Here is a 70,002-nt window from a genome sequence, read left to right on the forward strand (position 1 = left end):
CTGACCCCAAACGCTTTCCGTGGTTTGAAGGATGCATTGGAGCCATTGATGGAACACATATCCAAGCTATTGTTCCATCAAATGAAGAAGATTTATACCGAAATCGAAAGGGATTTCTCAGCCAAAATGTTCTTGCAGGCTGCTCATTTAACATGACCTTCAACTTTTTCCTCGCTGGTTGCAAAGGCTCAGCAGCTGATGCTCGAGTGCTTGAAGTGGCAAGGCGGGAAGGTCACTTTGTAGTTCCACCAGGTCAGTATTGTTCTTGATCATGATTCGAGTACCAACTGACTGTTTCTGCTCTTTAAGACCAATACTATCTAGCTGATGCTGGGTACGCAAACGAGCCTGGTTTCTTGGCTCCGTATCGTGGGGTAAGATATCACCTAAAAGAATGGGCTCAAGGCCGCCAGGGTCCTCAAGACTACAAAGAGCTATTCAACCTTCGACATTCTTCTCTACGAAATGTCATTGAAAGGTTATTAGGCGTGAACAAAAAGCGATTTAAGATACTTGCTGATATGCACTCATATCCTATCGAGTCACAACCATCACTAGTAATTGCTCTCTGTACTCTTCATAACATTATCAAAACCCGAGGCGAAGACTGGTTTTTTGATGAATACGATGTGGAGAATTTGGAGAACGATCGAGCCTGGCTAGCGGCAAACACAAATTTATATCGGACTGCCACTGATCAAGTCCGAACTCAAGCAAAGGATGCAAGAGACCGTTTGGCTATGGCAATGTGGGATGACTATTTAGCTCATCATCCATAGCCTTTCAAGTGCTCAACCTCATCGTTCAGCATTTTTACAATCAATACAATCAAATTGACTTAGTTTTTCATTTTTTTAAACTCATCTTCCATCAGACATTGCATTAAATTCACCGTTCCAACCCTTTCACAAGCTATCACACCTTTCTTTCTGTTTTTTCAACAAAACCTCATTTTTATTGTTATTTGCAGACCGTTTAGCTTTCTTAGCAGAAGCTCAGTTTAAGTGATTAGATAGACATTCTTAGTCATATATGATGGTCTTTATCTTTATCTCTACTTACAATCAAATCCCAAGCTTCTTGTTTTTTTCTTTTTAATCTCATCGCTTCAACCCTTTCCTTTTGAGGCAACTTTATTCTTAAAGATGAAACCCTTATCTGAGAGATGTAAATCACATGACTAAAGCCTTCGCTTCACTTTTTTTATGTTTGAGTTCGTTTTTGTTCGCTTCACTTTTTTAATGTTTGAGTTTGTTTTTGTTGATATTTTTACTCGTTTAAGTAAATAAGTGATCAATTCAGATTAATCACATGACTAAAGCCTTCGCTTCACTTTTTTTATGTTTGAGTTCGTTTTTGTTCGCTTCACTTTTTTTATGTTTGAGTGCGTTTTTGTTGATATTTTTACTCGTTTAAGTAAATAAGTGATCAGTTCAGATTGACAAATAAGATTTGATTTGCTTGATAACAACATACAAATTGAGATGATCATGCTGATCATGCTAGATAACTGGAAGCAATTAAAAGAACAACCAGAGTAAAAGTGGAAGCAATTAAAAGAACAACCAGAGTAAAAGTGGAAGCGATTAAAAGAACAACCAGAGTAAAAGATTCAATGAGATAAAAATGACAAAAATATAACGAGATCTGAGAAGATACACATAGAAAGAATGATGAGGCACAAGACCGATCATGCTACATACTTGTAATCATAAAAAGTCAGAATTTCTCGTTGTTGATCAGAATGAAGTGAAAGATTGAAGAAGATGCATGTTGATCTGATTGTTCTACTTGTAATCGATGAGAAACAAAGGTTGAAGGCGATAAACCATTTCTGAGTCGAAAGTTTGATTGAACATACACGTTTGATTTCAAAGATGGTTCTACTTGAAATTGATGAGAAACGATGGTAATTCAATCAATCATTTCTGAGTGGAAAGTTCGATCTCTTCTAAAATCCAGGGCCAACGTAGCTTGTCTTCTAATTGAATGAAGAATGCACAATTATCTTCGGTGCGTAAGACTTTTGAGCCCGCAAGTCGACTCTTGTCATCTTGTGATTGGATTGTGGCATCTGCTTTAAAAATATCCATGGCTTGTTTTAACGAAGGAGTTGCAGATTGCTTGAGGGCTAAAGATTCTTGCTCGAGTCGGGCTGCTTCTTGAGCACGGGTGGCCTTGCGAGCATCATGAGCAGCTGATGATCTGGCACGGATCTTCTCACGCTGTAATGCACTGTTCATCCGGGCTTGGCCATGACTAGCGGCGTTATTGAGAGCAGTTGCAATATTGGCTTTGCTGGCTGGACGGGTGCGAGGACCAACCTTGGGTTTGGATTGGCTAGGAGGATCGTGAGCAGGGATCTGAGTGGATTTCGGATACTGAGGAGATTACCCTTGATCTTGGAGGTCGCATCGGGACTGGAAATTCGATCTTCATCTTGCTCGATGATAGTCTCAGGTTGATCTTTTGTGATAATAAAGATTATGTAAGTTGAAAGAGAAAGAACAGATTACGAATTCAGACAACTTACCAATAGGCTTGGTGCTGTGAGGGTCAAACAAAGGAAGACCTTCCTCGTCAGAATCATCAATTATCATCTCTGCTCCTCTGACATGATCTTCTTTTTCCCGAAGTTCCTCTTTGTCAGAATCATCAAGGGCCAACTCCTCCGCAGTGAGGTGGTCTTGCTTTGCTCGAAGTTTCTTTGAACTTGGTCCAGTAGCGCGAATCCCAGTAACTGCCAAGTTAGTATCACCCACTAGTTCGCTCATGGTGTTATATAAGGGGAATGGTTTATCTCTGTATACTAATGCACCCTGGTTACGCTGGTATTGGTTGGGTTTAACAAATTGATACAACATACATCAGTTCAATTGGCAAGATGATCAGAAAAGGAACTAGAACAGGAAGAGTTACTTCAGCATAGCTTGGCCAGCTGAAATCTGGTTCGACCTCAATCATGTTGGTTTCTTCATTCCAACCAACACCTGAAGTTGATCGAAGTTTATGTACAATGGTGTATTGCTTTTTGGCCTGGAATTAGGTGGACATGCAAGGTCAGTATTTGTGAAAAAGGAAGCAAAGATCACCTCACCTCATTAAAACGGTTCTTTATTTGATCCTTAACTAGGGTGGTTTTATATTTATCATTGTAATCTCTGACAACCTCATTCCAAGCCTCGGATTTGAAGCCTGACTGTGCTTTCTTCCCCTCGAGTTGTTGTACAATAAGCGCATTTAGGAAATACTGGACTTTTGCATTGGTCCAATTTGGTGGGGTTAAGGGCTGCTTGGTGTTTGATCTACCCATATTGAATTGGAATTGAAGTAAGAGAAGAGTATTGGACTCGTGAGAATGTGTTGGAAGTTGAAAAAGGTGGTTAATTGAGTAGTTGATAGAGAAGGGTGGTGTTGGTACAAGTGGTTCAGTTGGGCTTCAGCATTGGACAAGTCGAAGTTTAACATGAGTGTCATATGAAAATGAAGTACATTTTGATTATTTCAATGTGTAGTTTTGGATTGCATAATACATTATGATACCACAGGCCAAAACAGGCCGAACATGGTATTTGCATTCTACATTTTTTTTTTCAATACTACATTTTTCGGTGGTAAAATAAACGCTACCGAACGGGCCCTAAGACAAAGTAGTCATACTGATAGTACTATAGTATTATTGTACTAAGATTTATAGTACGATAGTACCAACGCTGCCACAAATACTTTACCAGTACCGGTAAAGTAACGGTATCGTAACTTTTTTTCCAGTATCGTATCGCCGGTATCAGTATCGCGGCCACTGATACGCTACTGCCCGACCCTCCTGGCAGTATCGTGGACAGCAATACTTTACTAAGTATCGTACCGGGCCCCGAGTACGATACTGGGCCCGGACTTGGACAGTATCAAGTATCGCACCAGTATCGCTGTACCTTCCCACGTCGGAGTTGAATCATGTTAGGCTTGGCGGAATGACTGCTCTTTGCACGTCATCGCTATTGATTCAAACCCCTAGCACGTCTGACCCACCAACCCACCCTCCTTTCCTGATTGGGCCAACCTGTGGTCAGATAGCTTTGACAACTTTAGCACGGTGAGTCGATTTCAACTTCAATCACATGAAGTCTTCCTTTAATTGACACCCTCTTTTGGTGTATTCCCTTTCTTGTTTTCCTCACGTCTCAGGCTTCAACTTCGAGTTCTACGATGTATTCCCGTCCTCATCGCGATGAAAAAAGCCCCACCCCTGCCTCTTCTCCTCATCGATCGCCTTCATCGCAAGCACAGGCTCAGCCAACCCCTCGTCGAAGTGCTCGAACAACCCCACTCCGTCGACAATCTTCCATGGTTATCCCTCCCTCCGATTCTCGAAAGGCCGTTCCGAGTGATGTTGAATCCGAGTCCGAGAATGTACGAAAGGGTTCCAAGCGTCGCCGAGAGGAAACAGAAGATGAATCAGCTTTGACAAGCAAAAACCAACCTAAAAAGTCAAAATCAGCTAGTTCTTTGGCTGTTACCTCGAAACAGACCAAGAAGACTGTGGTACCCACCAAGAAATCCAACAATCCGACTCAGGTATGTTTGTTTAAGATTGTATACATCCTTCTCAGCAATCACTGACCATTGTAATTATTTTCAACAGTCTAACAGCACCGCTTCTACCTCAAAGCGAAAACGATTAGAGGTGAACTTAATTCAGGACTCCGAGGATGAACATGTCAAAGTCCAGCAACCCAAGAAAAAGCCTAAGAAAGTAACGAAACAGTTGGAAGAAAAGGGTGAAGAGAAGGAGGCCGAAGTGGAAGAAGTGGATCCCTATGATCCCATCAAGGACTACTTTGAACCTAACTCGGTGAGGGGTGGAAAAGATGTGAGTACAATTTCTCTGTTTCTTTATTCCTGTCAAACGATCATGTGCCAGTGCTTTCAAGCTGACACTGATAATGGCTTTAGAAACCCGAGGGTCCTTATAACTCGTGGGTATGCAAGTATTGTCCCGCCAAAGCTCGCGGCGGTGGTGGTTCCTATTCGAATCTCTATGCTCATCGAGACGGTTCCACCCAAGCTGGAAAGTCCGGCAAGCCTGGCTGCCAAGGACGGGATCAGGCCATTGAAGCGGGTTGTGTACTTCCACCCACAGTTTGCGAAAGACGCAAAAAGCAAGAGCAACTCGTCCAGACATCCATGAACTCTTTTGTTCAGAAGGTAAACAAATTTTCCAACCCAGTCTTGAATCAGATGGTTGGATTGTGGGCTGTCTCTACATCCCAACCTTGGTTGCGAATCGAAGACAAGGCCTTGCGCGCCTGTTTCCGATATGCCAATCCTCACGCTCAGCTTTTTGGCCGCACCTGGCTTGCCAACTTCGCTCACCGGGTGTACCTTGGTCAGCGAGAGACGGTCATATCTGACCTAAAGGTGAGTTTCTTGGCATTTGTTATCATTCAAATCATTTGTTTAATTTTGTTTTAATTGTTCATAATGTTCTCTTTCAATATCAATGTCAGGCCCTTGACAGCAAATATGGCCTAATCTTGGACGCTTGGACATCCCCTCGTAATCGATACGGTTTCATATCAGCATCTGTTACCTACATCAACAGCGAGTGGAAATTTGTTAGCAGGCATCTCTCGATGAAGATGATTGCTTGGCACCACAAAGGCGAGTGGTTAGCCGAGCCGTTGATCAATGTTCTTGTGAAACATGATCTATACTCTAAGATAAGTTTTTTCTTAGTTTTCTTTCATTTCCGGATCTGAACCAAGTATCTAATGTATTTTTAAAATAACACATGGTTTCCCAGACACACGACTCAGGAAGTAACAACGATACGTGCGCTCGTGCAATGCAAGCTCGACTCAAGAAAGTGGCTGAAGAAAACTATGAAGAATTCACTTTTGATGAAAGTACGGATAGAGTGCGATGTGCAGGGCATAAGATTGCTTTGACTGTTAACGGCGGACTACAGGCTCTAGGTATTGAAGCTCCTCCACCGCCGCTTGTCAAGTCCACAATCCTCGGCAACTTTCCACTCGACGAGCACACTTTGGCCACCATTCCGGAAGAAGAAGAAGATGGTGAAGAGTCTTCAAAGTCTCAACAAACCCCTTTGAATAACCAGGACAACTCGGATTACAAAGACGAGGATACTGATCTTAGCAACTTACCAGGAAAGGAAGTCAGCAATGAATGGTATCAAGTCATTGATGGTCCATTCGATCCTCCACCTGCAGTCGAAGTTGAACAACCTGCAACTAATCGCAACGAGGCAAATGAAGTCCATGCACTGACTCTCAAAGTAAGTCGTTTTCTGGTGTTGTGTCCTATTAACCGTCCAAACTTCTGCTGATCAATATCTCTCATATGTGAGGGTAGGGTATTCTTTAGAGTACTCTAGGCTCACTATGGGAAGGGTAGTTAGGTTCCTTTTATTTAAAATAGTTGTATTTCAAATATAATTTTGTAAATACAATTTGAAATAAAAATGAAAGGAAGAAAGGAAATGAGACTGACAGTCTGTTTGGATAAATCCAGACAGACTACAGTTAAATGACTCCTTAGAAGGAGGTTTTGAAATACAATAATATAAGGCTGGATCCAAGGCCCTCCCTTAATCTTCAAGGTAACAGATCAAAGAGTGATATGTAGGTCACTAGCCTGGTTATTTATAGTCACCAACTGGTAGTTATTCAGAAGGTCACTAACCTGTGAGTTGTTGTAGGTCACTAACCTGCAGTTGTTCAAAAGGTCACTAACCTGAGAGTTGATAAAGGTTACTAACCTGAGAGTTGATAAAGGTTACTAACCTGCAGTTGTTCAAAAGGTGACTAACCTGGAGTTCTTTGAGAGGTTACTAACCTGAAAAGTTCTACTTGGGGAAAGTAGAGGATCCAAAGGATGAAGAATGAAATTACTTTATCTTTTAGGCAGGAATCTGCTTTAAAGAGATGAAGTGAATCACTAGTCTTATAAGTATAAGACTTTTGATTATGTACTTCAAAGGAACTTTAAAGGTTCTTTAAAAGATATGTGTAATAAAATGCTTGGGGGAAAGTTCTTGAAGGCTGAGAGAGGAGGGGTTTATATACTCTCCTCTCCAAACCTAATTGTAGTGATATTTGATTGTATCATTACTGTGGTTTAGGGTTTGATGATTATTATTAATTATTATTATTATTAGTATTACATAATTACATATATGTGTCATGTAATTTATGTAGTATAAGCATTTTAACTCTTGACACTGAGTTATGAGGTGTAATTGGTGTTTTATTACATGTTACATATGTTTTTAAATGTATATGTATATGTAATTGGTGTTTGTATATGTTTTATTATATGTTACATATGTTTTATAAGCTGTATGTACATGTAATTAGGTTTATAAGTGAAAGTTCTATATTATAAGTTAGTTTTGGGTACATGTATATGTACCCAGGGCTGACATCATACATAGCTCGACGACATTGCTCGCAAAATTGGTGGTTCTTCTCGGATGTTGCAGGTCTTTGATGCTACTTGTAAAAGCATGGATGTGAAGTTTCCTCGACCGATTCCTGGGTATGGAATTCGATGGAATATCAAAGTTCAATGTTGGGAAAGATTGTACAACGCTCGTGAGGTACGTATTTCCTTTCATATATTTTAATATATCTACATCATATGCTTACAAATCACTTATAACCATCTTAGGTAATTGACACTATGCTTAAAGACAATCAGAAGGAGCCTGCGAAAGGCAAAAATCGCAAGCAAAGCAATCCAAGCTTGGAACCTAGCGATCCTGATGAAAGTCGACCCCGTGGCATTTTCAACAAAGCTTACATTACCCCCGACCAATGGAAGCAGGTCAGCAAGCTTATCAAGATACTGCGAGTGAGTCATCTACTTACCTCCTCAGCCTCTTTTGACCCAAAGTTTCTAACCAACCCCTTTCTTTCCCATACAGGAATTCGAAACACTCACCAAGGTCTTTGAGGCGAATGCTCCTACAGGCTCTCTTGTCATTCGGGAGTATGTGAAACTCAAGAGATCGCTCCAAAATAAAATCGATTCATGTACTTCACGAAGCGACCCTCTCTTCCCCATGTATCACGCCATGCTTGTACGAATCAAATCTTATTTAGATGAAGCACTCAAATCCGATGTTCTGGTTTTAGCCACCATCCTCCATCCCAGCTGGCGAGCCGATTATTTTCAATTTGCATTTGGGGAATACTCTAGTGAATTTGAGACGGCAAAAACCTTGATTGCAACAGCTTTCGACACTCGAAAAGCAAAACTTGAAGCTGAAGTGGGAAAGAAGAACAACAACCCCAATCAAGATTCTGATGGTGAGGACGATGATGATGACGGTTTCCGTGCGCATAGAAAGAAGTTTCAACCACAAATTGAAAACGAGCTGGCAAATTACTTGGATCGAGTTGATGAGCCTTCCAAACAAGTGGAAAAAGATCCAAATCTTGCTCTTGAATGGTGGAAGGTATCATTTCTGCGTTTTATACATTATCATCCTTGATTTAACTGATAATTGATTGTTTTGTGCTCTTATCTAGGTCAATGCAGCAAAATATCCTGTCTTATCCTCTCTCGCCAAAGATTACTTGGCAATATGTGGGGCCTCCTGCGCAGTAGAAAGGACATTCTCTGCGGCTGCAGATGTATGCTGCCGTGATCGTGGCGCTTTGAAACCGCCAACAGTTGAGCGTTCAGTTGGAAGCCGTATGTGGTCTAAAGATGGGATTACTATAGCAGGTGAAGATTTTGAGGAATGCCAAAGATGTATGGCAGATTGTATGGCCTTGGACATGGAAAACAGAAAACGCAAGGGTTAACAAATTGAAATTTCTTCTTTTTTATTATTTTTTTATTATTTTTTACTTTGTTGTCTTCTTTTCACTATGATACAAGATAAGAAATAAGGTTGTGATAGCTGCAATACACAATATCCCTGCTCTGGCAATTTTTTTCACATTTTTTTGTGTTTTTTTGTCCAAGAGTCGCGATACTGCGATACAGTATTGGTATCGTAACTGCTCTGGAGTTACGTTACTGGGGCCTTGGGTGACATAGTATCGTCACCGCGATACTTTACCCAGTATCGTATCGTACTCACAGGTACGGTACTGAGGATCGGATTCCCCAGTATTGTAAATCCGTTACTTTACTGAGTATCGTCAATATGATACCAGTATTGTAATTGTGGCAGCGTTGATAGTACTATGGTAGTCATACTGATTGTACTATAGGACTATAGTACTATCAGTCTTAGTACAGCCGCCTCTCAGAAAACCAATACACGTCAAAACCAATACTCTTGCAAAACTGATAGTTTTTTGTGCAAATAAATTTTATTTGCGGTAAATTTTGTCGAAAAACCAATAAACTCGTCATATCCAGTAACCAATACTGTTTTTCTGAGTTCCCAAGTGTAAAATTAGTTAAAAACCAATAATTTATGTGACTTGTGGGTACAGATTTGTTTGGATTTTTTTGTTCATACTACATGTTTCATTGCACAACTTCACCTTGCATCAATCCTTGTTGACACAAGTAGAGGGTGGTGGATTCAATCAAAGAGATTTGTAATGTTGCTCAGGCACCATAGAGCTACATTTCTTTGTCATAACCAATAATTTGAGTGCAGATTGTTTTCTATTGGTTTTGACAGAGATTTGACAAAACAGATACTTGGTCAAAACCAATAGCTTTTGTTCCAAATGATTGGGTATTGCTTTTCACAGAGGCGACTGTATGGTACTATAGTACTATAGTACTATCAGTTCAAGTACTATAGTACGGTATTAATATAGTACTATCTATAGTACTGTAGTACTGTCAGTTTGAGTACTATAGTACGGTGGTAATATAGTACTATCAGTATTAGTACTATCAGTACCATTAGTACCATCAGGGCCCTGGAGAGCTTGTATTGAGGCACACAATATAAAAAAAATCTTACACTACATATCCTTCACAAGAGTTTGAACTCATGAGAACTTGATACAGATCCAGAAAACATAAATAGGAGCTCTCAGGGGTCCTTTCCGATGGTACTATCAGTACCATCAGTACCCATTAGTACGTATGCAATAAATTCAATATATTCAATACATGAAATCAATGCAATACAATCAGAGCACTCAAATTGGGATACTTTGTTGCTTTCATCATAAAAACATTTGCTGGATCTCATAAATTTGACAGTAAATTTTACAGAATCCAGTGAGGTGCTTTGAGATCTTAAGCTATAGGTTCTTCACATAATCACAAACATGTAAAAATCTGTTGCTTGACTCATTTGATGTTTTATGAATTTGGCATACTTTGAAGCTTTAAGCTTGACCCCTCTTACTACATCCAATATATACAATATATACAATATACCCAATACATACACTACATACACTACATACAATACATACAATACATACAATACATACAATACATACAATACATACAATATATACAATATATACAATATATACACTATATGCAATTACAGTACTCAAAGCAACTATATTTATGTAACATAGTTGCCATATATAGTTTTTTTGGCGGGGAATATACTTCATACTTTGTCTGTTTGTTTCCCCGCCAAAAAAACCTATATACAACAACTATGTACGTGGACATGTAGCTTCAAGTACTGCAAATATATACAATATATGCAACATATACAAAGGGATCCCATATATGAAGTATATGAAGTATATTTAATATATTTAGTGTAAACAGTGTATAAACTCATGGTACTCAAAGCTGTGTATACTTTCCTGTGTATAGTTTTTTGTTTTGTTTTTTTTGCAGCTAGACATGACCCAGAAAAAGTATGTCTTTTGTTTGAAGCTCAACAATATGTACTTCTAACAATGCTGCCACAAATATGATACTGGTCTCTTATTGACAATACTCAGTAAAGTAACGGGCATACAATACTAGAGAATCTGAGCCTCATTGGCATAGTTTTACCCACAATATGATACTCAGTAAAGTATTGCAATGGCAATACTTGCCGCCCATTACCTAGTACTGTATCTTGTCACAATAACAATCAGATACTGATACTGTATCATAGTATTGCACTCCCAGACACAAAAACAATAGAGATTGTGAACTTGATACTTCCCTGGGCCCATTCCGGTATCATACTTGGGGGCAATACAATACTCAGTAAAGTAACACTATATGTACAAGATACTGCCAGGAGGATTGGGCAGTAACGTATTGTTGCTGCAATACTGATATTGACATTACAATACCCAAATAAAACTACAATACCGCTACCATACCGATACTGGTAAAGTAATTGTGGCAGTGTTGCTTCTAAGCCAGAAACATAGATTTCCTGGTTGTGTATAGTTGTGCAGGCAGAAAAAAACTATGTACAACAAAGTATACACAGCTTTCAGTACCTCAAATATAAATACAACATACAATATATACAATAAGGGTACTCAAAGTAAAGTATGTAGCACTACATACTTTTTGCTACATACTTTTTTGGCGGGGACAAAGAAAAAAATATACTTTTGGCCTTGTCTTCCCCGCCAAAAAAAGTATATAGCAACAAGTACATACACATACATACTTACTTTGAGTACCCTTAATAAATACAATATCCCATATATACAGTATTATACAGTGTATACACCATATATAATATGTATATACAACATATACAACATATACAACATATACAATACATACAATACATACAATATACAATATATACAATGTATGCAATATATAGCACCTCACTAATTTGTATATATTGTATATATTATATGTATTTTATGTACTGTATGTATTGTGTGTATTGGGTATATTGGATATATTGGATGTAGTAAGAGGGGTCAGCTTCAACACTTTTGAGTTTCACACTTGTGGATCAGGTAAACTTTATAGTTTTTTGAGCTGTAAAAAGTGTGCCTAATTCATAAAAGATCAAATGAGTCAAGTAACAGATTTTTACATGTTTGTGATTATTTGAAGAACCTATAGCTTAAGCTACAGCTATAGGAATTGGTACTCTCAAAAGCATTTTCTGGATCTCATAAATTTGACAGTGAATTTTACAGAATCCAGTGAGGTGCTTTATGACAAAAGTATCCAAAAATCTCAATTTTAGCACTCTTATTGTATTGCATTTATTGTATGTATTGAATATATTGCATATATTGCATTTATTGTATGTATTGTATGTATTGTATGTATTGTATGTATTGTATGTATTGTATGTATTGTATGTATTGTATGTATTGAATGCATTGTATACATGGTATACATTGTATACATTGTGTATGTATTGTATGTATTGTATGTATTTATGGTACTCAAAGCTATATATGTACACGTGTATATTTGCTGTATCCTTTTTTTTGACAGGTAAAAACAAAAATGTACTTTTGAAAGTATTTTCCTTGCCAAAAACAAACTATATACGGCAACTACATACATAGAAATAGTTGCTTTGAGTACCGTAATTGTATATGTTGTATGTATCACCCCCTTTGGTGACAAAAGTTGCATGAAGTTACATATGCAACTTTTGCATCACAGTGAGAAAGTTTCTCTCCATGTTGGTATGTATATCAAAACTTCCTTATGTGAAGACATTCACTAAACTTGTCAAAGGTCACATTTATACAATTGCTAAACAGTTTAACTGTGTGTTTGCCATTTGATAAAATCAATCTATGATTTATTCAAGTTTGTAAGTCATCATTGATGTGTAAATCAAGTACAAAGAACTTGATTCATCCCATTTTACCTTTGTCTCCCTCATCTTTGTTTCCATTGACACCATATTGAGTTCCAATTTTTGATTGTTTATACGGGATAAGGCAGAAGTTCACCAGATTTGCTTATAAACCATTCAATCCATTGATATTGATCATAATCAAGTTACTTTAAAAGCAATTTTTCATGGTTTTTATTCTCTATCAACTACTTGTCATACTCATCCTCAATCATCAAACAGTCAAATTAAGTGTCTCATTCCAAGACTTTTCATTCCTGCTTCATATTTAGTAATCATCTTTGGACTTAGGAGAGCTTTTGGTCATGCTCCTGAACAACTTGTTATAACTCAATGCAGTGAAGGTTGTTTACCAAAATGGGGAAAAAAGATTTAGCTCAATGTTGGGCTACTAGTAGCTACTAGTCTCACAAACACATTTAGTGATCACCCTAAAAAAATCAAATCAGTTCATTTGATCAATAGGAGTACTTCAAGCTTGATACCAAGTATTCAATTCAAAACAATGAGGTTTTGATTCAAAAGCTTCCAAGTCAAAAGAATAAGAATTATGATAGGTGTAATTCAAATGATTAATGTCTTGAGGGATGATATTGAAGAGATCTCTGACTTACTTGTCTCAATATTTTCAAGAGACAAGGGAAAGTTGATGTACAAAAATTCACGTGAAATTGAACTATAAATGAGGTATATGTGTGTATTGTGAGTCAGCCATCATTATCTTTACCATTAAACAAACTCAAAGTAAAATAACCTTCATACAATCCATCAAAACTTTGGTGCCATTTTTCAAGATTTACAGTTTTCAACAAAAGTCAGTCAGATCAAATTCTACAAAAGAGAAAGAGAACTCCTGTGAGATTCTTTTTATGTGGCATATTTACAATAGAAATCTCAATTGATGATAAGATGTTCATTTCATTTTGCCAAAAATTCTTTTGAATATCAGAATCCAAGGGAAAACAATGATGACCTTTATAATTTAGGAAAGAAATGACAATATATAAAATGCTTAAGTATACATAAATATCTTCAAGAATAAAAACCAAAAAATTGGTACAAAATCCACAATATAAAACTTGTTCAAGAATGATTCCTGTCCAAGAGATGATCTAATTCCAACCCAAATACACATCCAAAGTTTTTCAATGTTAGCACATTTTTGTCCAACAGATGATTCTCCATCACCTTTTCCTCTCCCTAATTCTTCTTCCTTTCTGTGAATTTTTTCCTTCAAGATTATCAAGTATTGGGGATGAAGATGAAGATCAGGGTTTACTAGGTTATATACATGATTTAACTAATTTTTGATGTTCTTCCATGTTATATTCTGCAAGTATCAAACACTGCGTCCGCCAGAGCCGTTCTCGACGTCGAGATGGTCATAAACTACAAAGGGGCCCTTTGTAGTCGGCAACGTTCTTGACGTCGAGAACGACTCTGGCGGATGCAGTGAAAGGATACCTCTTCTCTATATCAATATCCATAACCCCAACTCCCTTTTGTACGCGTAGATTAAAAAATCCCAATCAGAACCCTTTTGCACATATCAGCGAGATCATTGCTGAGGGTAAGTACAGCCATACACTCGCTTACTACTGCAGTGTCATAGCCTTTCTTGAGCACTCGACCCTGCTCTGCGGGGCCTTACCTATTGTGATTTGTCTCAAGAGTCGATCATTGTTATCAACAACACAGTGCCTGATAAAAATGAAGATATGAATATAGTCAATCTCAGATCTATCTAAAGCTTGACTTAAAAGGACTCACCAATGATTTTTTCAGGATCGAGCAAACTTAGAGTGTTCTTCTTCAGTTAGCTCTTCAGGTGTATTCGAGGTATTGATTCCCAACTTGCCAATCATCTCAGCATGATTGGCGCTGATCTCTTTGACCTTGATTGCAAGGCACAATTGATTGAAAAGAGCTGTATCTGATTGAGTTGACTTGTGAAAGTGCCGTGTATATTGGCAATTGGTTTTGGTGTTTTGCAATCTGCTCTCGAAGCTGTTGATGTAAGAAGATCATGGTAAGTGTTCGGTGATGTTTCTATGATAACAGTCAAATACCCTCACTTAGCAGCATGAGTGCCATTGATGATATTGTTAAGATTGGTAGTCTTATCCGTTTCAAGTGTTCTTGGTCAATTGGTTAATGATCTTGAGCAGGGTAAAGGGTATGAATGGTAAAGATAAGATTGAGTTGTATGTGTTGAATTCATTTGTTTGTAGTTTGATGAAAGCTCGGCAAGATTGGTAATTGAAGTTTGGTAATTGATCGAGAGGTTTGGTTACTTCAATTTGCTGTGAGTCGTAACAGATATCGATGAATTTTAGAAAAATGAGAATGATAGGTTCAGAGCAAGATTATCCTGGTTTGGTGAGGTATCTTGTTGAGTCGGTGGAGAGATGGATTGGGTCGCATTGGATCTATAAAACCTCGGTTAAAAAGGGCATTGAGTCAGTTGGAACTGTTGCTTCCGAGGTAATGACTAGGGAATTCGACTAAATATCAAATATCCTTACCTCCAGAGCTTGGAAATTGAAATCCTTGGTCAGTTTATGACTTGGAGAGGTTCATTCGGATGAGGCAATTGTGTCGGTATTAGGTCACTGAATAGTCAGTTAGATTCAGTCAGAGGATATATCGGCTTGGGATAGCCTCGGTTAATGGTCGGATGATTAAGTTGGTTAGATTTTGATCGGATGCATCAAATCGGTGGTGTCTTGGTTGATATAAGTCGGTAGATACTCGGATACGAAATCCAAGGAGTCCTCGGATTTTAGTATCCGAGTCAAAATTGTTGGCAGTGCCTGAGCCCCTCGCGGGCCATTTTGGAGTCAAGGTCCAGCCGTGCCTGGAATTGACCCAACTCACGCTCCTGCTGGAGGTTAGACACCTTGGTCTGCTCAAGATGTTGTTTGAGTGCTTGTGAGGTGAGTTCATTGGCCTTTTCAGCTGCTTGGCTGCTTTTGAGGGTCACATTGACCATATCACAGTGTCATTTTACTACTCACTGGCAGGCCAGTGAGTACGTCCAGCTCAATCCAATCTCGATCCAATCTCAAATCCATGTCAGTTCAATATCAATCCAATCTCAATGTTTGGCCTAGAGTAGCAGACAAACAACCTTCCAGAATGAACTGGAATAAAGTTTGGTTGCATTTCCACACATGGAGGTGTCAGAATGTCTGGAAGGTTTGAGAGATTATGCAGCCCATGCATATCCCCCACTCAATACCGCAATTGCTCCACAATTTTTTGCAATTGTGGAGCAATTGTGTAGCAATTTTTGGCTGCGCAATGGCCCCGCTATATGTAGCGGAGCCTGCGCTCCGCACTAAGAGGGCTGCAAATTCACATAGCGGAGTGAGCGCTCCGCAACGGGCCAGGTCCAGGGCTTCTCCGCTATATAGCACAGAAATACCCTATGCCCAGGCGGCTGGGGTACACCTTCCTTTTACCTTCTCAATATTTCGTCAGACTCACAATTCACTACTTTACCTAATAGTTTTCAACTACAATCAAGTACTTTACGTAATCTATTCATTCACCCCATTTCACTACACTCCATGGTCCATTACGACAGAACCAGAATGGACAAGTTCAACTACGCTAGAACCAACACTTGGGAGACTCTTCGAAAGGTGGTTGACAACTGTCTGACAATCTTTCCTATGCTCACAGTCACCTGTGGTCCTAATCGATTTCAAATCATCATAAAGTACGTCCTTATTGGGTTTGAATTCTCTAACTTCGCTGATCTGAAGTAAAGTAACCATCTTATCTGAACTACATCGCCATGGTTTCTTCCAAAAACTCGTCGCAATCACAATCACAATCACATAGCTCTACTTTGCTTCAAGTTCTGGGTCAGAAATTAACTGTCCCTTCCAGAAACCTGCAACCACCCAGCCCTGCTCGCCTCCAAGCAGGGTTTGTGATTCCCCCAAAGGATTCCCGTACCACTGTTTCTCAATCACCGACACCTAGTGAGAATGGTTCACCCAGATCCAAGATTGTTCCTAGTCAGACTGCATCTCCTCAACCTCGGGAGCATCGGACAATCCTATATCTTCTGATAATGATCACATGATAATTATCAGCTGATAATACATGACAATACTGTGTTTGTCTACAAACATAACAGTATTTCCGTAGTGACCCGAGCCTGATTATGCTGCGCACGGGGCTCGCTAGCGCTGTGCTACCCTCCATTCAATACCTCCTTCAACCCATAGCCCTCCTACCTTTGCCACACAACTTGTCCGTTGCCCTCCCTTTTTTAATTCGCTCAATGTTCAAACAAATGCAACAAACCCACAAGTTCTCATTCAAATCAAAACATTTTGACTCAAGCATCACATCAGACGATCACAGACAAATTAGAAGACAAACGAGCAAAGTTAATCAATTGCCATACAATTCTCGCATTACGTGGTTCAATTATCTATTCCAAGATAGGAAGACCAGCACTCTCTTGTCATTTGGCTTCCATGTGACGGTTAAATTTCCTCAAACATAATTGGATTCATGAAAAACTTGAAGACAAATTTGAGCAATCAATCTTTCCTTGCATCGATAATCTTAGGTACCAAAAAACAATCAACTCTCATATCCTCTTGCTTTGATATATACATCTATGTACCTTCATTTTGAAAGATTATACAGGCCTACTTATGTATTCATTTTTAAATCACCTACTTCGATTTCTGATCTATCTCATCAATCATCATCAAACTATCATTCAAACCAATTTGTATTATTGATCAGACTTTATAATTTACTGATTTCAAATGATTCAAACCAATTGATTAATCGATTTGCTGACATTGTTGTAAAAATTGTGAATATATCAGCTTTATCAAACATTAATCCAAACTTGAGGATCCCAAGAAAGATCCTCCAAGAATTTCAAAAATCCACCAGCACCAAATGTATGAGAATATAACCAGATATAGTCTATTCTTTTTGATGAGAAGGTTTAAGGTTTACTCGATCATGGATTTGTGACTCAGCTGCCAAGTATGTTGTCTTTCTTTGTCTTTCTTGTTTGATTTTGACAAAAGTCAATCATGTTCAATTTGGTTGTCTGCCACATAGCCTTGTTATCTATCTTGCCGCTGTCAGCACTCAGAGCTGGTATACTTGCTTCAGCATGATCATGCAGACCTGCTGCTAACAAAAATGTTTTGATGATGTGTTATTTGCATAAGTATACAGGGTGTATGATATTGATGGCTACGTATACCCATGACATGTGGGCCGCAGGCAATCACGTGGCGGATGTTGTGGTAGACTTGTGATTTAAAAATGGATCGGGTATAAGCATGGCACTAGGATTGTATTATGCCTGTAAAAGAAATTCTTGATTTCTGTCTGATAATTATCAGTGTTCATACGAAAGTCAGATCTACCCTCAACCTTGGCCTTCAGCTCCTGTGAAGACAAAGTCCATTCTCCTCTTGGGCTACTGAGAAGCCTAGTAGAATGAAACGGTCTGGTGCCCCGGTCCCCCGGGGCCCAGGTCAAGTGTGAGCAAAGCGTCACCCAAGGGTACCTCCCTTACACGAAGTCAAGGAGGTACGGGTTTGGGGAAGCGCAGGGCCCCGGCCTGGCCTTGGTTCAGCTGAACCAATCTGGGTTGGTTCTCTGAGACCCGTGGCTAAGTCGGGGTCCTCCATCTCAACCCCCCCTCCCCCCTGTTGAGGATGGGCCTGCTCATGTATGGCGTGCACCGGGAAACCCCCTACTCGGGTGCCTCCTAGAGCGCCTACGAGCCTACCGGGCACGCCCCACTCCCGCTCGACTGGTCTCGGCAGCCTATTCTCAAATTCAATTTATTAAGGTTTTCTTCTTACTCCTTCCTACCATGCGATCGACGGTTCAATACGCCACCTCATGTTTTCAACGTCAACCAGGCTCATGCTGGCTTCTCTCAACTCATGTTTATGTCAGTCTCTCTGGACGGTCTCACTTAAAAACCTTAAACCGTGTTAGTCTCAAGGTCACGTTCGTGTCTCGTTCTCACCTCGAGTTATATCATTTCATTTCACTTCATCAATTTCATCTTCGTCGCCCAATCTTTGTCCTCGATGGCTTCTAAAAACTTCTCCGAGTCCTTTATCTCTTCCTTGGTGTACAGTACTAAGTAACGAAGGTAAGCTAACGATGCCCAACGGCCTTGACGGGCGATTCTTTCCATCTTTCCTCCCAGGTTGAATCTTAGGGATGCGCCTCCCACGCGGAAGGAGTGACCACTCCACGTCGCTGGGCTTGTTCGTCCCCAGACTTTGCTGACGCAGTTCAAGAACCGTTGTTTCGATAGGGGTCGAGGTGAGTCTTTCTCCATGGTCGAGAAAAGTATGCTATCTGGATTCTGATTTGGGTGTCTCTCCATCCAGCGTTTTAGAGTGATAACAGGGTCTAGCACATTCAGTTGCTGTTGGAGGTGTATCACTTGTACCTCTCCCGGCTTCGCCGTTTTTGCTTTGCGGAGGTGTAGCTTTGCGAAGTATGTGCCTTTGATAGATCCGAATTCGACGTGTCTCCGGAGCAGCGCGCCGCTCTCGATGGTGGTTCTTGTCAATTCCCCCAACCGTGCCATTCCCCAGAAGGCTATTAGGGCGATCGTGCAAGTGAGCTGTTCCGTGTCTGAACCGTTATAAGTCTCTCGCATAAGGTTGAAGATCTGTCTTATCATGATCGGTCGTTTCAATGTTACTAATGACTTCTCTTCCTCGCTCCGCTTCGTAGCATTCAACTGGGTTTTTACGACTTCTTGGTCGGCCGTCGGTCGAGATGTATGTCTCACAATGTGCCAAGCCCTGATTCCGTCGAGGTACTTTTTGATGGTCACCGAGTTTAGAGGTCTGTCTGGTCTGTCTCCTAGTTCTTTGCTTGATCCGCTCGCCCACGCGACGAAATCGTATATATCTTTGTCGATGATTCTATTGTCTGCGTTGAAAGATCCTGATGTTTTCTCTTTGAATTCTTTGAATTTCGAAACCCCAGAGTTGTAGCCTGCGAGGGTTGTTTTTGCCCAGCTACCGGATGCGGCATGACGGCCTGCTCTCGATGCGTTTGCTGAGGCGTCGACGAAGTGGCGGGGGAGATCTGGCATACTCTGGTCTGGTTCTGGGTTGGGTGAGGACTCGCCTCATCGCTCTTGCACCACCCGACCATGTAGGTCCTCCGGGATTTGGACAAGTACCATGTTTGAAACACGTTTCTTCGAATCGTAACCCCTCGATAGTCGATCCGCCGCATTATCCTCGGATTTCACCCTTCGCACCTCGATACAAGATTGGTCGTGGATCAACAGATGTTGCAGCTTCCGCCATTCGTTGTTGACCGCCCGATCTCGCGACTTTCCGTTTCTAATGGCGTTCTCTGTTACGGTGTTGTTGGTGAGCATGACAAACCGTCTTCCTCCTACCTCTTTCAGCTCTCTCAACATCAAATAACCTAACCGTGCTGCAACCGTCTTGGCCCACGCAATGCCACGCCGCAGGCCATTGTCAGAAGGTTCATCCCAGTCCGAGCAAAGGCAGAACTTTGCCCATCTCTTTCCTATTATTACGCCTATGCCGTAGGACGTCGAGGCGTCCCCTACCCATCCTACGTTCAGGATCTCGGGTCTAGGAATTACTCGTCTTGGTTGTGCAATTGTGAGTGCCTCTTTCCATTCTTTCAAGTCTTCCAGAACGCACGCCGGTGTTTCTCTTCTAGCTGACCTATGTACCCATTCCGCCATGTGATGGTGGATATCTACGCAATAGGCCCTCATCTGGGGGAGGACCATCGATGTGTGGTCTAATTTTCCTGCCAACCGTTGGACCTCTTTGAAGGTATGTGTCTTTGACAACATGAAGGTTACTATTTCCTCTAGTCGTTCCTGAACTTTTTCGGGTGGTAGCCGGACTGACTTCTCTACGCTGTTCCAAAAAAAACCTAGGTAACATTGCTCTTCCGCGAAGTCTTGTGCCTTCTCTACATTCTCTACGACCCCCATCTTCCGACTTAGCTCTGATTTCTGCGCCAACGTAACTGGAGACCTCGTGTGTTTTTGGCGGACGAACATCATGTCGTCCACCCAACGAAACGCTGCCGCTAAGGGGAAATTTGCCAGCATGACCGCCTTCCAGGCGTCAGCTACCTGGCCGAAGACGCCGCAACCTGCGACCCCTCCGGATGTGATTCGAGTATCAAGAAGAACTTGATCATCGAATGTCCTGATCATCAGGAACCTCCACTGGGCAGGGTCTGTCGGTATTTGCCGATAAGCCTTTGCCCAGTCGTAGATTGCTAACAGTAGCTCTTCTGTTGTCAAACATAGGAATTCCGCTACCACGTGGAAACTATCCCAGGTCGTCTCGAAATCCTCTTTATCTACGCCTTCATTTACGGATACTATTTCTGGGTCATTGCGCGGGAAGGATAGATCGTTGATCGGTCTCGTGGACCCGTTTCCGTTCACAACTGCGCTGATGGGGCTTGTTCGGAAGAAACCGATCTTAGCGTGCACCTCTTTCATCAAAAAAGGGCCTGCCATACGACCTGTGGCAAGTTCCACGGCGAAATTTTCTAGGATTTTCTCTTTGGCAGCCTCGGCAGAGGAGTGGTTTGGGGGTCAGTAATATGGTACATCTGGTATTTCAGCGTGGTGAATACCTTGGTCAAAGCCGTGTCTTAGTCCGTGTAAAATGTGTCTGTGTGAGTCTAGGAGGCCTGCCCGTTCAAGTTCTTCACGCCACACTGGCAGATTCATCTCACATGATGCTCTTGTGGGCCATCTCCTGGGGTCCATCATTGGCGCTCCCATTGGGCTAAGTTTTGTTGGGGATGACCTTAAGAATTGGCAAACAGGACGAACAGGGAGTGGGATTCACGGAAAAGTAAGTCTCATCATCTCACAACCTCATGTGTGGAACTGGGCAAAGGGTAGGGGTGAACTGGGGCATTCCGTTTCCGCGGGGCCATGACCAGACCCCGCCTTCTGGTTTCACTTGAAACGTGGACTTCAATTTCATTTGACTGTTAGCTTACGCGTATCTCCCTTTCCCCCTGCCTTTCCTGCCCCTAGGGCTTCGGCTTCTTGACGGGCTACACTTCCGGTATTTTCCTCTGTCTTCACGATGCGCTCGCCCACGCTCGTAGTCACGTTCCCGACCTCTGTCTCGATCACGGTCTCTATCCCGGTCTCTCTCTTCGTAAGTGTTCCTTCTGCCGCTCTCTTTTGCGCGTCGCGCTGTGGCCTCTCTTCGCTCAGCCTCTGACATTATCTTCCAGCGGGATGAAGGGATCCAGGAGTCATCTCTGGGGCGATCTCGGTCTGACTGGCGATAGGATGAAGTCGATGTGGTTGCCGCTTTCTTTGCTGAGGTGGAGGATGACGTGGTTCAAGCTAAACCGGTGAGAGGATTGAGGTGTGCCAGGGGGCCACCCGACGCGTAGGGGTTTGTCCAGTAGGCCATTTCTTGCAATGAGTATGCGACCAGTTTGGCGTCTTCGAAAATCACCGTTTGTAGAGTACTGAAGTTTCTGATCCGATTATCAACTGTCTCTCTCATCACCCCTTGACGTATACGGACACAGTATCTCAATCCTACCATCCATCCAAATTTCTCCCGGATGCCCATTACCACCTTTCGATGGCCCTCGAAACGCTCGGCTAGTGTTTGCCAACCCGCCTCCGCCACGTACTTAATGAAGAGATCCATACAATCGATCCAATCCTCAAACTGCATCGTCAGTTCCTCAGGAGGAGGGTTTCCGCCGTAAACTCGTAGGGACGCACTGCCCTCTTCAATACGCGATTCCGAGGGTGCTTTCCTACGGCTCCATTCGGTGTGGTCGTCCGCGAGGAAGTATCGATTGAATGTTGTCAAAGGGATGTACGACCTGAAGGTCTTCAACCATTGGGTGAGTACTGGGGAGAGCTGTGTCAAACTCTTCTCCATCTCTTCTGTTGTATCTGCGACTAACAGTCTCCCGTTTTCTACGACGTCGCCGTTTCTCAGGACTAGACGCCCTTTCTTTGTGGCTAGCAGCACTTTGACCATCTCGGCCTCTTCCTCGGCAGATAACCCGTTCGTGTTTTCGGGTGGTGGTCTCGCTGCTTGGGTGACTTCGCCGCGGCTTTGAAATGGCTCTTGCCTCTGGGTACATCTTGGTGGAGGTGCCTCCCTTGTAGGTGACGGAGTCCTGCGAGGTGGAGGTGCCTGGTCTGGTGAAGGAGGTGAGGGGAACCGGCTTCGTGGAAGTGAGAAATGGTGGTTCCTTGGGGGGGACAAGCCATGAGGGGGTGCTAAGGACCTCGTCGTTGGTCTTTGCCTCGGTTGGGTGTCTTCTTCCAATTGGTGAGTTGGTTGATGCCAGCTCGGCTCCTGTGGAAAGCGCTGCGCTAATGGTAGGCTACTCCTCGTGTCTGGGCTGGGCTCTTCCGCAATCAAGGTGTACGGGCGGGCGTTGGGTAAACCGCTTCTACTTGCGAGTGGGGTTTCGTGTCTTAGGCCGCTACCGCTTGCTTGTGGCGCTGCGTCGATGTCCTTCGGCCCGGAGTTTGAGCCCAAGAGATAGTTGAGTAAGGCATTTCCTTCTGCAAAACGGTGATCGGCGAAAAGCTGTGCAACCAATTCATTTGGGTTTTCTAACGGAACTGTTCATGATTTAAACACATTCCTCCATCAGTCTCTTGTTTGTCGACACGTGTCTAGGATCGATTTCCACCCCACCCCTCGCCACCCTATCTCTCTAGGTTCTGTGGCTCCTGAGGATCAGTTTCGGTACCCAGCAACCCTATATCTAGGTTCTGTGGGTTCAAGGGATCACTGTTGGCATCCGTCTTCTGGTGGCTCATGGATCTCTGCCTTGCCCCCCCCGTCGGGAATCATGGCTATCTGCCTCCCGCCCGGGTTCTGGGACTTCCAGTTTTGGGTTCGAGGGTTGAGACGTGGATATTTGGGTGTGGGGGTGGGGAGGTATTGTACGTTTCTCTGCAGAAATTTAATCTTACCTGATCCTTTCCGATAAGCTGACTGGTCTTCGTCGCCAGAAGGGGTTGGGCTAGTGTGGCTGTGTGCCTTGGCCTTTCCCTTCTCGACTGAGGGTCTCCAAGAGATACGGTCGTCGTCGTCGGAGTCGATGGGTGGGACTAAGAGTAGCTGCGCCCCAGTTGGCTTGTCTTGGATTCCCTCAAGAGCTAAGCCGTCTAGGTCTTCCTCTTCTCGTGTGTTCTCTACGTTTTCGCTGTCGACTTGTTCGCTGATTTGGGCTAGCGACTGGCGAGCATTTGTTGATCGGCGAGGGGTGGCAAGAGGAGGGCCTGGAGGTAAACTGAGGGCCACTGATCTAGCTCTGGTCCAGGCTGGAGGTGGTGTTCTCTCTGCCGTGCCCGCTGGGCCTGTGGATTGTGATTGGCGAAAGTTTGATGCCACTGGTTGTTCCCTCGTCTCCGTATAAGCGATCACTCTCTCTGTCGCTTCCGTCACTGCTTTGTCCATTTCTTGCTGGTTGTTTACTTCCATCTCTAAGGCCTGATTTATCAAAACTTATCTCACCGATGAATTGTGAGATTGTGGAAAACTTGAAATGTCAGATCAATTGTGATCACAGTGAAAGGTGTCGAGGGAAGGTGAAGTGGTGTCGCACGTATAGTCTTGGCTAAGAGATTTGAAAATCTCTTTGCCGTGCGAGCCTTTCACCGCCTCACCTTTCACAGGTCGCCCCAAGATTTCATGGACGTTTGAACCACCTGTGTTATGGTGGTTCGGATCATCCAAAACTTGAGCGCCAGCAAAAGGACAACCAAAGGGAAAGCTCACTGCAAAAGGCAAAGTCAGTCGTTTAATTAGGCTACGTTTGGCTGGGGTTAATTAATTTAATGTGCCTTAAAGTCAAGTGCATTTTGTTGCCACAAAATGCGTTAATTTTATTTTTCTCCTTTTTTGAATTTTTGTAACTAATGTACCTTATAATGCAATTCATGTTTGGCTGAAGTTGATAAGATTTGATCAACTTCAATCATCATTACCTTTCTTGACCACCATTTCAAACTTAACTCCTTCATCTCAAAAACCATGTCAGACTCTGACTTCTCATCTGACAAAGATCAATGGACCTCCTCGTCCTCGTCATCGTCATCGTCAGCTTCCTCAGACAGCAATGAAGAACTGATGGAGCTCCTCATCGGTGCTGCTCGTGATCGTATTGAACTAGCAAATCGCCCCAAAATTCCGTGTCGGACGTCGGCACATACAGGCGCTTTGTATGTGTGTGAGGTTCACGAAGGGAGCCCAGTATGCTTCCGAGAATTATGCCGAATGAACAAAGTGGCATTTAATGGCCTAGTGAGACATCTTCAAGGAGACCTCGAGGATACCAAACATGTCACCATCATGGAACAAGTGATGATATTTCTTTTTGTGGTTGGAAATGCTGGGTCAAACGCTCTCGCCTCCAAGAGGTTTCAACATTCTGGAGAAACAATCTCACAATATTACAATAAGGTCCTCTTGGCTCTTGAGAATCTAGAATCTCGATTGATCATCCAGCCGAATCCAGGAGCTCCAATTCCACAATCTATCAGTAGCACTCCAGTCCTTTATCCCTGGTTTCAAGGATGTGTTGGAGCTATTGACGGAACCCATATTCAGGCAATTGTTCCAGAGGCCGACCAGGCTCCTTATCGTAATCACAAAGGCACCTTCAGCCAAAACGTGCTGGCAGCTTGCGACTTTGATGGAAGCTTTACCTTCATCCTTGCAGGATTTGAAGGCAGAGCACATGATAGCCGGGTTCTTCAGGTAGCCCGTCAAGACGGACGCTTCCTAGTTCCACCAGGTACGTCAATTTTCTTGAAGAACTCTTTGTCAGAAACTTTCTAACAAAAATTTACATATATAGGTAGATACTACCTTGCCAATTCTGGATTTTCCAACCAAGAAGGCTTCTTGGCTCCTTACCGAGGTGTCCGCTATCACCTCAAGCAGTGGAGCTTGGGTAATTGGCGCCCTCAAGACTACAAAGAACTCTTTAATTTACGACATTCAGGTATGCGTAACGTTGTGGTGATCTATTTATGATATCAAGCAAGAAAATTAATCATCTTTAATTTACCAATTTATTAGCAAACTTCAATATAGCAGAGAATTCGAAATTCAGGTTTTCAGATCAATTGAAGCTCTTAGAGGCTTATGTATACTTATTAGCTTATTATTATGTCATATTATTTCAAAATTATTATTAAGATCAACATAGTTTACTTACAAAGTTATTACAAAGAGACAGAAAAAGAAAAGATAAGAAAAATTCGAAAATATAGGTGTAAAAGTTGGAAAATGGTTTTTAGCTTATTTATAATTAAGTTATGGGTTTTATGAGGTTAGAATATGAAAGAACAACAGTTTATTATACAGGAACAATTTTAATATTCAAGGTTGATAAGGGGAAACAAGAGTTATTAGGGAAAAGGCACTTTTTCGAAGTTGGTAAACAAGAGGTACACGTGTAGTTTAGTTGTGTAATGGTGGTAGTGATGGAATTTAAGGTTGCCAAGAGGATTTTCCGGGATTTTTAAGGTTATAGAAGATGATGTCATATTACATGAGCAAGAAAAAGAGAGTAGCAGCTGTGAAAAGTGAAGAAAATAGGTGAAAGTCGTCGAAAATGGAGGTTTTCAGCTAATTACATATGTTAAATGACGTCAGATAAAGTTGGTAGATAGCTCATTCAACGCAGAAGAGTGGATTACATAATGCACAACCTTTAAATCATTAGTAACGGAGGTGTATGTAAAAAGTTATAAGGGAAATAAGAAATTGGTGTGAATCTCGAATTTACAGTCACAAGTCACATGTAACACCAAAAACCTTAACTTCACAACTCAATATCTTACTCATAACTCATCAGAAGTAGGTCATGTAGGTGTCAGAAATGATCAGTAACACGTGGGCTACAAGATGCACTTTAGTAATCAAACATTGGAGCACATCCGAAAAAATTCGTAATCTCAAAAATTGGGTTTCAGCTAGTTTACAAGGAAAAAATCACCTGTATTCATCATAAGAAGTGCTGTACATCATATTATTGCGTCATTGATCACTTTTGGCTGTGAAAATTACATCATACATTAGTAACAAGATCATTACATTGCGTCATTACATGGTTTTTAGGGTTATTTAGGCGGATTTGATTGGTTTTTGAAGCTGTTGACTGTTGTAAAAGTTGTTACATGTGGATATAAGTACTCCTTGATGATTTTAGGATTGTAGCGCCCTTTTCTGCATCTTATACCTTTGTTGTAGTGTTATAAATCATCATTTATTTACTATATTTGTACTAAGATCACTTAAATCCGCCCCTTCAAAGCAAGGAGAAATTTATTTACGTGTGTTAAAGACTACAAGTCTAATTGGGAATAATACTTACAACAGTATTGCTAGTAATAAACATAGTGTGTGACTTTTTTGCGCTTAAAATCTGGGAATAATACTTAACAACAGTATTGCTTTATTTTCTCTGGTGCTTTATCTATTTCTCTGTTATCACAAAGTGGTCAGCAAGTGCCCTTGTGCTGATTTCTTTGAAGAAGGCAGTCTTTAGGCAACTTCTACTATATTACACGTAGTAGATTATCCCTTCTTAGGTGTTGTAAAGCTCTTGTTGAGCTTTAAATACTACAACGTGATTGAGCGTGTTTTCGGAGTCTTGAAGATTCAATTCAACACCCTGGTACACATGCAAAGGTTTCCTGTCCCAAGACAAGGGGCACTGGTTGTGGCTTTAGCAGTACTTCACAACATCATCAGGCAAAGCGGTGAAGACTTTTTTTTTGAAGAGTTTGATCGACAAGAAAGAGAACGTCAACTTACCTGGGACAAGGCTCAAGTGGTGGCTTACTGTGCACCAACAGCTGTGAGAGGGCCAATGCTAGTGAAGATCATGATACTTTAGCTATGGCCATGTGGCTTGATTACCTATTGCATCCTCATCGTGTTTAGGGAAACTTGTATAGTTTATTCACTAAAACTCATAGTTTGTATTTGAAAAGAGAGATAAAATGTATCATATATACTAATGTTTGTATCACAAGAACTTTTGTAACACAGTATTTTAATAAAGATAACTTTTGATCACAACAACTTTTGACTATTGAAAGCAATAACTTTTGAAAACGATAACTTTCCAAGGTTGAAGAGTTGAGGATTGATTTCCCTTGATGAATACCTGTCTTCTGAAAGATTGATAAATTTGAAGCAAGAATGTGTCATCAGTAAGACAAGCTTTCAAAAAGGGATACATCAAAAGCGTTGAGACAATACCTTCATAAGCTTACAGTTCATTCCTTCTTCTTCTTGAGTTCATCAAGCTTTTCTTTCAACCACTTAAAACAGAGATCGTCTTCTAATTCCATAAAGAATTCAGCATCTTCCTCATTTCTTAAGATTTTAGCTGCAGCCATACGATCCGAGTCTTCTGGAAAATTCTGTTTACTAGCTTCTTTGAAGCGCGCCATAGCTGAAGGTTGATATTGTTGAGGAGGTGGAGGGTGAAGGGCCTCCCTTTTGATCCCTGCTGCTTCAACAAGCGCTTCAGCTCGAGCATCAGCTGGAGCATCTTTTCTATTCTCTTTTTCAATTAGAGCTTGAGACTTGAGTGCTGAATTCTCTGTAATTTGCTTGAGTGAAGTCGCTAGATTTACCGGTGGCTTATAAGAGCCACTTGGCTTAGATGATGATGCAGATGTGGGTTTGAGGTTGGGAACATGATTAGATGAAGTGAATGGTTTCTTTGAAGTCGAAGCTGCAGAGTGATCAGCCTTTGAGGTCTCTACTGGATTGGATGTATTAGGGTGAATTGCTGGTTTAGAGGTGATGGACGAGTTGGAAGGTCTTGGTGGGAGTGGAGGTGGGAGTGGGCAATCGACATCCTTGACTCCAGGGGGGTCATCTGTGATGGAGTAGTGAAGAATGGAAGTAGTGAGCTTTTGAAGTCAAGTATGAAGAGAAACACACTTACCTGCTAAGTCGATGACTGTTCCTTCCTCACCTCTTTCAACAGGCTCATCTTCACTGTTGTCGAGTGCCTCCTCAGAGGCTGTTAGTGAATACTTGCGTTTCAATTTCTGCGTACTAGTTCCTGTTTGATTAGCACCAGCAATCGGAGTAGAACCTAAAAGATAGTTCATTGGTTCAAAGTACTGAAATCCATGATCCTTGAAGATCTGGGATCCTGGGTGTCCCTTTAACAGATTGTGAGATTGATCAATGGTGGTTGCTGAGAGAGATTGAGTTGAGATGACCTACACGGATCCAACCATTCCAGAACTCTGCATCTCCCTCAACAATCTGTTTTGCTTCATTCCAGCCCAAACCCGATCCTTCTTTGAGATCACGCATGAGACCATATTGACGCTTGAGCTGTGAAAGAGCAAGACAAACTAATCAGTCAATGTAGATGGTTTCAGAAGTGATATAGAAAGACTTGGAATAGCTTACAGTAGCAAAATGGTTTTTGAGTTGAGCAATACTGAGATCAAGTTCATATGTATCATTTAAATCTGTTGTAGCTTTGCCCCAAACCAATGGCGGAAAATTGTTATCAGATTGATCATTGTCTTGATTACCATCTAGAAGTGAGTCAATTAGTGTGCGTGTTTGGATTTCAGTCCATTTGGCTTGAGGCTTGGGAGCTTGGGAGCTCGACTTGGGTGGTCGACCCATTGATTGAATGATTGATGTCCTGTTTGAGTTTTGAATCTGGAAGGTGAAATGTAGGAGTCAATTTGTGAATGCAAATTTGTTCAGTATTTTGGGGGTCAAGGATATCAATTGGGAGGAAACCAGTTTGAGGGAAATAGAAATGAAATTGGACACAGTGGGATGGGCTTGAATCTTATCAATCCCCATCCCAAAACCATAAGGTCAACCGTGAGGAGCTGGGGAGGTGGCAGCCTGAATCTTATCAGTGCGCTTGGATTTCCCAGCTTGAGGGATAGACTGCTGGATTAAAGAAATGGAAGGAGTTGAGATGAAAAGATCTCCTTTAATTACCCTTGAGTGAAATCAAAATGTGAAGTGTAGAAAGGAAATCGAGTGTTGAAAGGGTTGAATTGAAGGTGAAAGGTTTGGATGGGTTGAATCCAAGGGAAGTGGTGAAAGGGTTGAATCGATGAGAAGAGTGGTGAGATTTGCAAAAAAAAGACAAGTACAAATTTAGCGAAGGGAGGACCAATGGACGGGTCAAGAGGTAAATTTGGTTGGGGGATCAAGGCGATTTAATGGATTAATGCACCTTTTGAGCAAAATAATCGACTGTCGAGTCGATTATTTTTGAGTGCATTATTGGTGCATTTTGGGCAGTTTAAGTCGATTAAAATTTTGCATTAAATCCCAGCCAAAGCACTTTTTTTTAATGTGCATTAAATTCGAAATTTAATGTAATTTTGGATTTAAGGTACATTAAAATGCACCAGCCAAACGTAGCCTAAATGATTCTGATTTCACAAACTACTTTTTTCGATCATTGGTTCTATAAATATTGGACACTTGAATGTGAGATAAACTTGGTGTTAAGCCATCGGTATCTTTTTTTTGCTTTGTTTCATGGTTTCTTTCATGAGGCGTTCTAACCACATCAAACCAAATCGTGGAGTTGTTTGCGTAGGGTTGTAATGTTGTGCTTAAGACAGTCCCTACGTAAAACAATTCCCTATCATCTTTTTTTGTAACTTTTGTAAGCTTTATGTAGTCTGATGATTTGGTTTATATCAGACATCTGAATGTGAGATGGTATCCTTGGTGTTCTATCATCGTGGTCTCATTTTGGCCTTTGTTGAAATTTTGTTTGATGAAGTCATAACCACATAGAACCACATATGTAGAACCACATTTTTTGATCATTTCTTGGACAGATATATATATATATATATCTATATATATATCGCCGAACACCCTTCACCCCTCACATTTACCAAAGGTTTTGAACTTTTGGGCACTCAATTTAGGGAAACCATAAACAGGGGTCGACGCGTTTTACATATACAGATGGACAAGATGCAGTGTTATTTTAAAATTGTCACTTGCGGCAATTCAAAATGAACCCAGGTTGTATGATGATTCCATATACGGCTGACCATAAATAAGGCGCAGGAGTCCGCAAGATTTGGCTCAGTTTTGATCGTGTGGTTCAAGATCCTTGAGTCATTTTGGTGTGTACTTACAACACCCGACGTCAGCGCAGTACAGCGCAGAATGCGCGAAACTGCGCTGCGCCAAAAAATCGAAAATTCCAAAACCCACTGCGCTGCGCTAGGGCGCAGTGACCCAAAATCTTTGAGGCCCCTGCGGTGCGCTCCAGCGCAGGTAAGTCCAGCGCAGCGCAGTGGGCAAAAAAATTGTTTTTCTGGCGGATGGAAAGCCCATTTTTTCAATTTTCCATTGGAGAAGTGACACATCCACTGCGCTGCAAAAAGGCGCAGTGGCGAAAAGTCGAAAAGCCCCTGCGCTGTGAAAAGGCGCAGTCGCCATATTTTCAAAAACCCCAGCGCTGTGCCACAGCGCAGTCGCAGGCTGTGCCTCGCAGTCTGCGCTGCGAGTCGGGTGTTGGTACTTATCATTAACCAAAGACAATATTGATCAGGTGATTTAGATATTTTTCAAGCAAGATCGAATGGCCTGTTCGCGTCGAAGTTTTCATAACGCCGAGTATCTCTATTTGATCATGTTTTGAGCTGTTTGTATGCATATGTACTAGAGCTAAATCATGATGGATGGAGGTCGAGGGCCAGATCATGTACCAATATAGTCAATTCAGATGACAAAGTTGAGGCACCGCACCGAGACTCCGAGAGGATCAAATGGGTCACAAGCTCCTGATTCTTTCTCTTTTGTGTTGAGGGTGCAGACGAAGTCATGACTCATGACGCCATAGAAATACTTGATGATGACGCATACTAAAAATACTCTCACAATTGAGAAATTAGAATAGATCGCGGGTCTAGCCGGGGCTACAGATCAAAGCAAAGCGGTGCCAGTGGTGTTTTCTCTACAAAGCACCGATCAAGATTCAAGAGTCAAGACTGATCACTCATGATCCTCCTCTCTCGACGGAGCTGTTCTATGTTCAATTATATTCAATCATGAGCCGGCACACGCACCAGCTGTCAGTCTATGTTTGCCGCTACACTGCCACTCGGTGATGATCCACCGTTGGATGATCAAGTGAGCAAGAGAGGAGAGTCCATTCAGAAGTTACTTGACTCACGAAAAAGGCGTACATCAGTATCTCCTCTGCCTGTGGAAAAGGTATAAATTCGGTGGACTCTGGCCTGGTATTCGGTTTCCATCATCCACAGTTCGTCCATTGCTTAAATCGTGCTTCATTACAATCATCTAAATCTAAAAACACCCATCTCATCATCATCACCATCTAAAGTCAAATCAGACTAAACCAAATCCAAACATGTTGTTTTCACGTTATATCACCTTTGCGGTCATCCTTGCTTTTGCAATGGTCTTCAACGTTGCCATGGCCGGTCGTAAGTCCAAATCCTTAATGTCATTGACATCCTTTGCGCGTCCTTGCTGACTTTTTTTTTATAATTGACTTCAAAAGCCTTTCCGTCCTTCATAACTACAAGCCAATATGTGAATTGGAATCCAAGCCTATACGCTTGGAATTCTCAATATAACTGTCCAACCTACAATCAACAACCATTGTTTTATTTAAACAATCAATATTTCTATGAGCTTGGAAATATTCGATACTATGTTCCAGGTAGTACTTTATCACCCAACATTTGTTTAACATACCCTGTCAATACTTGGACTCCATTCAATTACAATGGATATTCCGCCTGGAGCTGGAACAGCCTTAAGCTCCGTTACAATAATGGATGGAACTTTTTTTGAAGAAGAAAAGGTTTGTACGTTTTTTTTTGAAAATCAAAGAGCTGGATGACTGATTTTGTTTCGACTTCCTTTTTATTCAGTCATCAATGATAGCTAAGCAAATGTAAAGGTCAAAGCAAAGTTTCTTCGGTTTTATGTGTAGTCCATGACCCAGACATGTGAAGGTTGTATATGTAGTCCTTGATCCTAAACCTTTGCAGCTCTATTGACTGTCAGTTTCCACGTTTTTTTATCTTTTCCCATTATCTTGTTCTCGTCGTTTCACATATTTCATACATCATTATCTTGAGAAGGACTGTGTGGTAAACTTGAGAAATGTTTTCTTCCCGAGCTCATTTCTTCTGTTTTGCTTTTTGTATAAAGTCTCACTTATCTCTGTATGCTGTCTCTGTGATCGTCTGTGTCTTGAAATCTGTGTTCGGTATCTCGTTCTGATCTATTGACTTGCACGAGTTTATGGTGTTAGAAATGAGTTCTAAACACAAGTTCTGAAGTCTACTTCAAGCCCGTTGGACATTGCATATCTCCGTCTCTACCTGACATGTGGTGGTCATAGTCCACAAGTTCTACCTTTCCATGAAAGTAAGAAACAACTATAACACACGAGCTGGACATAATATGTCTGTGAACGAGTTGATCTGAATGCATATATGTAAACTTTCCAAATCCAGCAATACAAACGAGTCCACAAGATACAAAAGTCAGGTACCAGTGATTAAAACGAAAACAACAAAATCTTCGGAATAGAGAAGAATTCAAAGCTTATGCTTATAATGAAGAATGTCGACGATGAGACTGACTAGTCCTTGATGCAAAGGAGAAAAATGACCCATCTATGTATCAAGGTTGATTCGAATCTACCTCTGATCACGATGGCTCTGAATTATGTTGAACGACATTGTCTGAGATCTTCAGAAAATACACTACAACTGTGATGTGCAAGTAGATGAGATAGCCTACACCACCATTGATATTTGAAAAGGTTTCCACAGACTTCCCGTATTTCCCGTATTTCATCACGATCCCGGCTTACAATGTTCCTATATCAAAGTCAAAACATCCCATTAATAAAAGAAGACCGCAAGATAGAAAGACGTTGACAAAGATTCAAACTTGTGAGTACTATCACTCACAGAATCAATTGGAGAGTTCCACCACGATTCCCTAGCATGAAGACCCAATAGATAGACCACCAAAGCATTCACACTTGTACCAGCATCAAGCGCACCTGAGAGAATATAGTTATACTTTCCTCGTCACAGATAGTAGAAGTATACCAAAGATTTTAGCTGAGTTACATTCGTGACTAATGTTAAATGAGACATACGTCATGAAACCAAGCTGTACGACGCCGTAAGGCCCAATACTGGGACAAGTACGCGCAGAGAAACCCCCCGATGATGCTGACATAATACACAATTTTTCAAACCGCAGCTTCGAAATCAGTCAGGAGATCAGAGAAGATGATAACGAGGGATAAGTGGAACTCACACGTTGTTAGGGTTCCTAGGTGCTTGAATTGCGCCGTGAAGAAATACTAACAATATTCAAACACATGAAACACAAGGGCATCCAAATTCAGAAGGTCGTCTTGCAGGACAGATTCGATTGAACAAAACCCACATGGTACACTGAAATACTTCCATGCGATTCTAGGAACTTTCTTGGAAAGGTACCAAGGAATGAGTGGTAGTACAAATCCTAATGGGATCCCTAGGAGTAAGATGGTATATCGACCCGAAAAAAACCTAAAAGGACCAATTAGTCCAGCTGAGTTAGATGAAGAAAGTTTATAAAGAATAATGTTAACAAGCTGAAGAATTAAAAGTAGCAAGCTTGATATCCTAGGCGTATACATAACATCACACAAAGCGCACCAACCACACTTCCAGAGTAAAATAACTCTGGCTTCCGTCCGGTCCATTGTCCTGTTGGATCAGCTATAGTTCCATCTAGATATTCTCGCTTATCAGCAATCACCAATCGGATGAAGATATAATTTACTACAGCTCCTATTGCAGTACCCATGATTCTGAGTGCGAGAATCGTTCGACTGGCATTAATCTCTGCTAAATTCAAATTGAAGATTCGGTCTCAACACTTACTGACTGATGAACATGTCCTTCGGCGGGATTTCTATAAGATCAACGGATGTGTGATGAGTCCACCATATTCTCATCATTGTAAATTTAGGGAGAGCATCTCAATGAGACAGAGCACTCACTAGCATATATACCAAGCTTTAAGTCTGCAGCCAGGTCTAAGCATTGGTGCATAGTCATATAACCATATCTGGTGAAGAGACATCAAGAGTCAGCATGGTGTGTGGAGTTCCGGTCGAGTTAAACCTGTGACTTACACTTTGAAGACGACATTAGCTAGAGGCTTTCCCCTAAGAGAATCCGTTTATGATAAAACACATCAGATTCCAAAATGCCCAGTTCACGAGCCTTATGAGACATCGTAGACACTCACGGAAACAAGATACCTGCCATAAGCTCAGCTGAGGAGTTGTCAATAAGCGACCGTCAACGTCCATTCACAGAGAAGATGGCAAACAAGGGTAAAGATCGACATATTAATCTGAATGGGTGGGTCTTACTGATGGCATGCAAGCCAATATTGGTGTTCGAGGTGGCTTTGACTTTGAAGCAAATACAATTGATGGCGGGTATAGCGCACCTGTCAGTATCTGGGGCGCAGTAAGATCAGATCACTCGCTGCACGCACTTATACCAAGTGGGATCGTAAAGGTCATGGCCTACAAGGATAAACGTGGATTTGGAAATGATGGAAGCAATGAGACACGTTTTCTTCGTAAGCTATAAAACATTTTTGGTGGTTTGACTCACCAATATAAGAGCAATGACGAGTCCCCATACAGGAATCTAGTAATTTACATGAACCGTTACTTGTCGTTTGCTGAAAACAAACAAAACGTAACGAAGTTCCACATATGACTGACCTGCAAGGGATAGACGATGACTACGTATAGAGCAGCGATACCCATGGTTGTCGAAATCGTGATATACCACGAGGCAGGAACCATGTCATAATTCCTCTCCACCATCTCTACATGAACATCCTAGTGTCAGGTGACAATGGTCAAGGAAGTCATACATGTCAATCATTGGCATTTGTAGAAAGTTAAGAGATAAAGATGAGCGTACAGAAGAAACCTTTGATCTTGCGTCCATGGCCATTCGAATATCATCCCAGTGAAAGAGAAGCACTGTAGTGATAGCTGAAGTTAGAACGGCGAAACTGATGCCATAGTATAGTGCATAATATGGTGTCAATTGGATCGGTCCCATCTCCGCGTATCTAAAAGTTTGAATTCAGAACAGATTATATAAAGTGAGCATCATGACTCCATACGACAGTTGTGCCTACTCTACTAATCATGTGATACTCAAATATATAGGCTTACTTCTCCAGATCCAAAGTGAGATCAGGCTTCACAACCGCACTGACGTTATATCTTTGAAATTTAGAATCAAACATATGGGCTGAAATTGCATTATCACCAAAGCTTTGATACTACGCATCTCAAGCCCCACAAAGGATTTTCCTAAGAATTCAATTCGATTCTTTGCAAAAAGGGACATCATTAAAAAACAATGGGTACACACATTCCAAAAATCAAAATACCAGAGTAACGGTACAAGAAGCCACATTGACGAAATCAATCCAGCAAAATAATTGCAGGATGAATAAAACGGAGTTTGTAAGGAGGTAGACGTGATCACCGCCCAATCAAAGCTAAGCGTAAATAGACCAACTCCCGTATCTGAAGAAGGGGTGAAGATAAGAATCCAGAATTCCGAATACGTTCAAATTCATTGATCTGTCTAACTCACATGCAGATCCAAGTACTCGCATAAACTGGCTTTTATTATTGATTAAGCATAAGACGGCAATACTACTCAAGGTCGGAGCAAATACCGTGGGCAGGAACTTGAATTGATGACATGCGGCAGAAGTCAAGGTAATATCAGCCTCATGAATGACAAACCTTCAGAATTCTCATGGGAAGACTAAGGAACTCACCTGATAGATAGTGATTGCAACAAAGACAATCAAAAAGAATCGAAATCTTTTAGTCATGACATCATCTTGTTGAGCCACCTTTTTTCTTGTTGTACCACCCGCTTTGGAATGTAATGTGTTATAAGTTGACATGATCACCAAGGATGAAGGCCAAACCATAATCGTCGGTCGGACCAAAAAACTGTAGGTAAGTCCAGCAAGTCCAAATCCGAGTAACTGTGTGCTCAGGACTAGTAAGAGTCCTCCAACGTGGTCAATGTCTTGCTGTGTGATACATATCATCAGGAAAAATTAATACATATTTCGAATATCTAGATGAGATATGAAGGTCAAGTAGCTGACGTGGTAGTATAAATCCTGTACGGCCACAATGTCTCCTGCATAAGCGCTTCCAGATGCACCCGCAGCGAGAACACCGATGAGAAGGTGCTCTTTCAGCGTAAAAGGACCAGGGTTTAACCTGAATCTCCATGTCTTCGAGAGTCTGATAGTCCATTTCGGAAGTAATCGTTCCAAAGCCTTCCCCACTGTTTTCCATAGAATGAGGTCAGTGTGGTTTGATTATCTGATTGGAATCACCAGATATGGCCAAGGAATATGACTCAACTAGGATAACTGACGAGAATGATGAGAAAGTTATTGAAACCGATCCCATTACTTTTGAAGAAAAAGATTTGACCCACGGCAGCGCCTGTACAACCGAGTAGACCACCTAATAAAAAAACTCTAAAAGAAAGCGTTGTCTGTCGAACATCGTCATCCAGGCTAACTACATTATCGACGATCGAATGACTGTTCGACCGGGAACGAGGTCGAAGTGAAACCAATCCAACATCCTCAGATGAGGAAGCAGGACTATCCAGCCCAGAGATAGGAGGGTATTCTGGAAATCCTTCGTCGTCTACCTCTGAATCGTGGAATTGAGACTCGATCAACCTCGCAGCTTCTTGATCGTTGCTAGACATTCCCGTTGCGTGCCCTGAGCAGATTTACCAAAATCGTCGACGCTTCTAATTCCTGAGACTAGGTGTTTTTCAATAATTTCGAGCAACGTCGGGTCTTGTGCTAGGATCGAGGGAAGAAGGTGAGTTGAGACTCGAGAGGATCGTCAAAGAATGCTGAAGTTGCGCAGACCGTGACGCTAAAGGTCGCTGCTGTGACGACCGGTGACGCCCCGACTGCGCCGTGTGGTACATGATACCACACATGTACGTACAGGCCTAGCACATAATCCATGTTCGGTTGAACGGAAGGAAGAAAGGTTGAAGAGGTTGATAATATCTGCGAAGCTCAGCAAAAATCAGAGAGGCTCAGCAAAGCTCAGCAGAGGAGTAATGATGTAGAGCAGCTGCAAGGTTGTGCCGAGCCTTCTGTAAATCGATGGTCCCGAAAAATCAAAATGATCATCTTTCCACAGTAGAACTTCGATATATAATCAAACAAATCCCCACTTGCAAGTAACGGCACTCCATTACCTTCATATGCTCTAGGTTTCATACCAACAAAGCCTTTGAGCAACCCTCACCCCTCTTTCATGCCTAGGAAGCCAACACTATTGTGAGACAATCTGGAAATCATTGCTCTCCTTAGGTCATTTGAAAATATTTGATTTGACTCAATTCTTAGCGATTCGCCTATGCGACTTTCACGGAAAGGCTCTACGTAGGAGTTCAGATTTCTAAAGGAAATTGAGTGCATGATGTACATACATATCAAGTTCTTCACGCCGCCTTCGGCTGACAGATCCTTGCTTTAAACGAGGCGTTCCCAAAGAAAGCTTTGGCTAAACTTACGCGCCAACTTACAACTTCAGTTTTGGCGAGAGACGTTGGAAAAAGTCCTTTGTAGTCTGCAATCCAACGGAAGAATAGGAATTCCGCCGGAGAGGGTGGCGCCGTAGAATTTTCAATTGGTTGCTTTACAGGAGCACAAGTTGTGCTTAGTTGGTGCTTAAATCTGTGAGAAGAGCAATCAACTCGAGAGGTCAGAGGATGTCAGGACATCCTGTCGCTCTCGTCATCACCGTAAGACTGTTCCAAGCACTTTTTGATGACGAATTCAATTTGCTTGATTATCTTAAGCCACAATCTTGTCATGACTGCTGATACACAAACTGAAGAGTCAATGCACGAAGCATATGGCTTCTTCCAACTTGCTCCTCTTATCGTTCAAGCTCAACAAATCCCTTCCAATAAAGCCTCTTCCGGCAGACTAAAAATATATCACTTTGTACATACTCGTGTGACACAAGTTGCTTGTATAAGAAAAATCGACGCAATAGCACAAATCGGAAGGACTCAACAATAATACATCACCATACTTACCCATAAATTCTTCTCCCATATCTCTCTAGAGAAAAACTGTCGCGTCAACAAAAGACTCAACTAACAATGTTACTTTGAGCTGTTAATCAGTTGATATAATGGTTTTACAGCCAGGTATTCTAGCAAGAACCAACCTGCAAGCCCAGAAATCGAGTATTCAGATCACCGCGTCCTCAGTACTCCATGGGTGCTGCAGAAGCCATATCTTGATCGAACCTTTGAAAATGGTTCTGATGGTAGATACATTGTTAGCCGATTGATCCTAATGGCTCTTATAGACTTCAAAACCTGTTACTCTTACCAACAGATAACGAGGCGAGTCTGCATATTCAGCACCCCTGATCTTGATTGTATATGCAGCATCCTCAATCTTTTTCAATGAACTTCGCATTGTAGACACTTTCAAAAAAACGCAATACGATATGGTATCAGCATACTCTTCAGATGATACAAACGATCAACTGATTACTTTTTTGTTCAAAGCGATATAGGTTAGGTACCAGTCCTTCCAACTCTATTATATTTGGATGTAAGATGGTGATGATAAGTAGGAAGATAATAAACATGGTCAATTTCAAGTGGTGACCAAGACACGAAGAGGAAAGGAGAACAAGAGCAAAGACTAACGGAATTTCAAGCTTCGGATAAAATCAATAGCCTCTTTTGTCACTTGTGCTCCTCTTTCCGCTCCATTGCCCAAAGAATTAATTGCATGACTATAAGAGAGATCACGAATTAAGAAGATGATCACTATTTAAACCCAGCATTGCTGGAATGGTTCAAAACAGAGATGAAAACAAGAACCGAGGTAGTCCTAATTTACCGCATAAGTTCACCTGTTAGATCAGCAACGCCTCCTAAGTAATCTTCAATGGTGATGGTGAGCATAAACTTTGGGGCCGTCTCGGATGGAGCCTGAGGGAAGCTTTGGAGGTACTCTTCAATCTCGTCTTTGGTAATCAATGTACGTGTGCGCAGATACTCGCAGTACGTTTTCGCTTCAATCTGAGCGGGATGGTCGAAGGATGAAGGAAGTATTGGTTCAGGATCCCTATGATCGAATAGAAGATAAATACATACGAATTCTTGAATACCAGGGGATATTGATCGATAATACCTAGGGAGCAAATTGTCATATCGTATCAGGATCAAACCTCTAGAATCAAAAGAAGTGCAGGACAATAAAATGACCTGAAAAACTCATCAGTCGAGCTTAGTTTGCTAGAAACCATCCAAATCGTCTTGACCACTTCGGCCATCATTCGATCCGCCTCAACAAAGAGGACCTTGGGATCACGTTGATTGGAAGTAAGTCGATGAAGATAAAAGATGACTTTCTTCGATGCCGATGTGATATCTCGGCTTAACTTGATAATAGCCTCACGTCGATCATGCTACCGATGGTTGGATTGGGAGAAGGAGGATTCGAAGGATGTAGTCATTTGAGTCAACTTCACTGCTGATTAAACTCCTTTGCGGGATTTCTTCAATTTCTGACATACGTGAACATCTAACTCGTTCGCGAACGATTGGAACATTATATCAATCGACATTTTCTTTTCCTTGAACTTGATGATCAGGGTAGTATAAGGACGCGACTTCTTGCGCGATCGGCGCCTGCCACATACGGTCTGACTCTGGGTGACCAGGATTCAGGATTCAGCCATGAGCCGCTGAGCTCTGGGTACCGTAACCTGACGATCGTGGCAGACCCGGGCTCGGGCTTACGGATCGCCATACTTATCCGCTGGTTCGGGGCCGGGCGGGGCAGGATTCACCTGCTTGTCACCGAATCAGATTCACAAGATGAGTGGTCGCGCGCCTGTGGAGATCGGTGGCATTGAATTTGCACTTGACCCCATTGAAAATAGTTTGAGCTGGGATTCATGATTCCATTGACTTTTGATTCTCGATCGAACTGAATTTGATTAATGAGGACCCCGGAAAGCTCCTGGAGAACAAACCGTCCTCGATCCATTCCGGCCCCGGCCCTCACACTTTCACTATTTGCCCCGAGGAGAGGTGGGTTAACATGGATTTCTCGGTGGTAGGAGAAGCGCCTTGATCAGGGCTCTCGATTACATATACTTTCAGTTTTGTACCACGTGTAATCACCGAGATATCCGTATGTAAGTACCCGACCCGAGCCGGTATGGATTTTCGTCGGTCTGGGGGGGCAAAAGTTACAAATCACACATTTCCCAAGCCACCAGTCATGTTCAGGGTCAGACATGTGTACCATCTGATAGCCCTCGTTGAGGCGCATCTTTTGCACCTGTCACATCTCTGGTACCATGTGACATGACTTCACAAAACACCGGTATCCGAAAACCCCCTCAGGACGGTTTGTTCTCCAGGAGCTTTCCAGGGTCCTGATTAATGACAACCAAAAAGAAGTGAAAATTTAACAAAAGTTTTATTTAACTACGGAAGCCGTGACGTGAAGTGACCGCCACCGTTTTTTCAAAACTTCGGTTTTCGGTTTTCGGTTTTTGGTTTTTGGAATTTGGGCATTTCCTTCAATTTTTTTGAAAAGCAACCATGCCTCCCTCTCAATTTACAGTGAGTCGGTCAAACTGCTTGACCAATTCAACTCTTGTGCCTTCAAATATCCAGACTTTGACTCAATCAAACCACATCTCAAATCTTATCAACTTCAATCGTATCAATCAATACCAAAGTACAGTCGACTCTGATATAACCGATACCCAAAAAATTGTATCAGTTTTCACGGAGTATCGGTTTTGTCAGAGCCAACTTCACTGAAAATTTTAAAAAAATGGCCGAAAATTATCGGTTTTGCCGAGATTATCGGTTTTGACAGTGTATCGGTTATATCAGAGTTGACTGTATTGTAGTTCAAATTAAACTAATAGATCCTACTACACATCACAGTTGAATCGGCGAGCTCTTATCTCAACACCTGTTGTGTTAACCTTTTAAATTTCTTCGTCAACTTCATATCGAACCACTAATGTTTAAACTACCCATTGCATCAAAAAGATCCATTGGCTTGCTCTTATCTCAACAAAAAATTGATCCACTCGATCCTACTACACATCACAACTAACTCTGAAAGCTCTTATCTCAACACTCATTGTGTTCACCTTTGAAGTTTCTTCTTTAACTTCTTATTGATCCATTAATTCTTACACTAACTACACATCAAAATGCTGAATTGGCTGGCCCTCATCTGAACAAAAAATTTACATAAGTATCTTTGAATTGCAAAGAGTATAATCACAAATCATGGTGATTACAATCTGGAACCTGATCATTTCACAGAGTTTGTATCACTTACTTATTGATTGTTTTACACAACTTACAACATTTCAATCATGAGGCTGTTTTAAAAAATGTATGCCAAGTATTTTTGATTATTCTGAGTTCTCAAACAATTGAGGTTGATCTTGACAATCACCTCCTCAAAATTCAACCTATTTGGAAAACCAACAGTTTCTTTGATCAGAAAGGTTGTTGATTGATTGAGGGGTAAGGTGATTTGTAACTGTAAATGATACCAAGTTGATTACAAGTTTATTGACTGTAAATGATACCAAGTTGATTGAGTGAGTGATAATTGAAACAAGTCTGGACTTTGATAAAAGATACTCGAGCTGGGTGGTGGTGGTGATAGCTAGATTGGTGAAAAGACAAGTGTGAAAAAATAGCTCGGTGGTGGGTGGTGATGTTGGTAGCTAGCTGGTGGTGAAAAGACAGATGTGGAAAAAAATGCTCGGTGGTGGGTGCTGAGTGAAAATACGAGTGTGGAATAAACCCTTGGTGGTGGTGATCGTGTCAGTTGGTGTTCTCGGTGATGGTAGCTACGATGGACGAGAGAGGAGGGTGGAGGACAAACCTCAAAACCCGAAACACAAACCTGTATTGCCCTGTACAGATACTCGATTTTCGAGTAGGTCTGATCAAACCTCGCCAAAACGTCGTAGAAACAATCCAGATCACTCAACAAGTTTTGCAAAAACCCAACAAACATCCAGGAATCAAGTACAAGTTTAATTGATTTGAGTTTATAATTGAAGACATCAAAAGTTTTGTCTTTTGACCAGATCAGGAGAGCAAGGCATGAAATTCACTACTTCAAATGCAATTAGTCTCTTGGGTTGGATTTCTGTTTCTGAGTCTGTTTCTGATCTTTGTTTTGACATCAATGTTGAATTTTCAAATTGGACTCAAACTTTGAGATTTTCCTATTTGGTATCATTGCACAAGAAGGAAACTGAACATCTATCAGATGTTAACTTAACAAAGTCCCTCTCGCGGCTGTTTGTCTGTTGAGTGAAATGTGTTGTTCACCAAGTCAATCAGAATGCTTTGATTTTGGAAAGGTGAGACAAAAATTGATTGAGATTTGTCTGTGATGTTGAAAGAGTGTATATTTCAAAGCAAATCTTTTTGTTTGATAAAAAGGTCAAAAGAAACCATAGTTAAATCGTGAGTTTAATTCATTCTAGATGATTTAAAAACTTGCTCGTTATCATGATGTGATGATGAAACTGTATCTCAATTGGGAGCCGTCTGGAATCGTCTCTGGCTTCGTCTGGATTGTTTCTACGACATTTGGCAAGGTTTGATCAGAGCTACTCGAAAATCGAGTATCTGTACAGGGCAATACAGGTTTGTGTTTCGGGTTTTGAGGTTTGTCCTCCACCCTCCTCTCTCGTCCATCGTAGGTAGCCCGTGGTGTGTATTGAAAATTGAAGGAAATGCCCAAATTCCAAAAACCGAAAACCGAAAACCGAAGTTTTGAAAAAACGGTGGCGGTCACTTCACGTCACGGCTTCCGTATTTAACCAAGAGTTCTTTACAAACCTTTCAATTTGAATTATTCCTTTCTCTTTTGCTATTTTCAATTTTCTCAATTCTAAAAGCATGTCACCAGCAACTGGACCATCACCACCACCACCACCACGTCCACCACCATCATCAACCACAAACCAATCTACTAATTCAAATCAAACTAATTATCAAAAACATTCAATCTCTTTAACTTCTTCGAATAAAAAAAAATCAAAATCAAAATTCAATTTACTTCAATCTTCTTCTCCTTCAAAGCAATCTCAATCTACTCCTCAATCTCAACCTCAACCTCAATCTCAATCTCAACCTCAATCTCAACCTCAACCTAAACCTCAACCTAAACCTCAAGCAGCGTAAGTCTTTTCTTTCAATGTTTGTAATTAGTTATCTTCAATCAAACTGATCTGATTTGAATCATCGTCGTCTTTAGTCCTCAAACTTATTCTTCACAGGTAACTCTCACTTCAACATCGATACATCAAACTTGATCGTTCGGTTAACTTTTGTATTCTTTGATTTTTCTTTAACAGGTTCCAAGTTCACCTACCAAGAAAATCAAACTCTCTCATCCTACTATCATCAATTCGAATTCGAATTCTACAACCACGATCAATCCACCTCAACAAACCAAGATGATCATGAAAAAAGTAAGTATTCTGATCGATCAAATCCGAAACCATTCATCCAAAACCCATGTTCCTAACAAACTTTTGTCTTCCATTTGATTTATCTAGAAACCCAAACCGAAAACCCAATCAAAAACAAAACATCAAACCAACCAGACCCCCAGCCCATCCAAAAGTTTCCTATCAATCTCGATTTCTCTATTCCTAAAGATCTCAATCTGTTATTTATTATTTGGATACTTTTACTTTTGTCCAAAAGATCCGACTCAGAACCCATTAGTGTGTTCGAACCTAGCCGAACTTCATTGGGCCTTATCACCACATCTTTCTCCTTACATTCAAACCTACAATCAAAAGATTCATCAACCTATCCAAGCAAAAGTTTTGCCGATTTGGAATCAACAGGTTTTACCTGTTTGGAATCATCATGTGCTTCCTTCGATTAGTAAACTTTCAAATCGGGTTGAAGAACTTGAACTTGGTCAAAAAATTAAACCGGTGATGGATCATTTAAATGATCGGTATGATTCTAAACTTTTACCTTATGTAGAGCTTATTACAAACTGGTTTAAAGAACATTTAAAAGTTTTAAAAAAATCAAAATTCATTAAACGGTTCAAACAGAACTCCATCTTATTGAAATCTTTTTTAACTGATCAACTTCAATTAAATTTGATTCCAATCACTAAAAAAACTTATCAAGATCAAATCAATCCTGTTTTCCTTAAACACATTAAACCTAGATTCATTGAACTTAAGAAAAAGGTCTTTGAACATCAAGTTTGGTTTAAATCAAAAGAAACCATTCAAGTTTGGTACGAAACTCATTTGATCAAGACCTTTCATCATCTTATGGATGTTTATGTAAGACCTCAAGTTCAAAAGATTTTAACCAAATTAAATGAATATCGAGAAAGAAAACAAACGAAAGTAGAAGTAGAAGATTTTAAAGATGAAAAGAAGTCTAAGGATGAAGAAGTTCAAGAAGAATCAGTTGGTCAAGAACCGGTTGAAGTTGTGCCAGAGGAAAGTCAACTTGAGGAGCCGGTCGTAGTGGTTGATGAAGAAGTGATAGTTGAAGAACCTGTGGTAGTTATTCAGGAGGAGATAGTTGAAAAGCCAGCTGTAGTTATTGATGAGCAAGAAATGATTGAAGAACCTGTTAAAATCGATGAAGAGCCCAAGATCACTGAAGAACCAACTGTAGTCATTCAAGAAGAAGATCTCATCGAAGAACCTGATGTGATGATCCAGGAAGCACAGTCAGAGGTGTTTGAAGAGCCAGAAGTGACGATCGAAGAACAGTCTACGATCTTCGAAGCTGATGTGATCGACGTACCACCAGTTGTCAGCGAAGAAGAACCCGTGGTGGTTGAAGACTTGCCTGTTGCAGTCAAAGAATCAGCAGAAACGGTAGAAGAACCAGCGGTATTAGTCAAGGAATCACCAGTCCCAGTCAAGGAACAGCCGGTAGTAGCCGAGGAACCACCAGTATCGAACGAACAGGAATCTCCAACGGTGATCGAAGAAGAAACAACAGCGAACGAAAAAGAACAAGCGGTCAATGAAGAAGAGACAGTTCGAATTGATACAGAACCTAGAGTTTCAGACGATCAGTCGGTGAAGATAGATCATCTTGAATCGAATGAAGGATCATCGCCTGTATTGGAAGTGAAACAGATGACTGAATCGGAAAAGGAAAAGAATACTGAAGATCTACTTGCAGATGATCTCGATGGTAAGTTTGAAAGTTTCTTTGATATCAGTTTTTGATTTCAAAAAAATCGATTGTTTGGATTAAACCCAACATGTGAGATTTTACTGATTTGTTTTTTTGGCTTTCGTCGATTAGAATTTCTTGAGTTGATAAAAGATGAAGAAGAACAAGAAAAACTAAAACCTACAAAAGAAGAAGAATCGACTCAAAGAAAGAAAAGAAGAACGACCGAAGAAACCGCCAGTGATCGGATCGAATTAGAAACCTATCGAGAAGTAGGGTATTCGAAAATGAAAGAACTAGAAGAAATCCAACTAAAGAAACTAATAGAATTAATTAATTTAAAACGAAACGAAGAGAATCTAAAAGAGTTGAATGAAATCATCAATGAAAAAAGAATTGAAACGATTCGAATCGAAAGAGAAAAGTTGATTAAAAAATTAAAGAAATGGTTTGAAAAGAATGAAAAGGTTGAATTGAAATCGATGGAATCAAAGTTTGAAGAAATCGAATTGATCATAAAGAAATCTAAAGAAAAGTTTAAGTTGAAGGTGATTGAGATCGAATTGAATAGGATTAAAGAGTTTGAGATTGATCAGTTGAAGGAAGAGATGAAGGTTTTGGAAACGGTTTGGGTTCCTTTACAGGATTATGTGGTTCAGGTTCAGGCTGTGCTTGGACCTGGCTTTACTTGGTTAGAAGATGTGACCTATAAAGATTGGGAAAGTAAGTGAACATTCTTTTTTCCCTCAAAAAAACATCAAGAATACTGATGAGTGATTATTGGATTGGGGGGATTTAGGTTATCATTTATTTTCAAATTTGTCAAATAAATCTAAAGAAAGGTTTCAAGAGCTAATCATGAATGGAAAAGATCCTAAAACAGATCAAAGTTTAAAAGTTTTAGAGTTTTTTGAAAAGATTAGAGAAACTTATGATTTGGTTTTGGATGAGGCTAGAGTTTTTGATTTGAAATTGGATAGATTAAGGATTAGGTATGTTGAGAGATTGGAAAAGGAAATGGAAAAGGAAAATGAAATGGGAAATGGAAATGGACGGGATGGGATTGGGAAAGATGAGCTTTAGGGTTTGGCGGTTTGGATGGGTTTGAAGTTTTTTGAAGTTGAGAGTTGAGAGTTGGATTAAGAAAGTTGAAGGATTTTTTTGGGGGGTTTTGGGGGGTTTAGAGACTTTCTTGTGGAAGTAGGCATTTTGGTTTGATTATTGATTATTGATGAAGGTTTTTGGTTTTTTTGGTTTTTTTTCTACAAATAATTAATTTTGATTAAATAAAAAAAATTGATCATTTGTTAGATTTTTTTTTTCATTGAAACCATTCACCCACCCATCCTAGAGAAAAAAATGGATTTTGAGAAATTTATTGAAATTCAGGTTTTTTGATTCATTCAGTTTTACATTTAATCTTTAATGATGTTATACTTTTTTTTTTCACTTTTTTTTTCCTAGGTTGTGGTTAATTGATTGATTATGAATGAAATATTGGTGTTTTTGAAGAAAATTGAATTACATTGATTTTTTTTTTCAAATGTTTATGAGGGTTTATGGTACATAATACAAGTGTTGATTTTTTTGGCATTTTGATATATGGTTATAGAATTCTTTCTTCTTTACAATTTTTTTTTTTGAATTGGTTTACATTTTTTTGATTTTTTGAAGCTTTGTTGGTTTTTTTTTGGTTGATTAAAGATTTTGTTTTTCAAATTTCTTAAGATGTGAATTTATAAGATCAATTTTTGGTTCAATTACTAGAGAATTGTATTGAAAGTTGAATGATAAGAAATGAAAGTGAGTTTACTGTTTGAGTGGGGATATGGATGTGGGGTGAAGTTATCTCCGAGGTTATGAAGTGCAATAATGAAGGTACAATATGACTTTAAGAGACCAAGTCTCGATCATATACACACTAGACCCTGGAGGATAGCTAAGTTGGACTGAGGAATGGACTGGAATGGACAAATGGCTCAATATAGGAGAAAGTGTCAGGGTGCTGAATGATAATTTTGATGATGAAGGCCCAGGTTCTAGATCGAGATCTCCATGTGGTTGAGATATATGGCGCTTAAACTGAGTTTGATAGTACAATTATAGTTTAACTGAATTTTAATTTTAACTTTTAACTTTTTCTTTTCTTTTCCTTACTTATCGATTTCCTCACATCAAGCACACACAAACACAAATACCAAGACCAAGACCAAGAGACCAACAGTAACACCTAACGATCGAATCACCAATCTGATTCTCAATCCTACTTAACTCTGATACATGTCTCAACAAAACTACGAGCCATGTTTCTCATTCTCAGTTCCACCTGGCAAACCAACCGATCCAGCTTATGCAGATCCTACTCCAATCTTATCAAATCGTGATATCAATTTCAATCGTCAGATCACAACTGCAGTTTCAAGTACAAGTGAACCATCTACTTCATCTCCATTCGCATTCTCAATCTTATCAGAATCATCAAAACAACCCATCCCAACCCCAAAACAAAACCCAAAACTTAAACCGAACCTGAACCATCGAAACTCATTACCAAACCAACATTCTTACCAACCACACCATCCAAGTAGTCCAAAAGATTCTAAAGACTTACAACCAAACGAATCAAAACGAATCAAACTAGAACCGATTTGTTGGAACAGATCGCTTGACAATCAAGAAAGCTTACATCAAACCACTACCATTTCAAATCAGTTATGTTCTCCTACTCATCCTCATCCTCATCCTCATCCGATCCATCATCAATCTCATCTACCAAACCAAATCGAGTATCAAAAACCGTTTTGTTTACAAGCTGTACCTACTCAACGAAAACGTCCCAGAAGAAGGTTTGAAGAAGTCTGTTTTGTTTTCATTTATTCTTTTCCTCATTTTTTTAAACCAAAGCAATCAAATCATTCAAAACGTACAAGATTGCAAAACTTTGGTCAAAAAAAGAGTCTTCAAAACGAAGAAATATAAAAAAACCCGGGTGACTTATGGTTTTTTTTTTTTTTTTGGTTTTACGAAAAGAATAGATCGAAAGACTTTACGGATGTCTTTATCCAGGTTGTACAAAAGCTTATGGAACCTTGAACCATTTAAACGCACATGTCTTAATGCAAAAACATGGAAAAAAACGACTTCCAGAAGGTTTGTTTAATAAATCCTTCTTACGTCATCAAGCTTTTTGAGAATTAATTCATGAATCTTTTTTTTGGTTTGTGGAATAGAATTTAAGGAGGTTAGAAGAGAGTGGAGGTTAAGGAAACGGTTTAATGGGAATATTAAAGATGATAGGTAAGCTCTTTGAACTGGATTTCAATTCTCATTCGAAATATTCGGTTGACTCTTTTCTTTTTTGGGTTTGGGGGATTTCAGAGGAACGGATGAGTGTGATTTGAAAGATGATGGTGAAACTTCATGACCCAATTAAGTTTCTTCAAAAGATCATCAACTAGGCTTTTTTTTGGTTTAACTATCAGATATCATGTATGCGTAGAACAATCATTAAGACTTCTTGGTTTTGATTTGGTTCTATTAAACCTAGGATTCAGTTCACTTGTAAGGTTTTGTTTTTCGGATCGGTTTCGGTTTCGGATTGTTTGGAGTTCGGTTTCGTATATATATTGGGTTATTTTGAATTTCCTATCATTTCGTTGTACGGGTTTACACGGTTGATTTTTGTTTTGTTTTGTGTGATTCGTTATAAAAAGAGTGAGTATTATTTTAACATAGCCAAGGATTTAGTTTTTTTCTTCTTCAAAAAATTGGTCTTTATTATATCTTGTGTCTATAATGCTTCTTTTTATATTGTTATTTTTGGACTTGTTTTTTTTTTGGTTTTTTTTGGTTTTTTGGTTTTTTGTAGAGTGTAGAAATTCGAGATACAGAATTAGTAACAATGTTCCTGAAGGTCTTTATCACCTAAAGTGTGTTAATATATCTCTTTACATTTTTAATTTTATTGTCATTTGATGAAGTTCATTAGTATTGGATTGAATAGTTCTTGAACAGTCTTCAAATTCTTTGGATTATTATTATACATATATATATATCTTGAAGGTTTATTTTTATTTTTTGTTCATCTTAGTTTTGGGTGATTTTCTTTTCATGGTTTTGATTCTTGATTCTTGAAGTTGGTATATAGAAATGTGATTTAAAGACTTTAAGGTCTTACTAAAAGATCATTGAAAACTGTTTAAATTCAAACCATTATCTCTTTCTTGAATGTGGTAATCTAAATGACAAAGCTGAGCTACTCTACTTGCCAGCTCCAAAGAAAGTCTTAAAAAATTTGCCTAAAACACACAGTTTGAAAGAATCCATTTCCAAGACACTTCCTAGATTGGAAAATTCAAGGATTTTCTGGTCAGTGTCTTATAACTCACTTTGTGATAGACTAATGAGAAGCTTTGTAAGAAATGTGGAGAGTGTATGAGTAGAGAGGAAGGGAAAGAAGAACTAGAATGTCTAGTGGTTACCTGTGATCTCTGTGTTATTAGGGTGCTATGTATACATACTTCAGCCCTAGGAGGCCTGATGCTTTTGTGGGAAACATGGACTTGCATATCTTTTCTGTTTGTCTTATATGAGTACTGAATCTGGTAAACCTGTACATCAGCTTTTTCTTCTCACTTTCTCCTGTTCTTCACAATCAATCAATGTACTCTCAGCTTATCAGAATACTGTTTGTTGGAGTCTGATATTGAAATTTCATTGAGGTCTTGTTCAGTATGGCATGAATAGTGTGCATGATAAGCACTTGATATGTTCAGATACAATATGATTTAGTTGAGGTTTAAGCAACAGATCAATTGAAGAACATGTGAAATATTAATTCTCAACAGATTCTTGTTGTAGTAAGACTTAAAATTGTCCATATTGATTTTTTGTTGGGTCAAGTAATGAATAAATTCATGAAATTTCTAAAGCCAAGTCACCTACAAACTATGTGAAATGAAACTGTCAGTTGGGTGGGGCTCAATACCAAGGTACATCAAATTTCAACATTCATCAACCAAGGCCCCACAGGGTGTCCAGCAGACAAGAAATGTTGAGTATCATACCAAAAATGGTCAAACCAAATAGCTGTGAAATGTGAAAAGGTTAAAGTAATATTCCTAAACAACTGTACCAAAAAATGTAAACATCATAAGAAAGTATGGTAAACAAAACCAGATATTGGTATATCAAAACAGGAACACACCAAAGTGGAACACTAAACTAGACATAAAAGGGGAGTACAGGTGGGAGATGAAAAATCATTAATGAGGCAAAAGGACTTGAGTATGGTATTGCAAGTGAACAGTGATAAAGAACCCTGTCAATAAGAAGTTTCCAACTTCAATTCTCCTCATCATAATATCAAGTTCAAACACTCTTTTCTCACAGAGTTTTTCAAACACAATTCTAATCATGCATTTGATTTTCACACCACTTGTACACACTAGGGTCCTAATTACCATGCTTAAATGAAAAGATTTTATCTGGTGTTGCTTTGAATGCAAGCTCCACGTGCCGCAAGGGCATTCTACGCAGGCCTTTCTCATTCTATCAGTAAAAGTATCAATCATTCCTTGAGTCATGTTGGGAAGAACAATATGATCAGGACCATCGAAGCAAATCATTACTATTTCAAAAGTCTAGGTATTTCAGACAGCTTTTGATTGATTCATCCAAATTATCTGGATTCAGTTTGTGTGTCTCATTCTCTCGTTCTGCCATTAGTATTGGATTGTATGGATGAGAAAGTTTCCAATTTTCAAGACCACTGATCTTTTCCTTTCTGTAATGGAAGTACTCAATGAATGCATGTCCCTTGTTCCAACACTTCTGTGGAACACTAAGATCCCAATTTCCTAGTACACGTGAACTTTTCCTACCCTGATTGAGATCACTCTTCAGCCATACTTTGAATTCTATCAATTCTTCAGCTTCAAGGCCAACATGATTTGCAATTAAGAATTCTCCTGCAGTCAACTTCTGTAGCCCATCAGCCTTTAAACCAAGATCTGAAGGTTTGATCCCCATCCCATCAGCAAGAATGGCCAAATTCTTCAACCGTTCCTGAAATAGATGAGATATTCCCTCTTCATTTACAAAGATGCTCCTTGTATACTCTTCTACCCATGGGTGTTCAAATACAGCAAACATCAGATCGATCTGCAAGGTTACCCTTCCATGCATTGCTTTGATCAACTGATTAACTCTATTTATAATTTCTGCCTTAGTCAAGGTTTTCCAGTTCACCTTTTCTGATGATAAATCAAGTACATGAGATATGGTCCCCATCAATGATAAGATGGCCCCTTGACATAAAAACCCACTTGATAAAGCATATTTCAAGAATTTTGAATTTCTATAGGTATCATCAAAAGTCATCATAAACATTGATGCTTTTCTCTTTTCCACTTCTGATGCAGAATTCTTATAAAGTTTCTCAAAATCAGTTTTACTCAAATTCTTTGTTATCACATTTACTTGCTTCCATTTACCTATTTTATAATCAAGAAAATGAGGAAAAAATTGATCAAACTTAAATAATTTTCCAAATTCAATTGAAGCTTGAGGAATTGATTCTTTTTTATTTTCAAAGTTATAAACAAATATCAATTCATTACATTGTGCAGAAAATGATATTATCCTTCTATATGCTTCTTTTATATCACCAAATGTATACTGAAACCCATCACATGTTGAGAACCATTGTTCTTTGTCACTCAGTAAATTGGTACGTAAAACATATGCAAATTGTAAATTTGTTACATCTATCTGAATATTTTGTCTTTTATCATCAAATTTTAGGGCATGCCTCATGAAAATGTGTCCAGGAATCTTTAAAATCTGTTCCAAGATTTCACCAAACTGGCTCTGACTCATCATGTCTGTAGGACTTTGTGAATGCAGTGCCAGGGATGTAGACTCTGAAGTATCTGGTTCAGAAGCCTTCATCATGCTTTCACTAGCAGCCTTTTTCCTTGGATTCTTAAGCTTTTTAGATGAGGACTTGCTCTTATTTGACTTTTGAGTTTTTCTTCTAGTATTATGTGATGGTGTGAGATAGACTCTCTTTTGATCATCAGATGTGCTTCCTTCCAATCTCTTTGTTTCTTCATCTTTTGAGTTCTCAACTGATTTTGACAAGATATCTGCAACTTCTTCTGTATCATGAGCTTGTACTACATCTTCAATCATTTCTGCCTTGGTTATCAGTTCATTTTGTGGCAGATTCAAAGAACTAGAGGTAGTTGGCTCTGATGGTAGAGTTTGAGAATGCAAATCCTCAAACAATTTTCTTGATGATTTCTTTCTTGGCTTTCTGGTCCTTGTAACCAAGGGCTTGGTATGCAAAATTGGAATTGTGGCAATCTCATCATTGTTGAGGTCAGGTCTATCATTTGATACTTTTTTACTCTCATCTTCAGCAACAAGATTACTCTCTTCAAGATCAAGATCTGTATTTTCATTAGCATCCAGTGCATTCTGTTGTATGTTTTCTCCCACATGAGTCTCTTTTGGTGAAGATTCTTGTTGCAAATCTGAGAGTTTTCCCTTCTCAACTGATCTTTCTTTGTCATCTCCAGGATTTTCAACAATTTCTGTCTGTCCTATGTTCCTCAATTCTTGGTCTGGGTGTGAGATAGTTTCATTTGGTTGACATTCTGGTATAATTTGAATATCTTCTGATGTATTGGAATGAACCTCTTTCTCAATCTCATTTGCAAGAATCTCCTCCACTGCTTTATCAATAGATCTTTGACTTGATATCTTTGACTGTTGATTTGTGGTTATAACTGGTGGGATCTCTTCTTTCATATTGCTCTGCAGGAGTGCAGCAGGTGATCTAACATCAGGCTTCACTTTGTCTTTCAAAACAGGCTGTGATATCACTGGAATTGACAGGGAATTTATATCTTTGTTTGTTTGGACATGCAACACAGTCTTTCTGGAGCCTTTCTTGAGGTACAACTCTGAGTTTGGTGTGGGTTTGATGCTTTTCTGAGAGGGGATATTGGATAGAAGGTCTTCATTTTGATGCTTTTTGAATCTGTTTGTTAATTTGCTCTGGTCCCTTGTAGGTAATTTGGGAAAAGAAGTCTCATATTGAACTATACTATCTTTTTCTTCCCTAAAAGATTGTTTTGTTCCATATTGATCATATCAGGCATTATTGATATATATTTCAGTTAAATTGAGTACATACTTGACTTTTTTCTTGGGAGGTTCATGGACCATTGGGTTCTCAATGGGATATTTTAAGACTGTTGATCCTACAGTGCTTCCAGGCTGATGTTCAAAAAGTGAAAAACCAGGTGTGGCAATTGAACCAGAAAGAATTGAATATTTTTGTGATGTCTCTTGATTTTCATTAAAGTTTTCCAGAGGTATACTTAGCCCCTTCCAGATACTGTATTGATTGTGCCTTGAATTCACTAAATTTGATATGGTATTTTCCTCTGAGATTAATGTTGAGTAGGATACCTTGAAAAGGCAAGGATATACATAGATCAAGAGGTTTTTCATAGAAGAAAATATTTTGTTCCTTTAATCTGGTTGAAAAATATTGAATGCAAGATATGGAGATGGGGGGGATATTGAAGAGAATTTTTTCAGGATGATGGGTATTGGTAATCCAGGCACTGTTTCTCATCTGTTCATGAAACACTGCTTCACCTTTACAAACATGGAAGGGATCTTGAATGGGAAGTGTAACTGTTAAACATGATACAGTAACTAAGACAGACCATGTTTGTAAGAAAGATGTTCAATATGAAACCAAATTGCATTCCAGAATCTTTTTCTAGACTGTGTGGATATTCATGTAGGACACCACTTGATTTGTGTTCAAAATACAGTGATCACAAGTTTTGAAATGGAATAGGGCTGATCATATAACAGCTCACAATGAAGACAGAAGAGTCATTTAGAAAGAGATATACCTCCCAATATTCCAAAATGTTGATTGAATCCAGATATCTTATATCCACACACAAATTGTACTAGACGCCCATGGGCCCTGATTGATCACTGTAGATACTTTTGATTTCAAGCTTGTCAAATGTGTCCCACAAAAAGTCAGCAATTTGGCACATATTTTTCTGGGAAGCTTTGCAAAATCAATAATATATAAGTTACAGAAGTGTAATAAAGGCCTCCCTCAAGGCTTTGACTGTGCTTTTGTGATACCTGACTGGTGCATACAATATATACCATCTTTTGGGTAGAAGGATATTACCATTGAGAGTTGGCTAAGAGATCGATTGTATGTTGTAGTCAGTGTTGATCAAGCTCTATGCTGCCCTCTCCGCCTCCCTTACATCTACCAGAATTTGATGGATGCACTGTTGTCTTTCAACAATTTTGTGGCTTTGGTAATGTATGGTTGCAAACTCACACCAGGTTATGGACTCATTCTTCACATAAGGTAAAGATTTATCGGATGATAAAACATTGGTATCATCTGTAATAACAGGTAATAACTCATTGTAGCTCCCTAAGTGAGATAAATCACAGAGCATGGGAAGGCAGGGTCAACTAATGCATTATTGTGCACCAGAAAGGAAAAAGTCAAATAAATCAGGAATCTTCCCCAAGTTACGGGCCTATACATGAAGGCCAAAGCATGCAAGAAGAAAAACGATCATTCGGACCTTTCGCACTGAATTCGCAATAATCCAATATGAGCAATTCCGTCATCCAGAATATAAAGTCTGAGGCAAGACCTGCAAGACTTTATCTCGCTGCGAAGAAACACTGGAGTCAAGTTCCAGATGGGTTCAATCAATTGCGAGTCATCGTTGGACTCAAGGGCATCGCGTGTTTAGAGAGACTAAAGTGATATCATTTTCTTTTACCATCAGGTCAAAAGTCTTGACGGTAGGCTACATTTGAGCATTTTTTAAAAGATACGTGACATAATAATATTTGGAGTAGAAAACAAGAGGTTCAAGGACTTTTTCAACATATCATTCGTAACGACTGCGGGATGAGTCGTCCATGTTGAGTCGTCCCATACCGTAATCATTTTGTCGCTCGTAATCCTAAGAGTAAACAAGCGACATTGACGTCAATCTTCTGAGCTTGGGAATATTTTGGGAGCGCATCACCAGATTCGACATCTTTTGGATACTCACCTCTCTGGAAGAATCGTCTCGTTCACGATATTCGTTTCTGTCTCGGCTGTGGGATTTTGGTTTGTGTTTGTGTTTGCGATCAGATTTAGATTTAGATTTATGCTTCTTGTGACCATGCTTGGAGCTGCCGCTCGAACTTTCGCTCTTAGAGCTACTCTTGCTGCTACTATGGGAGCTCTTTCGTTGATGGTGACGAGATGCGACATACCTAGCGGATCGATCCTGGTCCTGTGAATATTCACCAGGATTTTTGTACCTTGATTCTCCATGATGACTGCGGTTGCCACTATTGTACTCCTGTTGGGCGTCTCCATATTGGGCAGTATGCCGAGCCTCGCGGTATGACCCGCCATTGTTTGTGTCATACTCATCATCGCGCGCTTGAGTTTGGTGAGATCTACCAGGGTATTCAGATTGGCGATTGGTTTGATAGTCATCCTCGGTATGTTCACGTGCACCATGTCTTTGCCCTTCGTATGAGGATTCGTCTAAACCACCCTGGTTGTATGAGACTCTATTGGTTCGCTCGTTCTCGTGATCATTTCGCTGGTCGAAACGCGATGAATCTACATGTCTACTGCCATGGCGGCCAAAACCTTCACTCTGATATTGTTGGTACTCGTTGCCCTGGGTGTCCCCTGATGACCATTTCAAGTCAATGACATATCTTGTGCATTGAACGAGGGTGACAAATGACACTCACCATCGTAGCCTTGATTTCGTAAAGGTCGGTGGGTTTGTTGCGAACTGCGAAGTTCGTCTTGAGAAGAATCCACTTGTCCACTACCATGGCGGGCGAAACCTGCGCTTTGATTTTGTTGGTACCCATCACCTTGTATGTCCCCTGAGATCATTCCAAATCAATCACATCTTCTTTGCAATCAATAAACGGGGCCGAAAATGTCGCTCACCATCGTAGCCTTGATTGCCTGAAGGTCGGTCAGTCTGTTGTGTCCTGCGAAATCCGCCTTGATCACTTTGATAGAGGTTTGCATTTGCGCCTTGTGGATTTCTCGTATAAGCTCCGCTCGAAGCGTGTTGATTATATTGGGAGCTTCTAGCTGGCTGCGAAGTCGAGTAGGAGCTGCGAGAATTGAATTCATTGCTCGCGGATCCATCGTCCATTTGATAAGAGGGCCTCTCGTGTGCTTGGTTGCGTCCCTCTGGACGAGATTGATTGGCGTTGTACGAAGTTTGACTTTGCCCGATGGAAGAGTGTGCGTGAGCGTTTGATGCCCCGCCGGAACCGATGCGAGGGTCAGAACCATCTTCGGTAGTTTTCCTTTGGTTTCGATGATTACGAACACTGTCCTGGTTTGTGTTGGGGACTTGTAGGTTAACGCCATCTCATGGAAGTGTTGCATGGCTTCGACGTACTTTGGTCAAGCTTTTGAGAGTTAATTCACGATCATCCACATCCATGCCGTCCAACCACTTTTGCATATACTTCATCATTTGCATTTGAATATCCGAATTTTGGCTGGCATAATTAGGATGGTGAATGGCTTCTAAGATCTAGTTGTGAAGTCATGCAATCCCATAGTTAGTCTGGCAAGGCGCATATATGAGCGTGTGGTAAGTACGTACTTGATCAATGACCCGATCCGGATCATCATTGTTGCTCCATGCATCTACAATCAAGTTGACAGTATGTTTCACAATGATCACAGATATATTTCCAGCTGGGTCGTTGAGTATATTAGAGAAATGATCTTTGGCAAGGACTGAATGAGTGGGGTCAGATGCATTAGGGTCATTGAACACGGTCCATTGATCGTTTCCACTAATGACAGCCTGACTTCCTTCTCCTATGGCAGTGCTAGCTTGCATCAAGATGGGTCTAACATAGGGGTCAATGGTGATCATGATGTACTGGGTGAGCGCCAAAGATAGATTTTCAAGGAGTTCGCCCAAACCGGGAACGCCCTCGATGAGCTCCTCAATGCCTGTGTGTGGAAAGTGAGTCAGGTGAATGAAAGAGTACCGATATCTGAATCTGGCTGGACTCACGTCGCATCAAATTATCGCGTATCACGAAGATGTCCCACAATTGCTGTTGCAGCTGTTCGGGGGCAAGCTGGTCGATACGGCCCTACACTCGTACCACGTGAGGAAAACAGTGACATCAGTGCAACAGCGGAGATGTCGGTCAAAAGTTACTGACACCCACATCAAGGTCGAAAGCCTTCTTCTTTTGATTCATCTGATCTAAATCGTCGTTCACAGTGGTATCACCATTGCTACCACCGAGGGGCAATTTACTCAAAATGGACTTGATAAATTCAAATCTCCCTCCATCCGATTGTTTGTTTTGATTCTGGGCTTCATCCATCTGAGCAGTCAAATCAGCAATTGACGCAGAGGACAATTTGTCACTCGCCTCCCCGAGCATTGAGAAACAAAAGTCGGCTCCTGCAAATGTGCCGGTGACGAGCGGTGGGACAGGTCCATCCGGGCTGTTGACTCGAACTGCGATGGAATACGTTAAACGTCTTAGATGGCTGAAGTGCAAAGGCAGCGGAACCATTGCGCCTACCATTTTCTCCCACGTGCGCAAAAACCTGCTTGTGGCCAAGTTTTTGAAGTGCCAACTCACACCAATTACCTGCAAGAATCTTCATCAGTGAGCGAAGTACAATGTAAAGTGGCCACATCTGAAAGTAACGATGTGACACCTACTATGCGCAGAGAAGTCTTCCAGAGTGTGCAATCCGGTCCCCAGAAGTCGAAAGCTTTCGTGTTCCTTGTCCTGGTTATTTTCCGCGCGAGCTTCCCTGCCAATTTGGATGCACTTTTGGAAAGTTCGCCTGATACATTTAGTCGAAGTATCAAATTCTTCATGATCCGATGCAATGTATTTCTTCATGCCATTGCGTTCATCAATTTGAAGTTCCCGGTCCTCGTCAACTCGTGGTCGAAGCCGACGGTCGTAACTTTGAGGATCTTCGCCTTCCCCATACCCTTTAGGATTCTGATGACAAGAATCATAAGTAAAGTAGGTGGAAAATCGGCCGAAGGGGTCAACTCACATCAATATGCTCGGTAAGCAAATAAACGGACAATCGTTCCCGAGTCACCTGGAATTCTTTTGTGGCATACCCTGGGCAAGACATCGCAGTGAGTGTGTATTAATCAACTCGGATGCTAAGTCAATCAACCTGACTTACCGAAAGTTAGGAAGCCCATCGTCATGATACATATCACCAGCGATTCAGCTGTCATGGCCTTGAACCCAGCGATATCGCACACTTGGGACAAGTCCCTCAACCAGTCTATGTGCAAGGAAGAGATTGGACCAATAAGTGAATCTGGGAGTTTCTGGGCATACTACTGTTATACTCACTTCCGAAGTAAACCCTTTTGACATCTAATCCAGAGAACTTTTTACCTCCCCGGGCACGGCCACGCCCTTCACCTGAGCCCGAATTGAAGAAAGCACTAGCGATAGCGCCGATGATTGCTCCACCACCTTGTCCCGCTACTTTGACCAAGCCTTCGAGTACGTCTGAGATGACCAGGTATATTGGCATCAGCTCCATACGTTGATGAGACATCAGCCTGACGAAACGCAATACATACCATCGATATCGCCATGACGCCAAGCCTAAGGAATGCAGCTGATCAGCAACTCATCGTTCAACAAACCAAATACGAAAGCCAAAAGAGAAAATATGCATACCTTGCCTTTGAGATAAGCAGCGTCTGGAATTTTGCCCTGAAATGTCGAAGAGAGGCATGTCTGAGTCAACTTGATTACAGTGATGGGTTTTGCCGGACAACAAGAGTTCCGCGATCGAACTTACAGAGCCAAAAGCAGAAACACCTGGTAAACAAACAATCAAGCCTATGAAAAACAAAGGATACAACCAGGTAGGACTAGCATTGCTATACGATCGTACAAATGACATGATGTTGGGCAAGGTTGCAGAATTCTAGTCTTGTTTACCGTCGCCGAAGTGAAATTAATGAGCAAAGTAGAAAAGGTCAAGGATGGTCACTCAAAGATCTTCGTGAATTCCGAGAAAGACGCGATAAGCTATCGTTGGAAATGGTTTTTGACAGTCTGATGATTGTCAATCGTTGAGGTGATCACCGCAGTCCCGAGGGATCGGACCTGAACAAACACTTTAACACAGCCGTAACTTTAAATCACAATCAAAGTGATGGATCTGTACACACTGCAATCATGACGCAATACGTACATTATCTTTATAACAAAGCCCTCTCTGCGCGGCCGCGTCCGCGCCCTCGCAGAGGGGCTTAGGACTAATTGTGATTTTTTGGCGTGAGCACTACAAGAATTAAGTCTCCTTGAGTAGTTTTTTGCGTTTTTACACTTCCCTCACAAGCAAGCCTCACTTGACTCCTTATTCAAAGGTGTTCAAAACAACTTTCTACATGATTGCGTAGCCTAACATGATAGGCAATCTGAGTAATGCGGCCAAAAAAGTGGTGTGAAGAGTCTTACAACACGCCTGTATTGTTGATTCCAAAATTGGGTACGGTGTGGATACACGCTGTACGCCTCCTTACAAGTGGGACATAAGCCTTGAAAACCCGCCTCAAGAACAGCATGGTGGAGTGGTTTTTACCTCTTGATAACAAAAGATGCACATGTAGAGAATTATGATGAACAACTTTGTCTGCAGAGTAAAGTGAGGCTTGCTTGTGAGGGAAGCGGAAAAATGTGAAAAACTACTTAAGGACACTTGATCCTTGTAGTGCTCACACCAAAAATCCACAAATAGTCCTAAGCCCCTCTGCAAGGGTGCGGAAGCGGCCGCGCAGAGAGGGCTTTGTTAAGCTAGCACAATACACCACAAGGACACGCCAATGTCTTAGGGACGACCACGTCTTTTGCAGGGGAAGGGATATCAGGGGATATCCTGACAAAACTGATCCAAGGAGCCCAAGTCAGATTCCAAATTTGGGACATCCCACGGGCTTCCAAGGGTGTTCCTATTTAAATGTAGGCCCAGCCAGGCATCCTGAGTGTGTGCTGCGGACGTCTGCGCGCACTGACATCCAGGAGACAGCCCAAACGGGGGTGCAGATGGAAGCATACAATCTCAGACGGTCCCAATGTCCTTCCACTCAAAAGTGTCTTTGTGATGTAGACTATGGGATGAGCCACACACAGGGACTGCCCCCATATTTCCACGACAGGACCCTGGAATGCCCCTATGGGGGTCTGTGACGTAAAAGGTGGGTTTTTGCGCAATATTTTGAGGAAAAATCAAGTATGTATGTGTCCTAAAGGGTTTTTTTGCCAATTTCTGCTCAAATGTGTGTGACTTGTTGGAATTACGGTTGTTCTTTTGCTTTCAAAGTCTTCCATCTTTTTAGTACAATAAAATATTGTAATTTCATTGTAATAATCTTTGATCTTTCCTCTTTTGTGTTTCTCTTCAATCAACATGACATCATTACTATCAATGAAGATTGTTATGTCATCCACATCATCACTCATCATGTTTTCATGTATGTCAATTTTTGTCTTTTGTGTTCACTATATAAACTGATCCCAAATCTCAGTTTGATGTCTTTCTTCTTCATCTGACTGTTTCTCTAAAACATATCTTATCATAAGATTTGTAGTGTTGTTTGTTCTCCTCACTTATTTTAAGATTTGTTTTGTTTGTTTGGAATCAGTCCAACATGATGTGAAAGGGGGTTTTTGAGCTCCAAGATTTTGATGTGCGTGACATGAAAGGTGATGTTTCACATACCAGATAGGATTAGGTCTGGTTAGGTTCTGTTAGGTTTCCGCCAAGGCTGTTGAAGCTCTGGAGCTTCTGGAGCTCTCAGCAGCCAGAATTCCACAAAATCAACCCCACACCGCGTAACTCAGTATACAAGCACATACACCTTCCATCAAAGTACATCAAACACATGAAAATGTTGTCTTTTGAACAAACTCTCCAAAAACCCTTGACCTATGCAACCACTGTCCAAATCTTCAAGAAGGCACTCATCAAGATTTGATATCCACGACTTTCTCAAATGCTCCAGTTGCTGAGGACGAGGAAGGGATGTGGTATTCAGTCAACAGTACTCTTGATAACGTATTTGGTGTTGACTGCATCAAAAAAATATCAAAAGGGCCCTGTAGGCTTTGCATGGTGGTTGGATGTATCCAGAAAGCTCAAAAGCATCACACATGGGATGGTGATTCTGACAAGATTATCAGGCTCAAGCTAGAAAATATCATATCCTCACTTAAAGGTGACTGTTGACCAGTTTTGATATGGAAAGTAAGAAGTGTGAGACCAATTCAAGCCTGAATTTTGATTCAATCAGATGCTGAGGCTGAAGACACATCTGATGAGCAACCTGCTACAAAGGTCAACAAGAAACAACAAGTTGTATCCAACCCAAAAAACTCAAACACCCCAAAGCCTCCGACCAAGCAAGCAAGATGTGACAGTTCCAATAAATCAAATGCCAACATCAATTCATCAGAGGTCATCAAGGTCATTGTCTTGTCCTGCAACAATGGCAATGATACACGAGGCATTGAAGGCTCTATGACTCAAAAGCTCCAAGTCAGGCAAACAAAATTAATTGAATTATGTCTGTTATCAAGACCAGGCAATAATTGCAAGCAATGCAAGGTGGAGGAGATTCTTGGTGGTAAAAACTTCTCATGCCATTGCAGTGCCAAAACAATATGGCTTAGTAAACATAATTGAGATAAATCACAGAGCATGGGAAGGCAGGGTCAACTGATGCATTTATGAGCACCAGAAAGTAAAAAATCAAATAAATCAGGAATCTTTCCCAAACATCTCTATGATGTAGTTTTCATCATTCATCTATTGTGATCTAATAGTTACTCATGTCAAATCATGGGAATATAAATTTGGTTAGTTTATATCTTATTTGGTATTCTGGAAGAATCAATTGACCATATTTTTCTTGATTTTATTATCAAGAGTCTCCTTCACCCTTTCAGGATGGAAATCCAAAAGGATCACTATATCAAATAGTGACTGCTCAAGGTTTTCAGGTATCTCAAAGAACTTTCTATTGATGCATCCAGATGATCTTCAATCAAGCTATTGGTTACACTCCTTAGTGTCTCCCTATATATTTCATAAATAGGATATAATTTATTCCAATTCTCTAGGCCACTGATCTTCTCCTTCCTGTACTGATAGGCCCCAAAAAGGGAAAAATTAAGTAAATGAATAATTTCTCCCAAACATCTCTCTAATGTAATTGTCACCATTCATATATTGTGACTTTATAGTTACTCATGTCAAATAATGGGGATGGTACTCTGGATTGACAATCATTTTCTTGATTTTATTATCGTGAGTCTTCTTAACTCTTTCAGGATAGAAATCCAAAGGGGATCACTATATGAAACAATGACTACTCTAGGATTGAAGGTATCTCAAAGAACCTTCTATTGATGCATCCAGATGATCTACATTCAATCTATCTTTTGCACTCCTTAGTGTCTCCCTATACATTTCACAAATAGGATGTAATTTATTCCAATTCTCTAGACCACTGATCTTCTCCTTCCTGTACTGATAGTAATCCCCAAATAAGTGTGACTTCTTCAAACACTTTTTTGGGACACTGCGATCCCAATTACCCACTACACGCAAACTCTTCCTACCCTGATTGAGATTGCTTTTGAGCCATGCCTTGAATTCTATTAGAAACTCGGCTTTCAAGCCAACATGTGTTGCAATCAATACTTCCCCTGCAGTCAAAGTTTGTGTTCCATCACCATCTTTACTAGATGCCACTTCTGATGCTTTTATTCCCATTTCATCCGAAAGCATTGCTAACATCTTCAATCGTTCCTGGAAGATTTTGGATATCTTTCCCTTTTCAGCAACAAAAAAAGTCCTTGTATACTCCTCTACCCATGAATGATCATAGACATAGAAAGTAGCATTTTTTTGCAAAGTTATCCTTCCATTCATGGTGTTGATCAATTTTTTTACTTTACTTGCAATTTCAGCCTTCTTCAAAGCTTTCCAGTTCACGTTTTCTGATGATAAATCAAGTGCATCAGATATGGCTCCCATCAATGATAAAATGGCTCCTTGATGTATGATTCCACTGGATAAAGCATCCATCACAAACTTTGAATTTCTATAGGTGTCATCATAAGTCATCATAAAGATTAATGCTCTCCTCTTTTCCAACAGATGTCCATAGTTGAAATTAAGGTGTTGCATCTTTTCTGTATCCAGGTTTTCTAAAATTGAAAGGAATTCTTTCCATCTACCTTTTCCATAATCAAGAAAGTCTGGAAATAATTTATCAAATTTCAGTAGCTTTCCAAGTGCATAAGAAGCAGGTGGAAGTGCCATTTTTTCATACTCAAAATTGTAAACACATTGTCTTTCAACACATTGTGCATGCAATTCTAATACTCTCCTATGAGACTCTTCTATGTCACCAAACATATCCTGGAAAGCATGAATAGGTATGAGCCAACTGTCTTTTGCAACCAGGAATTTCTTGTGTTGGACATATTTAAAGTGAACATCTGTCACATTGATCTTGATATTCTTTTGTTTGTTGTCAAAATTAAGGGCATATTTCAGAAAAACCAATTCAGGAATCTTGAACAGCTGTTCTTTGATTTCTTCAATCTGGTTCTGAGTCATTGGGGGTATGAGTTCCTGTGAATGCAAGTTTGCAGATGCTGAAGTTTGCTGCTCAGGATCCATTGATATTCTTTTACTAGGACCCTTTTTCCTTGGATTCTTGAGCTTTTTAGACATTAGCTTCAGGACCTTTCCTCTTTCTTCTTTTCTACTCAAAGCCTGAGACAATGTATACTTGGTATTATTTTGATCATAAGAGGGAATTTCTTCCAAACCTTTTATCCCTTCATTTTTGAATACATCAACATCCAGTGAGAAGATATTTTTTCCTTCTTCTATAGCATTCTCTTCCTCTTTGTTTATCCCTTCATTCTTGAATATATCAACATCCAGTGAGGAGATATTTACATCTTCTCTAGCATTCCTTTCCATCTCCTTTCCAATTATCTCTTCCTTGTTTGTGAAGTTTTCCTGTGGCAAATCCAAGGACCTTTCAGAAGCTGACTGGAATGGTGAAGCTTGATTGAGGGAATGCTTTAGTGGTCTGATTGACAAATTCTTCTGTGAACTTCTGGTCCTTGATCTCATTGGATATGTATCCACAACTGAACTCTTGATAATCTGGCTTTCAGGGATTCCTTTGGATACCTTCTTTTTCTGATCATTGGGAATAATTTCATTTGTCACAAGACTCAGATCCTCAACTTTGGTGGTGTTCTCTGCCACAACAGATTTCTTTGGTGGGGATTTTGACTGCAGAGCATGAAGTTTTCCTTTGACAACCCATCTTTCTTTCAAATCTTTAGGAAATCTCAAAATTCCTTGGTCTCCCACATCCTTTGATCCCTTTTCTGACTCTGAGACAATTTCTTTTTGGTGAACTTCTCCACTGCTTTTACATTGTTTTGGGTCATTCAAATCATATTTGGTCTCAAATCCCTGCCCTTGAATATCTCCTGATATCTGTTCAATAGAATTGTTGTTTGTTTTTTTCTGTTGTTCATTAATATTTACATCCAGGTTGATCTCTTTCTTGATATTACTTGGAACAACAACTTCAGGAGGTGTTGAAACTTCCTTCACTTTGTTTTTCAGCAACTGGTGTGAACTCACTTGGATTGGCAGGTCATCTTTACCTCTGTTGGTAAACAAACTAGGTGTGGCGGCATGACTGATGGTTTTCTGAAATTCCAAATATGAGGTTGATGGGATCTCATCTTCTTTCTGGTTAAAACTTTGAGTCGGAGGTACAGATTTTTTTCCTTCAATTACATGTCTTGCTGACCTGTTTGGTGCCCTTGAGGGAAGTCTAGGAAATGAAGTCTCATATACATCTGGTACAATCATATATTCCTCCCTGGATCAAAATTTGTATTGGGATTACTTAAATCAGATCCATGAAAATTGATGGATTTTGTTCAAATTGAATACATACCTCACTATCTTGTTGGGAAAATTGGACCCCCTTGGGTCCTTGCAAGATGGCTTTGAGACTTCTGACATTCCAAGGCTTCCTGGCTGATGTTCAAAAAATGAAAAACCAGGTATGGCAATAGAGCCAACAGGGATTGAATCCTTCTTGGATGTCTTTTGTGTTTCATAGAGATTTTCCAGAGATATTTGGAGCCCCTTCCAAATATTGTATTGATGAAGGTTAAAATCTGAGATTGAATTAGTGGTTTCCTTCTTTGAAATCAATGAAGAGTAGGATACCTTCATGAGTAAAAGACACTTGTAAATCAGGAAGATCTTCATAGAAGCCCAAGCTTTCATTCCTAGAATTTAAAGATAAGATCTTCAAGTCCAGGTGTGAAATTGGTAGCATATGATATGCTTCTTACAGATACTCACTAAAGAATAACATTTTTATATGTTCATGCAATCTTAAAGTTAAATATCCTCAAACATGTATGAAAATTATGGTTTGAAATTAAACCACTGAAACAAACTCAATATCTGTTGCTGTAGCTCATAGAAATCTATTAGCCAACACAGATCTCATTCAAAACTGTTCACAATCAATGCAATAATTCTGTTTTGAAGATCTAGACTTGAACATTAAGTACATTTTGTCCAAGAGACAGTTTGATGACCATTCCAAAGACTTTCATTGGGGTTTTAAAGATTAAATAAGGCATGAGTGATAACACTACACCAGATGACATCTTTTCCCAGGGGTATAGAAAATTAGTGTGCCACTGTGTATAGAAGGATATGAGTAGAGTACTTTTATATACCCATAAAGATACACTCATCTATGCCCATACAACCCATCATGTTCTATACCCACAGATAACAATCTTTCTATAACCATGTAAAATCAATTTAAATAGATACTGGAGGTACTTTTCGAGCTTTATTCAACAGGCAAGAATGATCAATCCATCAGTGATGATGTATGAATGTGAATGGAATCTGCCAATCTGTGCAAAATTACATACACACTCACATATGTTGCCAAGAATGCAAGAGTATCCTTTGTGAGATTAGAAATGTCCAAAAAATGAGAGATTCTATGCACTGTGGTGGTGGCTTCTGTTTGGGCTCAAGATATGCCACCGGTGAGATATGCAGCTGAACCAATAGTTCAGTATTTTTCATGAAAAAAGAGGTATAGGTGAACGGCAGTGATGGTAAAGACTGGATAATTTAATAGGATTGAAATCCAAGTTAAGCTATTCAAGTGAAGTGTTTGAAGTCAATCATTATTTGACAATTTCTGACCAAATCAGCAAGAAACTTATCTAACTTGCTAAAGGCCCCAGTCAGATGAACCAATTGTCTGGATGAAATCCAGGTACCACTGAAAAGTAATCAATATACATTCCTGATGGTTGGTGATATGGGAATAATCCTATCACAACCAACATCTTGTCAGGAATCTCTATTGTGGGCTAGATCCCTGAGGTTTGAGTTGAGGCAGGAAATGAGTGGTTGGATTTTATGAAAGGATGGTATGATCACAAACTATCTGGCTGGGCACAGAAGTAAAAGGACGCCTTGGAGGACCCAGAATTTGGTACAAGGGCTGGTCTACTCACCAAGCCCAAAGAGAAAAGTAGTACACAGAGCCAGCTTCCAGCCAATGTCTGTCCAACAAAGCAATGCTCTTTTGAGCTATGGCTGTGCTTCCCGTTGAGCTAGCCTGACTGATCCAGCCTTTCTGGTACATGATCATGAAGCATCCTTGAAGAAGATGAGAAGAAGTCAATCTTCTCTACTGTGAGGGTAGGGTACTCTTTGGGTATACTCTAAGCTCACTAAAGCTGGGAATAGGGTAATTGGGTATTATAAAACAATTTATTTATAATTATAAAAGATATAATTAATGAAAGCTGGATCCAGGGCTTTCCTTCAATCTTCCAATTGACAGATTAAAGAGTGAGGTATATATAACTAAACTGGTTGTTCTTATGGTCACCAACCTTGGGTTGTTCTTATGGTCACCAACCTAAGTACTTGTATATAGGCCACTAAACTTTGAGTTGTGAGAGGTCACCAACCTAGTATTGATTCTACTTGGGGAAAGTAGAGGATCCAGAAAAGTGAATGGTGTATTACTTACTTTTAGTCAGGAAGCTATTTAAAGTACTGAAGCAAATCACTAGCCTTATTTTCATAAGACTCTTGATTATGAACTTCAATATTAATTTAAAGTTGTTCTTTAAAAGTGATGTGTAACAAAAGCTTTGGGGAATCTGCTTGAAGGCTGAGAGAGGAGAGGTTTATATACTCTTCTCTCCAAAGATAACTGTTATCACTACAATGGTTGAGGGTTATCCTTAATTATTATTATTATTATTATTATTATTATTATTATTATTATTATTATTATTATTATTATTATTATTATTATTATTATTATTATTATTATTATTATTATTATTATTATTATTATTATTATTATTATCATTATTGCTACTTATAATTAATTACATATATATGTTGATTATACTATGTAGTACAAGCATTTTAACTCTTGACACTGAGTTATGAGGTGAAATTGGTGTCTTATTACATATTACATGTGGTTTTGAGTGTACAGGTATATGTAATTAGTGTTTTTAGATGGTTTATTACATGTTACATATATTCTCTAAGCTTTATGTACCTGTAATTAAGTTTCTTAGAGCATCCGCACTTGTGTGGTAAATCACATGCGGTAAGGTGAAATTTACCGCAACTGCAGGGCCTTTCCCACACTGGTGAGAAATTAGCCCCGCGGTAGTTAAATTTTGATTGATTTGCTTTAGCAAATCAATAAATTTACTGATTGGCTAACGCATGCGGTAGCCAAATTGCCAGCCCCTTCTTCACTTCTCAAGCACACCAACTTGCCAACTTGCCAACTCAACTCAACTCTGACTCAACTCCTCTCAATCCCTCTCAACTCAAAACACCTGACTTAAGAATCAATGGAGACCCAACTGTCTTCTAATTCATCAAACTAATGGGTATGTCTGGTTTCTTACTGTATGATTCTCTTTATCCAACGTTCATTAAGATTGTTCTACCTTACATGTGATTATATATATGTTCAATGAGATTTTAGATTGATTGATATAGAATTTGTATCCTGTGGATTGGGCTTAAAAGGGTTTTAAATCAAAGTGGATCAATTTCTGATTGTTTGTTTTGATTTTAGAAGGTTTTTAATGTTTCTTGTCCTTTGGATTGACTTCAAAAGGATTTGAAAAATAAATATCACATTCAACTGGAGAGGATATATGCAAAAGGGTCTTCATTCTCTGCATTTCTTTTCAAATTCTCAATGGTCATCAACATGATCAATTTTAATTAATGGTGCAATGAATCTTTATTTGCTTGTCTACAAACCTCTCTGTGCCAACCATCCAGCGGTGATGAGATCTCAAGTTACTCTCAAATGAACTTTCCTGTCCCAAAGCTCTTCTTCCCTGGCAGGGATCGCTTGGAACGCACTGATTGATTGAAAAGTTGATTGATTTTGTTGTTTGGTATATTTTGAGTCTGTAAACTCTGCATCAGTGTGGAATCCAAATTACTTCTTGAGTTAGTTAACTACTGTGCAGGTAATTTTGGCACAAGTGTGAAATTTGG

At 40.2% G+C, this 70,002-nt stretch overlaps 13 protein-coding genes across 13 annotated transcripts; 7 read left to right on the plus strand and 6 right to left on the minus strand.

Annotated features, from left to right (window-relative positions):
• Nucleotides 1-3,974: 3,974 nt before the first annotated feature.
• Nucleotides 3,975-4,468, plus strand: MELLADRAFT_84870 (uncharacterized protein; the record flags this gene model as incomplete). The annotated part of the gene is made up of 2 exons (XM_007408260.1): nucleotides 3,975-4,096; nucleotides 4,189-4,468. The coding sequence occupies 2 exons, from the start codon at nucleotides 3,975-3,977 to the stop codon at nucleotides 4,466-4,468; spliced, it is 402 nt and encodes a 133-aa protein (XP_007408322.1).
• Nucleotides 4,469-5,840: 1,372 nt separating this feature from the next.
• MELLADRAFT_55625 (uncharacterized protein) lies at nucleotides 5,841-6,479 on the plus strand (the record flags this gene model as incomplete). The annotated part of the gene is made up of 2 exons (XM_007408261.1): nucleotides 5,841-6,301; nucleotides 6,379-6,479. The coding sequence occupies 2 exons, from the start codon at nucleotides 5,849-5,851 to the stop codon at nucleotides 6,388-6,390; spliced, it is 465 nt and encodes a 154-aa protein (XP_007408323.1).
• Nucleotides 6,480-16,335: 9,856 nt separating this feature from the next.
• Nucleotides 16,336-16,859, plus strand: MELLADRAFT_84871 (uncharacterized protein; the record flags this gene model as incomplete). Its single annotated transcript, XM_007408262.1, has 2 exons — nucleotides 16,336-16,487; nucleotides 16,613-16,859. 2 exons carry the CDS (start codon nucleotides 16,336-16,338, stop codon nucleotides 16,857-16,859), a joined length of 399 nt encoding a protein of 132 aa, XP_007408324.1.
• Nucleotides 16,860-23,592: 6,733 nt separating this feature from the next.
• Nucleotides 23,593-24,267, minus strand: MELLADRAFT_105044 (uncharacterized protein; the record flags this gene model as incomplete). Its single annotated transcript, XM_007408547.1, has 2 exons — nucleotides 23,593-23,760; nucleotides 24,007-24,267. 2 exons carry the CDS (start codon nucleotides 24,265-24,267, stop codon nucleotides 23,593-23,595), a joined length of 429 nt encoding a protein of 142 aa, XP_007408609.1.
• Nucleotides 24,268-32,227: 7,960 nt separating this feature from the next.
• On the plus strand, nucleotides 32,228-32,676 carry MELLADRAFT_105045 (uncharacterized protein; the record flags this gene model as incomplete). The annotated part of the gene is made up of 2 exons (XM_007408263.1): nucleotides 32,228-32,303; nucleotides 32,381-32,676. The coding sequence occupies 2 exons, from the start codon at nucleotides 32,228-32,230 to the stop codon at nucleotides 32,674-32,676; spliced, it is 372 nt and encodes a 123-aa protein (XP_007408325.1).
• Nucleotides 32,677-33,311: 635 nt separating this feature from the next.
• MELLADRAFT_124190 (uncharacterized protein) lies at nucleotides 33,312-37,840 on the minus strand (the record flags this gene model as incomplete). The annotated part of the gene is made up of 21 exons (XM_007408546.1): nucleotides 33,312-33,716; nucleotides 33,810-33,923; nucleotides 34,004-34,079; nucleotides 34,168-34,213; nucleotides 34,300-34,446; nucleotides 34,554-34,708; nucleotides 34,782-34,812; nucleotides 34,901-34,968; nucleotides 35,036-35,068; nucleotides 35,152-35,179; nucleotides 35,279-35,320; nucleotides 35,407-35,437; nucleotides 35,529-35,564; nucleotides 35,642-35,761; nucleotides 35,847-36,000; nucleotides 36,107-36,216; nucleotides 36,309-36,466; nucleotides 36,537-36,633; nucleotides 36,727-36,990; nucleotides 37,069-37,253; nucleotides 37,334-37,840. The coding sequence occupies 21 exons, from the start codon at nucleotides 37,689-37,691 to the stop codon at nucleotides 33,693-33,695; spliced, it is 2,277 nt and encodes a 758-aa protein (XP_007408608.1).
• A 1,367-nt stretch (nucleotides 37,841-39,207) lies between these two features.
• On the minus strand, nucleotides 39,208-40,603 carry MELLADRAFT_84874 (uncharacterized protein; the record flags this gene model as incomplete). Its single annotated transcript, XM_007408545.1, has 8 exons — nucleotides 39,208-39,280; nucleotides 39,356-39,449; nucleotides 39,520-39,564; nucleotides 39,678-39,766; nucleotides 39,874-40,055; nucleotides 40,131-40,167; nucleotides 40,242-40,444; nucleotides 40,553-40,603. The coding sequence occupies 8 exons, from the start codon at nucleotides 40,601-40,603 to the stop codon at nucleotides 39,208-39,210; spliced, it is 774 nt and encodes a 257-aa protein (XP_007408607.1).
• Nucleotides 40,604-44,299: 3,696 nt separating this feature from the next.
• On the plus strand, nucleotides 44,300-45,015 carry MELLADRAFT_77375 (uncharacterized protein; the record flags this gene model as incomplete). The annotated part of the gene is made up of 3 exons (XM_007408264.1): nucleotides 44,300-44,320; nucleotides 44,399-44,515; nucleotides 44,603-45,015. Coding segments are annotated over 3 exons (476 nt in total), but the record flags the coding sequence as incomplete, so codon positions are not given.
• MELLADRAFT_61912 (uncharacterized protein) lies at nucleotides 45,009-46,945 on the plus strand (the record flags this gene model as incomplete). Its single annotated transcript, XM_007408265.1, has 3 exons — nucleotides 45,009-45,015; nucleotides 45,045-46,232; nucleotides 46,347-46,945. The coding sequence occupies 3 exons, from the start codon at nucleotides 45,009-45,011 to the stop codon at nucleotides 46,943-46,945; spliced, it is 1,794 nt and encodes a 597-aa protein (XP_007408327.1).
• A 1,420-nt stretch (nucleotides 46,946-48,365) lies between these two features.
• Nucleotides 48,366-50,295, plus strand: MELLADRAFT_71465 (uncharacterized protein; the record flags this gene model as incomplete). Its single annotated transcript, XM_007408266.1, has 4 exons — nucleotides 48,366-49,070; nucleotides 49,250-49,364; nucleotides 49,445-49,511; nucleotides 49,593-50,295. The coding sequence occupies 4 exons, from the start codon at nucleotides 48,495-48,497 to the stop codon at nucleotides 49,636-49,638; spliced, it is 804 nt and encodes a 267-aa protein (XP_007408328.1).
• A 1,553-nt stretch (nucleotides 50,296-51,848) lies between these two features.
• On the minus strand, nucleotides 51,849-54,029 carry MELLADRAFT_61913 (uncharacterized protein; the record flags this gene model as incomplete). The annotated part of the gene is made up of 1 exon (XM_007408544.1): nucleotides 51,849-54,029. The coding sequence occupies one exon, from the start codon at nucleotides 54,027-54,029 to the stop codon at nucleotides 51,849-51,851; it is 2,181 nt and encodes a 726-aa protein (XP_007408606.1).
• A 2,007-nt stretch (nucleotides 54,030-56,036) lies between these two features.
• Nucleotides 56,037-60,377, minus strand: MELLADRAFT_71466 (uncharacterized protein; the record flags this gene model as incomplete). The annotated part of the gene is made up of 17 exons (XM_007408543.1): nucleotides 56,037-56,254; nucleotides 56,348-56,393; nucleotides 56,556-56,985; nucleotides 57,051-57,191; nucleotides 57,259-57,658; nucleotides 57,725-57,862; nucleotides 57,935-58,293; nucleotides 58,358-58,439; nucleotides 58,518-58,816; nucleotides 58,884-58,952; nucleotides 59,027-59,318; nucleotides 59,377-59,447; nucleotides 59,515-59,619; nucleotides 59,691-59,852; nucleotides 59,927-59,951; nucleotides 60,027-60,062; nucleotides 60,151-60,377. The coding sequence occupies 17 exons, from the start codon at nucleotides 60,253-60,255 to the stop codon at nucleotides 56,180-56,182; spliced, it is 2,835 nt and encodes a 944-aa protein (XP_007408605.1).
• A 3,352-nt stretch (nucleotides 60,378-63,729) lies between these two features.
• Nucleotides 63,730-66,696, minus strand: MELLADRAFT_61915 (uncharacterized protein; the record flags this gene model as incomplete). The annotated part of the gene is made up of 2 exons (XM_007408542.1): nucleotides 63,730-66,232; nucleotides 66,359-66,696. The coding sequence occupies 2 exons, from the start codon at nucleotides 66,694-66,696 to the stop codon at nucleotides 63,730-63,732; spliced, it is 2,841 nt and encodes a 946-aa protein (XP_007408604.1).
• Nucleotides 66,697-70,002: the final 3,306 nt, after the last annotated feature.

This window comes from Melampsora larici-populina (genome assembly GCF_000204055.1).
Source record: "Melampsora larici-populina 98AG31 unplaced genomic scaffold MELLAscaffold_12, whole genome shotgun sequence".
Taxonomy (NCBI): domain Eukaryota; kingdom Fungi; phylum Basidiomycota; class Pucciniomycetes; order Pucciniales; family Melampsoraceae; genus Melampsora; species Melampsora laricis-populina.